The 72,089-nt window shown below is 36.2% G+C and overlaps 1 protein-coding gene across 2 annotated transcripts; it reads left to right on the forward strand.

Moving 5' to 3' along the window:
- Positions 1-3,245: 3,245 nt before the first annotated feature.
- Positions 3,246-45,365, forward strand: CHIC1 (cysteine rich hydrophobic domain 1). 2 transcript variants are annotated; one of them, XM_070291837.1, is made up of 6 exons: positions 3,246-3,734; positions 17,438-17,492; positions 23,096-23,251; positions 41,867-41,923; positions 42,164-42,223; positions 43,536-45,365. In XM_070291837.1, the coding sequence occupies exons 1-6, from the start codon at positions 3,442-3,444 to the stop codon at positions 43,584-43,586; spliced, it is 672 nt and encodes a 223-aa protein (XP_070147938.1). In that variant the 5' UTR covers positions 3,246-3,441; the 3' UTR covers positions 43,587-45,365. The 2 variants fall into 2 exon arrangements, with proteins under 2 accessions (XP_070147938.1, XP_070147939.1); XM_070291838.1 differs by lacking the exon at positions 42,164-42,223 and having other exon boundaries at positions 3,305-3,734.
- Positions 45,366-72,089: the final 26,724 nt, after the last annotated feature.

Raw genomic sequence — 72,089 nt, forward strand, 5'->3', positions numbered from 1 at the left:
AGCTATAACCAAAAAGACAATAACAAATTTTGGAGAGGATGTGGAGAAAAACGGAATCCTCATACATTGCTGATGGGAATGTAAACTGAGTAAGCAACTTTGAAAACACTTTGGCAGTTCTCTTAAAGACTTCAAAACAGTCTTACCATATGTCCTAGCAATTCCACCCATAGGTATCCACCCTAGAGAAATCAAAACATATACTTATACAAGGACTTGTATGTGAATTTTTGTAACAGCATTTTCATAATATCGAAAGGTGGAAGCAATCCAAATGACAACAATTGGTGAATGGATAAGCCAAATGTGATATATCCTTACAAAGGCATGCTATTCATCAATTAAAAGGAATGAAGTATTCATACAAGACACAACATGACCAAACCGCAAAAATATTATGCTAAGTGAAAGAAGCTAGACACAAAAGAGCACATATTGTATGGTCCAATTTATTTGAAATGCCCAGAAAAGAAATCTATACAGAAAGAAAGTAGATTAATTATTTCCTGGGGCTGGGGTAAAGAGTGGGGAATGACTGAAAATGGGACTGTGATTTCTGTTGAATGTGACAGAATGTTCTAAAAGTAGTTTGTGGTGATAGTTGCACAACTCTGTGAATTCACTAAAATCACCAAGTCATATGCTTTAATAAATAAATATCTAAATAGAAAAAGAAAGAAAAAGAGGAAGGAAGGAACAGAAGGAGGGAGGGAGGAAGAAAGTTGTTTTTCAAAAGTTGCAATTGGTTTCAGCTGTTTTAAGGTTGAAATCCACCCCCTCAAACAGTTAAACTTGTGATCTCTTGCCTCAGGTCCCCTGCCATCAGATGCGACAATTACTCCCATGCACTGCTTAGCACATTGGACAGAAGTTGTGTGCTTTCTTCTCCATCCACTCCTAGCTTTACTATCCTTGATGGCAGCTAAAGTATCATTTGAAAATCATGTTCTTGTGTTTTGCTGAAAAAATGTGTTTTTCTCAGCTTGACCAATTCCAAATTCTCCTATAGTTCTCCAAAACAAATTAAGCTTGAAATCATATATGCCTTTTCAGCCCACCATATATGCAGCAAAAACAGATGCGCAGATTTAACTATACTTGTGAGTTTCTCAAAGCATAACTGCTTTGTCCTTTTGATATCTGACTGTCAAGGGCTTCTTTGCATCTTGACTATCGAATTTCACTGTTCCTCTCCTTCCCTCCCATCTCCCACAGCCTTAATTTCTTCACTTTCACCATAGTTCCAATATCTCATTTATACCTATCACAAGTACACTACCTAGTCTAATCCTGAGTGGTGAAAAGAAGAAACTACCAGTTAAGCAGTCATCAGCACAATACTTCCCTCTAGAGATTGACTTGGTAGACTTTCATGGATAATATAAGATGGAAATTTTTTTTAATATTGCCTGTGGGTTTGTTTTTGTTTTTGTTTTTTGCTTTTTGAAAGAGAACTGGTGCAATTGAATTGCCAGTCCATGTCTGACGTAGGGTGCAGCATGCTTGGGGCTGGTGCATGGGGATGACCCAGAGAGATGTTGTGGGGAGGGAGGTGGGAGGGGGGGTCATGTTTGGGAACGCATGTAAGAATTAAAGATTTTAAAATTAAAAAAATAAATAAATAAAAAATAAAATTTAAAAAAAAAAAAGAAAGAGAACTGGTGCAGAATATTGATTTGATCTTAAGTCCAAGGTATTTTGCTCTGATAAATGACATATGACACATTATCAATGCCCAAGATAACAGACCTAACAGAAGTCTATTATAAAATTCTTTAACATTCCATCTTTAATTACAATTTCTGGTTAGTAGATAAAGTTCTTTCTGTTATAAAAACTTAGATTTTTTTTCTGAGAGTCTTGCAACTTATTTTTAAAGTTCCAAAATAATCAAGTTTTTGAGTACAAGTTTTTTTTTTTAATAACACAAATTCCTTGATAATGATGGTTTGATCAGTCCCTTTCATAGAACTAATTTCTTCCTCCCTCAGACAGCCTAAATGCTTTGTTTTCACTGCTATACTGTTAATATAATACTCACCCTACATTAAAGTGTGGCTTGGCTATATCTATTTCCTCAGTCCCATCAACTAATTGGGATGCAGCCATCTTGTAGCAGAAAGAGCAGTGAAGCTGCTATTAGAATACCTGGATTACAGTATTTGTTTTATTACTTTGCAGCTGTGTTACTTTATTGTCTTAATGATCCTTGAATTATGGCATGAATTTTTGTGCTACTGCCAAATATGAAATAGTTTGAAACATGGATTGGAAACTCAAAATATGTGATCTCTGTAACATTTAGCAGATGTAAGGACGCAGGCGTTTGAAAAAGAAAATCTTAGACGAAAGGTCACCAGAGTCCTTAATACATTACTTAAACTTCCTGAGACTGCTTTGTCATCTATAAAATAATGATGATGATGCCTACCCCCACAGTATTGTTTAAGGGTTAATTGAGGTATTGTATGTTAGAGTCTAGCCCAATGTCTGGAAAATGGATGATGTTAATCGATGTTTCCTTGGGTTGGAACGCTCCCTTTACTCCCCCCATTTCCCTTCTCCCCGCGGAAAAAGAAAAAATAAATTCCAAAATTCAAACATCTTTCAAAATGCCCAAAAGGCACCACTCTATGAAGCCCTTCCAAACAACTTTAGAAGTATAGCCCTTTAGTTAAGAATACTGGGCTTCTGGAATCAGAAGCATTGGGCAAGTTACTTCTCTCTGCATCTAGGTTTCCCATGCGTAAAATGAAATCATCACGGTACATATTTCATAGGGTTGTTTAGTATTAAATGAGACATGTACATACAGCACTTAGCACAGTCCCTGACACTTAGTAAGTCCTCCATAAGTATTACATAGTAGAAGAAGTAATAGAAAGTTTCCCCTTCAGTAAAATGTTAATAAAAATGCCTCCCAGGGTGTGGCAAAGTTCTGCAGCAAAAGTCTTTTAAACTGTAATGCTGAGCAAATGTAAGGGATTGGTGAATATTTTAAGATATACGGGGCAAAGTTCTAACCTCACTTTTATAGAATATCCTTTCTCTGCACTGGAGGCAAAGCGGGTAATAATACCATTATTAATTAGTAGGAAGTAAAATCAGAAGATACATCCCTGGGAGACAAGCAGCAGAAGCCCAAACAGCAGTATTAAGAGCAGCACCCGCATACCGGACCTCGATAATTCCCTGGAGTTCACCTCTAACGTCTTTTTTCCCTTGGAGCCGCGCAAGCGTACACTGATTTTGCTTCTCTCTCCCTTGTGCCCTCGCGTCTCCCCCCCGCCCCCACGTCCACCCCACCACGCAGGCGCATCTCCTTAAATCCAGTCCCTACACCCCTCCTGTTTCCCTGCGTTAAGTTCTCCCTCCTCTTTCTGCACCTCAGCAGGTTCACACTCTTCTCCGTGAGGGTGGCGGCGATAGAGAGGTCACGTGATGAGCATCTTGCTGCCCAACATGGCGGAGTTCGATACCATCTCGGAACTGGAGGAGGAGGAGGAAGAAGCGGCAACGTCGTCGTCGTCGCCGTCGTCGTCGTCGTCGGTATCAGGGCCTGACGATGACGAGGAAGATGAGGAGGAGGAGGAAGAAGAAAACGAAGAGGAGGAGGAGGAAGAAGAGGAGCAAGTGGAGGAAACGCCGCCCCCGCCTCGGGTAGTGAGCGAAGAGCATCTACGGAGATATGCCCCCGACCCTGTATTGGTGCGGGGCGCCGGCCACATCACTGTGTAAGCGAGAGGGAGCTATGGGGTTTGAAAAGGCTGAGATTTGGCGACAGAGGAATAAGGCGATCGAGGGGCGTGTGGTGTGGGGGAGGGCTGACTGAGGCTACAGTTAGAAAAGGACACCTGGTCTAAATGGAGAAACTGAAGGAGATAGGTGTAAAGGAAGTGAGGAGAATGCAAATGCGATGCGCCAACACGAGGTAAAGAGTGAGTATAAGACAGGGAAGTCTGGGGTTTGGAGCCAAAGGGACTGGAGTAGAGGTGAGTCTCCTTGCTTCTGTGTATGCTGGCGAGAATAGTCTAAACTGCAGGATGTACCAGCGGATTCTTTGCTGTTAAGATTGGTGTCTAGTGGAACACGGTGACTGCTGTAACAAGTGACAAGACCGAGGCTTGGACTCTTCAAAACAGAAACAGGATATATTTTGTGAATAACGTTATAGAATAGCCACTCACCTATATTTGCATCCATTCTTCTGTTTAATTCTTATGTAAATGAATACAGTAATCCTTTCTGTGTGTTGATCACTCTGACATTCCTTGAATATCACACAATTAGATGTTCAGATTGAGAGGCAGCTATGAAACGTTGAAAGAGCAATAGATTGAGAGTGAGGGCTCTTGTATGTTAGTCCCAGCTTTACTTCTTACTGGCCCTTGACATTGGTCAGGTTACTTCCTATTTCTGGGCCGTAATATCTCCATCGATAAAATAAGGGGTTTGGAGTTAGATGGTTTCTAAAGTCTTTCACCTCTGAGATAATTTAAGATACCTTCAGGAGATTTTGTATGTGCAAATAGTAAATATGCAAACATTAAATATGTATGGACATCAATCCCCTAGGAGCTGAGAATGATTTTTTGAAAACTTATGCAGAGTTTTTAAAAATTGAAATCTTGGATCATATTTGAGAAAAAGGAGAGGGCCCTCATAGCATAGTACTTGCAAAGCCAAAGAAAAATGTAGTGGTTTTCTGGGCTTTGAAGAGTGCTTTCTCATTTTTATGTAATGAAGTGGACTGTAAATACTTGGAAGTTTGAGTATTATATCATGTTCATCATATTAAATATGCTGTCATTTACTGAATTTAAAAAACAGGACTATTTTTTCCTAATAAGTCATGCTGCCTATAATTTTGATAATGGCTCACCTACCACATTGACTTTCAGTTGATTTCATATTATCTGAAATCATGTAATATGCACCACCTCCCCTCATCATGTTAGCTTTTAATTTTAACATGTTGAGTATTTTGATTGTAATATACTTTTGTGATCTTTGCATGAAAAGATTTTGAAATTGTGGAAGAATGTGTGGAGATTTTTAGATCTGCCATTTGGTAAGGCAAGTTTAACACAATTTTTTTTTGGTTCAAGAATTTTGCAGATAGTCTACAATGTTCAGATGCCAGCTTACTGCACAGTTTTACTTAGATTCCTTTCATCACTACGGAGACAATCTATTACTAAAATTGATTATGATTCTGGCACCAAAGTTTACTTTCATGCAGATTATTTCACATGACTAAACAGAAAAAGATTTTTTATTCTAGTCCGTAATTTTATATTCCAACACTCCTTCCCCTCATTATTTTCTAAAATTCAGAAAACAAAGAACAAACAAGAAAACAGAATTTAAGTTCTCCAAAACTTATTTGTGGTTTCATTTTACTCTTCACACAACTTATAAATCTATTTTCAATTAAAAGCAAAGCACTGACACTTGCCATGCTCAGGCCCTTTTGATAAGTGTAATGTCCCTCCTAGCTTAAAAATTATGGAATAAAGAGCGTGAAATAGTGGTGCTCTTAGTAACTGTTGGCATTAATTGAAGGCAAAACCTGAAAAGCAGCAAACCAGTACTTGAATTGCTAACCAATGTACGTAGTTTGGAAAAGTATTTAGTTGTACATGTTCTCTGACCTAGAAAGAACATTTGATGTTAAATGTCTGAGATTTGGAGGAAAAAAAAAAAAGGGTTGAATGTTTAGGAGAAAATTTTACTGGATCTGAGAAACTGGTCTTTCTATGATAGTAAAATCTTCCTTACAATAGATAAAGTCAAGTCCTTAGGAAATAGTTAACTTAATTTTTAAATGTCTAATATATCAAATTTTTTCTGACATAGGAGTATTAGTTGCCCTATCTGAATGAAATATTTCTTATTCTCTCCCACCCTTATTTTATTCATTCTTAGTATAGTCACTTGTTCTTTAGAGGATGTTGTTTCTTTTCAAAGTTTAAAATCTGAGAACCATCACTTCAAATTCAGTATATCTTAAACCTAATATTTTCTCTCCTTACATTGGCTGTGCATTCCAGTTGCCCCATTTCTGACTCTGATACTACCATTCCAATCTTCCCAGGTAATATTTCAAGTCCTTGAGTCATTTTTAACTCTTCCTTCTCCTTAAATTGTCCATTGCCAGTCTGTCCCAGAATTATGTCTTCATGCCTTTTACAAAGTCTATTAAATTATTCATTTTTCTCCAATTCTACTGGCACCTTGCTAGTTTGGGTCACCATCATCTTCTACTTGAATTGAAGCCACAGTCTGCTGCCTCTTCCCACTCCAGTCCATCTGGATGCTTACGCCAAACTAATTTTCTTAAAACACAGTTTAAAATGTCACTTTCCTGCTGAAAAACCTGCATTGGATCTTAATTAGGTTTGAATTTTATGCTCTCCTTCTCCACTCTCAGAGGTCAAGGAGTCCCTCCACTTGTTCAGAGCTCACCCCTCCACTGATGCCTTCCAAAACCTTCTTTTGCAACCTCCTTCCAGGCAGCCCCTCTCTATGTACTATTACCTCACTTGACCTCTATTAGGTCAGCCTATAACTGTATTCAGAATCTAATTCTTTAAAAATAGCCTTCTTAGACCTATGTTCCCCATTAGCTACTGTCTAATCTCTTTTCCTTCTCCAGATTTCTTAAGAGTAGCTACATTCACTATGTCTATTTCCTCTTCACCCTTCTGATACCTGGATTTTGCCACCATGACCTCAGACAAACTGGCATCATTAAGATCGTCATGACCTTCTGTTGCTAAATTAATGGGCATCTTCCATTTTCTATCTTTCTGGTCCTCTGTATTGCTTATGAGACTTATAATGATTCCCTCCTTCTCAGAGGCTTTTACCCCAAGGGTCACAAACACACAAGCCTTCAGAGGCAAGACAGGTCACAGAAAATGGTGCAGCTTGAGTAATGATGGGCCTTAGTTGAACTGGAAGGTATGTGTTTTGCCTAAAGGGTTTCAAATTCTGTTAAAAAACAAAACAAAACATTTTACCAGCCAAACAAACCTAGGAATTTCTTGGCCACTTTACTCTCCCTGGTTTCCTTATATTTTTCTGGTTATTCCTGAACTGTCTCATTCATGGGTTTTTCTTCCTCCTTTGCTCCTTGAATACCAGTGATCTCCAGAGTTTTGTTCTCATCCCACTATTCTCATTCCTTACTCTATCTAGATAGGTGGCCTTATCTTGGTTCCCATGGTTTCAGTTATCTGATGTCTCCCAAATATGTATTGCTATACCAGACCTGCTAAGACTCTTATCTGGGCTTCCTCACCTAATGACTCACTGACATTTTAAATTCAATATATTCAAAACAGAACTCATCCTCCCCTCACCTACAACATATCCTCACACCCCCATCCCAACCCCTCAAAAAATTCCTTCTATTTCTGAGTTCTCCAACTCAGTTAAATCTGGCAAGTGGTTCGTCTCCCCCATTCAGTCTTCTAACATCTAAGAAATCAGTGGGTATAAGCAATATATGGCTTTAATTTTTCTTCTTTTCCTCCCTACCACTACTTACTTCCCTGATTCAAGCCCCTTTCACCACTCTACTCCTCATCTTGTCTTCATCTTATCACCTTCACATCCATCCCTCAGTTCAGTTCAGTCGCTCAGTCGTGTCTGACTCTTTGCGACCCCATGAATTGCAGCACTCCAGGCCTCCCTGTCCATCACCAACTCCCGGAGTTCACCCAAACTCATGTGCATCAAGTCGTCCCTCAGTCTGCTGCTAAATGGAGACACCACTTTCCTGTTTAAGACTTCTGTGATTTTTCTCTTCATCTGTAGGATCAAGTCTAAGCTCTGAAGCATGGAATATATGACTAGACCCTGCCTATCCATCAGCCTGATCTCCTGACATCTCCCTTTACTGCTTGTATTTTCTTATTCATAGCGTGCTATTTCTTATCTCTTTGCCTCTGCTCAAGCTGGGGCCTTCATTTAGAATTCCACCACCCACCATTCTTACCCCATATGTGGTCACCACTTCCTGTGAGTCTTCTCTGCCCCTGCTAAATTGGAAGCTGAAATGGCAGGATAATCACTGGTTCCCTCTGAATTTTCAGTGCCTACCACAGTGCCTTCCCTGAAGTAGAGAGTAAAAGTGACTTGAATAAATATTAGTTCTTTTAGTAAAACTCAATATGCCCACCATAGTGTGTGCTGTATTATAGGGCCTCAACAAGTGTGTGTTGTAGAATCATCCTCTGGAGAGTAGTTATGTTTCTGAGCATAGATACAAAGATACTACCAGATTGAGGAGTACAGGGGAAGGGTATGGCATGGGCTTACCTCTGAAAGCTTTGTTGAGCAAGACTCTTTGTGTCCGAATACCCTGTCTACTTATATAAACTTTACACATTGGTTTTCTTATTTTAATAAGATCAGTCAGCCGGTTGAGTCACTCAGTTGTGTCCAACTCTTAGTGACCCCATAACTGCAGCGCACCAGGCTACCCTGTCCATCACCAACTCCCAGAGCTTGCTCAAAGCCATGTCCATAGAGTTGGTGATGCCATCCAGCCATCTCATCCTCTGTTGGCCCCTTCTCCTCCTGCCCTCAATGTTTCCCAGCATCAGGGTCTTTCCAATGAGTCAGATGTTCACATCAGGTGGCCATAGTATTGGAGCTTCAGCTTCAGCATCAGTCCTTCCAATGAATATTCAGGACTGATTCCCTTTAGGATTGACTGATTTGATCTCCTTGTAGTCCAAGAGACTCTCAAGAGTCTTCTCTAACACCACATCTCAAAAGCATCAATTCTTTGGCACTCAGTTTTCTTTATGATTCAACTCTCACATACATACATGACTACTGGAAAAACTATAGCTTTGACTATATGGATAAAGCACAAGCTGGAATCAAGATTGCCGGGAGAAATATCAATAACCTCAGATATGCAGATGACACCACCCTTATGGCAGAAAGTGAAGAGGAACTAAAAAGCCTCTTGATAAAGTGAAAGAGAAGAGTGAAAAAGTTGGCTTAAAGCTCAACATTCAGAAAACTAAGATCATGGCATCTGGTCCCATCACTTCATGGCAAATAGATAGGGAAACAGTGGAAACAGTGTCAGACTTTATTTTGAGGGGCTCCAAAACCACTGCAGATGGTGACTGCAGCTGTGTAATTAAAAGACACTTACTCCTTGGAAGAAAAGTTATGACCAACCTAGATAGCATATTGAAAAGCAGAGACATTACTTTACCAACAAAGGTCTGTCTAGTCAAGGCTATGTTTTTTCCTGTGGTCATGTATGGATGTGAGAGTTGGACTGTGAAGAAAGCTGAGTGCCGAAGAACTGATGCTTTTGAACTGTGGTGTTGGAGAAGACTCCTGAGAGTCCCTCGGACTGCAAGGAGATCCAACCAGTCCATTCTAAAGGAGGTCAGCCCCAGGTGTTCTTTGGAAGGAATGATGCTAAAGCTGAAACTTCAGTACTTTGGCCACCTCATGCGAAGAGTTGACTCATTGGAAAAGACTCTGATGCTGGGAGGGATTGGGGGCAGGAGGAAAAAGGGACGACAGATGATGAGATGGCTGGATGGCATCACCAACTATGGACGTGAGTTTGAGTGAACTCCGGGAGTTGGTGATAGACAGGGAGGCCTGGTGTGCTGTGATTCATGGGGTCACAAAGAGTCGGACACGACTGAGAGACAACTGAACTGAACTGACGTGGACCTTTGTCAGCAAAGTAATGTCTCTGCATTTTAATATGCTGTCTAGGTTGCTCATAGCTTTTCCTCCAAGGAGAAAGCGTCTTTTAATTTCATGGCTGCAGTTACCATTTTGGAGCCCAAGAAAATAAAGTCTGACACTGTTTCCACTGTTTCCCCATCTATTTGCCATGAAGGGATGGGACTGGATGCCATGATCTTCGTTTTTTGAATGTTGGGTTTTAAGCCAGAGTTTTCACTCTCCTCTTTCATTTTTATCAAGAGGCTCTTTAGTTTCTCTTCACTTCCGGCCGTAAGGGTGGTGTCATCTGCATTTCTGAGGTTATAGATATTTCTCCCAGCAATCTTGATTCCAGCTTGTGCTTCATCCAGCCTGGCATTTCACCTGATGTACTCTGCATTTAAGTTAAATAATCAGGGTAACAATATACAGCCTTGACATACTCCTTTCCCAATTTGTAACCAGTCCATTGTTCCATGTCCGTTTCTAACTATTGCTTCTTGACATGATACAGATTTCTCAGGAGGCAGGTAAGGTGGCCTGGTAGTCCCATCTCTTTAAGAATTTTCCACAGTTTGTTGTGATCCATGTAGTCAAAGGCTTTAGCATAGTCAGTGAAGCAGAAGTAGATGTTTTTCTGGAATTCTCTTGGTTTTTCTATGATCCAGCAGATGTTGACAATTTGATATCTGGTTCCTCTGCCTTTTCTAAATCCAGCTTGAACATCTGGAAATTCTTAGTTCATGTACTGTTGAAATCTAACTTGGAGAATTTTGACCATTACTTTGCTAGCATGTATGATGAGTGCAATTGTGCAATAGTTTGAACATTCTTTAGCATTGCCTTTCTTTGGGATTGGAATGAAAACTGACCTTTTCCAGTCCTATGGCCACTGCTTAGTTTTCCAAATTTGCTGGCATATTGAGTGCAGCACTTTCACAGCATCATCTTTTTAGAATTTGAACTAGCTCGGCTGGAATTCCATCATCTCCACTAGCTTTGTTTGTAGTGATGCTTCCTAAGGCCCACTTGACTGCTCACTCCAGGCTGTCTGGTTCTAGGTGAGTGATCACGCCATCGTGGTTATCTGGGTCATTATGATCTTTTTTGTGTAGTTCTTCCATGTATTCTTGCCACCTCTTCTTAATATCTTCTGCTTCTTTTAGGTCTATACATTTCTGTCCTTTATTATGCCCATCTTTGCATGAAATGTTCCCTTGGTATCTCTAATTTTCTTGAAGAGATCTCTAATTAATATTAAATATATTTAACAAGAGTTATTTAATACTTTATCAATGAATTACCATTTGGGGGAAGTTGAATGACCTAACCACAATAATTGTAATTCCAAATCTGAGATGATGGTGATCATAAATGGATATTTAATTATCTTTTTCCAAATAAAAATACATACATGGCTAAGTTAGCACCCACGGATTTAAGGTTTTAGAAAACAGAAATAATGAAATGTCTCTTGTAAGTGTTATTTCAAAAACACTATACATCTGAGTGATATAGCTTAATAGCTATCATTTTTCTTCTTGATATTTTTAGGGTAAATATTTGGATCCAGTGTATTGAAATACAAGAAAAATTTTATCTCATGAGATTATTTTCTTATTTTTAGGTATTACTAAACTCCTTATTTTTCTTAAAATATATAATTATTTACTCTCTATAGTAGAGGTATATAGCAGTAAAGATGAGAGTTTACCAATGCTCAGATATATAAAATTCTCATTAAAATTAATCCAAAAAAGCTGAAGTTATTACATATAGAATTTAAAAAGATAGCCAAATTTGTCAAACAGTGCATTTCTGCAAAAAGTGAAATAGCACTGCAAATGTTGCCTCTTCTATAAACAGCTGTCTTTGAGAAATTACAGTGAAGCATTGTTAATTTATGTTTAAGGTAAATATTTTATAAGATTTTAGGCTTTGAGAATACTGAAGCTATAGTAATTTGTCATTTTACAGAGCAGCAAGACATATTTCCATATGGAAGATTAAAGAAATTTAATTTTTCAAAATATGTTTTAATCATATGTCATAGACTTTCCTTTTTCTTGGTATAGTAAATAGAATTCAATGCACTTGCTTCAGAAACAGTGTTACTATAAGTGCAAAGTTTTCTAGTGAAATGTGTTTTCCTTTGGCAGAATTTTAATACATTTTATCTGTTTTCTTAAACAACTTAACATATAAACTTAAAATTTGTGTAGGATTTTCAGAGGCTGATGTACAGCCATTTTCAAAAGAATTAAAGACAGTGCGAGGTGTAAAGAGGAAGAAAAGTGGAAGAACAACTAGAGGACCCACCTTTCTTTGCCTCAGTTTCCTTTACTGCAGAGAACTGTGCAAGAAATTAAAATTTGGGACATTGCAGACATTTGACAAATACAATCATTAACAACCACCAGCTGGGTCAGCTTCAAACACATAATACACTCTTTATGTAATGAACCTGATAAAATGAAAATGTGAGCAGTTCTCAAATGTTTCTGTCTAATGCTGAGAAACTCCACATCTTTACTCATGTCTCTCACTCATCACTCACTAATGGGTAGATGAGCTTGTCTAACCTCTGTGAACTCACAGATCTTATTAACTTAATGGTGCTGAGATGTTCATCATTTAGCAGTAGCCATATCAACATTTTCCTAGTAGCTACTAAGTAAAATGTTGTGCCAAAGATTATTTAAGTACTCATTTTAGGTGCTTAATATCTACTGTAAAAGTTAAGGAAAAAAATCGCTGGTAGGCAAGAATGCAATTGCTACTGCCTTTTAGCCAAAATTATGAGAATATATCAGAGAAGGAAATGGCACCCCACTCCAGTACTCTTGCCTGGAAAATCCCATGGACGGAGGAGCCTGCTAGGCTGCAGTCCATGGGGTCTTTAAGAGTCGAACACGACTGAGCGACTTCACTTTCACTTTTCACTTTCATGCATTGGAGAAGGAAATGGCAGCCTACTCCAGTGTGCTTGCCTAGAGAATCCCAGGGACGGGGGAGCCTGGTGGGCTGCCATCTCTGGGCTCGCAGAGTCAGACACAACTGAAGCAACTTAACAGCAGCATGAGAATATATTGGGCCTAGTTTGCCTACCGTTATACCTTTTAAAGTAGATAAATGTAGGCCATAATGGAGTATTTTAAGAAGTAAAATGACTTCCATGCCATTTCCTTATCTTCCCTTACTGTTTCTATTTTTTTAATTTTTTTGACCATGTTGCACAGCTTGTAGGGTCTTAGTTCCCCAACCAGAAATTGAACTTGGGCCCTCCTCAGTGAAAGCACGAAGTCCTAACCGCTGGACTGCCTGAACGTTCCCTGCTTTACCATTTCTAATATACTTTTTATGTTTTAGAAAAGACAATCTCTTTTTATGTTAGAGGAGAAAATTGATAATGTGAATTTAGCAAGAATTTTTTGAGAACCTGAGCACTGAGCTAAACACTATGAAGAATACAAAAAAAGCAAACTGTAGGTCTTGCTTTACAAAGTTAACAGGAAATTTGCCTTTAAGAAACTCATGTGGATCAGCAAAGAATAAAGGAAAATATCTTTAATACTTTTGAATTGTATAGTACAGATTAAAATTGGCTATCAGTGTTCAGAGAAAGGGAAATCCATGAAGACTTGCAGCAGGGGTTGAAACTTGGCTTGAGCCTTAAAGGCTGCACTGGATTTAAACCAGGGAGAGAAAGCAAAACCAAGAAGAGGATGCTAAAGCTGAAACTCCAATACTTTGGCCACCTGATACAAAGAACTGACTCATTGGAAAAGACCCTGATGCTGGGAAAGATTGAAGGCAGGAGGAGAAGGGAATAACAGAGGATGAGATGGTTGGGTGGCATCACTGATGCAATGGACGTGAGTTTGAGTAGGCTTCGGAAGTTGGTGATGGACAGGGAAGCCTGGCGTGCTACAGTCCATGGGTCGCAAAGAGTTGGACACGACTGAGAGACTAAACTGAATTGAACTGAGGAAGCAAGAGAAACCTCATAAACAAAGAAAAGAGCCAATGTAACAGTGGCAGTGGAAAGGAAGTAAATGTTATAAGAATGATTTCAAAGGAGCAAATGACAGTATTTGGGACCACTTGGATATAAGCCAGGTGTGAAAAGTAGGAAATAAAAGGTACAAAAATGATACTAGGATCTAGGTTAAAGAGAGTCAATGCGCCATTGAAAGAGATGAAGAATTTGAAAGGAAGAAGCCAGTTTCAAATAAAAGGTAACATTTAATTTTAGATGTGTTCACATGAGGTATAAAGATATCCAAATGGAAGTTTTTATTTTTGTTGTTGTTTTAATTTATTGTATTCAAGTATAGTTATTTACAATGTTGTGTTAATTTCTGCTGTACAGGACAGTGATTTATTTACATATGTATGTACTCTTTTTCATATTCTTTTCCACTGTGGTTTATCACAGGATATTGAATATAGTCCCCTGTGCTATATATTAGGATCTTGTTAATCTATTCTATATATGTTAGTTTACATCTGCTAACCCCAAACTCCTACTCCATCCCTCCCTCACTCCCCTCCCCCTTGGCAACCATAAGTCTGTTCTCTATGTCTGTGTGTCTGCTACATAAATAAGTTCATTTGTGTCATATTTTAGATTCCACATATAAGTGGTATCATATGGTATTTGTCTCTTTCTAACTTATTTCACTTAGTAAATAACCTTTAAGTTCATCCATCTTGTTGCAAAAGGCATTATTCCGAATGGAAATTTTTAGTATGCAATTAGAGGTGAGGGTCTAGAGCATGTTGGGAAATATAGAATTAGAGATATAGATTTGATGGTCATCAGAATAGAAGTGATTTTTCAAAGCTATTAAAATAGATGAACTATTATAATTCCTTTAGAAAGAGAAGCAGATGACTAAAAGCTAAATTTTGGGAAAAGATAAGAGTGTTAGGAGAGAGTGAACAAATGGGAGAGTGTTGAGAAAGGAGTGGTAAACAGCATCACAGACTGCAAAGTCAGGAGGGGAAGTTCTGAAAAGAGGGTATTGAATTTAGCAATAAATAAGATGAACTTGTCTTTCTAAATAAATTTTCCAAATAAGGAATTATTTTCAATAAAATAATATCAAAAGACAAACTTCAAAAGATTAAGAAAGGATGGGATATTAAGGAAATGGAAACAGAGGCAAAAGTTCATTTGTCTGATGATAAATGCAAAGAGAGAATAGAAAGCTAATTTTTTTAATAATAGAAATATTCCATATATTTTGAGGAACACGTATGTCTATATCCTCTATGTATTTGGTATATGATAAAAGAATGGCAACTTGAAAAAAATCTATAATGGCAGCAATCTCTAATAGGGGTAGGAACACATTATAAACATTATAAACACATTATAAACATCTAAAAGGCAAGAAGGAAAAGGACTCCACACTTCCATTGCAGGGGGTACGGGTTTGATCCCCTGTCAAACTAACATCCAGGTGGAATGGTCATAAATAAATACATAAATAAAACTGGATTTAAAAAATAAAAGAGAAGATATAAGAATGGAAATAGAACTCTACTTTCAAATGTATCATGTCTATTTTCATGAAAACTATATCTGTTTCTTTGTTATACAATAAGAACTCTGTGGAATAATGAATTGATTTACATCTTCCTGACTAGCGATAAAGCCACTGTTTAGCTAAATATTATTTAAATGAAATGTTTCTTGCTCTGTTAAATATTTGCTGTTTTACTGATCACTTAGTACACAATTGCAAATATATAAATAGTACTAGAGTTATCAATTTCTCAAACAGTACATGAAAGTTGTCATAAAAATTTATGTACAAGAGTACTGTTTTAAGTTTGACTGTACTCCTCTACATAAAGACTTAAAGAAAATGTTATTATGAGGATGTTATTCTGAAAATACTATGTTTTCATTACATGTACTGACACCTAGAGAAGTAATGACATTTTTAATGAAGTTACGGTCTTTTTATAATTGCTAATTAGTTTTCTCAACTCTTTTAAAAGCTAGAATTTTTTGTTTCAAAATACATTTTAAACATATAAAGTAAAATTTATTTATGCACGGATGTGTTCCTTGCTGCTAGCTACTAGGTATATTGTCTTTGTGGCGGATTCACGTTGATGTATGGCAAAACCAATACAATATTGTAAAGTAATTAACCTCCAATTAAAAAAGTTAAATTTATATTTAAAAAAAAGACTCACTTGGGTCCTTGTAAAGGAGCTATTAGCATAAATAATACAAGGAGACTATGTTATTCTCACAGTTTTAATAGGACATTGGATTCTTAAGATGTCTATAAAATAACCCTAAGACCAAAATGCCATATATCAGTAGAATCAAACAGTACACACAATAGCTCGTTCAACAAACTTTTATTAAGCGCTTAGATTCCATTGTGCTGTTATGCATAATGGAAAATAACAAAGTAAATAACCCATAGTTTTTGTTCTTCAGGAGCTTAATATAGGACAGAAAGAATTTAAGGATTAGCATTTGAATTTTGGTTGTCCTTATTCCCTGGTGGCTCAAAGGGTCAAGAATCTGCCTGCAATGTGGGAGACCTGGGTTCCATCCCTAGGTTGGGAAGATCCCCTGGAGGAGGGCATGGCAACCCACTCCAGTATTCTTGCCTGGAGTACCCCCATGAAGAGAGGAGCCTGGTGGGCTACAGTCCACAGGGTCTCAAAGAGTTGGACACAACTGAGCGACCAAGCACAAGAGAATACAAAATAAATAAATAAATAAACAATCTCTTACTATAATGACTTTGGGCAAATCATTTAATTAATTAATTTTTGAAATAAAAATTTTCTGTCAGATTCCTTCTCTGTAAAACAGAGATAACAATACCTCTATTGCAGGGTTGTAAAGTTTAGAGTTAATATATTTACCTATAACAGTGTCTAACTCCTGGTAAATAGATAGTTACTGGTAACTGTTGCTATTATTGTCTACCTCACAATGAGTTCTTAATAACTGTTGGATGTTTTTTTTTTTTCCTTTTGCTTACACTAACATAAATTGTAGTCACTCTGTTATATCATCTAACCTGCAGGGAGTGACTTTTGTTGTACCTACTGAAATCAACAAGGAGGTGAAGGAAGGCTTATAAAAATCATCTTGACATAGTATAGATTTCAGTGAGTGTACTTGAAGAAAGTCAGAGCTTTTGAGGCTGGGATCTGTTTTCTTAAAATTGTTTGCGTGTACATAAAAGCCATTCATAAAGATCAACCTTTGAGTATCTGAGTAGTCACTGATCATAAGTTATCAAGCTGTATAGTTCCAAAAGCTACATTAATTTTTATTAGGAAAATGTTTATATATCCACAAAAGTAGAAAAAAATAGTATAATCCACTCCCGCATACGGCCCATCAGTTCCAACAGTTATCAACTAAAATGGGTTTTAACAGAAATATTTCAATCAAAAATTATAATATTTCCAGCTCTATATCAGTGTTTCTGTATTATTTTTTAATCTCATATCATGGCTCTTGTTGGAATCCTACTTTAACATTGGCTCCTTAAGTTCCTTTTACTTTTAATTTTGATTAATAGTCCAACACTTATTTTCTATAAATATCAAATTATTTTTAGGACATGCTTTTAGGTCACAAAATCAAAGGAAAAATGCATGGCTTTGTAACTTTTTTAAGGAAAAGAGTTAAATACGCTGGGTAGAATGTATTTTGTTCTTTGTTTTTAAGGTTTGGCTTGAGCAACAAGTTTGATACTGAATTTCCCTCAGTTCTAACAGGGAAGGTAAGTGAGAGTTTGCATTGAACTTTTCAATTCTAAAAGCATTGGTTTATGGCTGATTTAGTGTTATGACAGATGCTTTGATGCACTGTAATGAAGTCTAATAGTAAGAGGCCAGGATAATTTTAGGCTGTATCATTAGTGACTGAAAACTGTCTCCATGACTACTAGCCTGTGACCAGTTATTTTGTTCATTGTCCAATAATGCCAGCTATCATTTACTTATCTATTCAGTTTTTTCAGTTTTGCCTTTTTTTCTCAGCACTGGTAGCTATAATTGTTTTAATTTAGATCAGTAATTTCCAATGATTTTAGAGTTAACAAAATTATTGTTCAACTTTATATCACTCTGTGAATTTTAAAGTATCCTGTGATGTGATTTGTTATACCAGTACATAAAAACCATCAAAATTTTCTGCTTTTTAGACAGTTTGAGTTTCTATAATTAAACTCACTGCAATAAATTGTTACTACCTTTTTGTTTCCTGGTTCCTCTACACTCAGTAGTATCTTTTAGCACTGAGGTTCAATCTTCAGAGACCTTCTAGGATTCAAAAGTGTTTGGAAAATCCTCTTAAAACAGTAATGCTAACTTCTAAGGCCAAAGGAAAAGGCTCTGATAAGACAAAAGAGAATATATAAAACACCTAGTGTATTGTCAGGTACTTATCAGTTTCACAGTGTAAGTTTGTGATTGTTATTGACAATTCTTCATCAGTATATCCTAGTTTCACCCTGATTGTTTTTCCAGTTTTCTCTACTCAACATCTTTCCATTTTAATTGCTTTTGCTACTTTAACCTTGTTCTTCTGAGTAATTTTTTGTTCTCAGTCCCACCAATAATTTGTTCTCTCTCCTGATGTATAATGTCAAATCATTCCATACAGTAATAAACAAGTAGTGATAGTCCCTGGCTAAATGAACATTAGAAAATATGTGGCCATTTATCTTTTTAGGTTACAAAGAGCCCTTTGGTTTGAGATTTTGGCCTCATTTTCTAGTATGTTATACCTTCCTGTCTTGATCGTATAGAATAATTCACCAATTTAAGCAGCAGTTCAGATTTAGATTTGTTTTAGATAAATTTTTTTCCAAGGAAAAATAGCTATGGAAAAAAAAATCTCTTGAATAATAATTTGTTTGTAGAAAGACGGCAAATTCAATATTAAAATTAAAGACAAATAATGTGAGTTAAGATATCTCCAATGGAAAACTTGTTCTTTATTTTTCCCTTGTTGCTGTCAAATGTGTTGTCTGGGCAGTTGCATCCAGTTTTAATATTGGTTTAATTAGAAAGAGTTTGAATTACAGTTCTAAGTAATTCTAAAAACTGAATAATCGAAAAAGTCAGAGAATAGAGTTTCCAGGTATAAGACTTATCCATCTTTCCATCTTTGAAATTGGCCAGTTTTATGTGCTCAAGGGATCTTCAGAATATTTCTTCAGCTTTCCAAGTCTTCTAAAAACTGAAATTCCACCAGCACAAAGAATAGTACAGTTCTTCAAACTAGGGAAGTAGGAATATTGGACTTTCCTGGTGGTTCATCAATAAAGAATCTGCCTGCAATGTGGGCCTGGGTCTGAAAGATCCCCTGGAGGAGGGCATGGCAACCCACTCTACTACTCTTGCCTAGCAAATCCCATGGACAGAGGAGCCTGGCAAGCTGAAGTCCATAGGGTCGCACAGAGTCAGACACAACTGAAGCAACTAAGCAGCCGCACCAGGAATATTAAGCTGGATATGAACTGTTCTTAAAGACATCCATTCTTTTCAGCTGACCATTTTTGTAACACATAATGATTGGATATTTATTCTAGTGTACATTATTTAAATGCACAAAATTTCTCATATGTTTGAATGAGGATAAATGATACAGTGATCCTAGTTTAGTGTTTGATGATGGAAAACACTGAAGGAATTCTGAAAGTCTGATTTTGAAAAATCATATGGTGGCTTTGTTTTCTCTTTAGTTTCTCTTTCATGAGATTATTTTTCTCCAGTAGGCACTATTTCACATGTAAATGTTATTTTGGATTATCAAAATGCATCTCTGATAACTATGAAGAAGAAACAGAAAAAAAATTTTTACATGTTTCAGAAAAAAGCTAAAGAAAAAAAGTTTGAATTCCAGACTGAGCAGCAGTGTAAATATATTTCACAATGAATAAATGCAGTAGCAAAAATAGAAAATTAAATCTGCATTTTATAAAACCAGTATTCTAGCATGAATGGAATTCTTAAATAGCTTTTATGCCTAAACTAAGCAAAATTGCAGGGTGAATTCCAAAAATCTCAAAAGCCATTTTGTTAAGCTCTATGGCTTAGTATTAATTTTGTGCTTCTTATGTGTTAGTGCTTTTAATATAAATAAAAAAGATAATCTTTTACATTAAATTAAGCAAAGATTGTTTCTATCTTTCACTAAAGATGAGTCCAGTCAGGATGTATGAAACAGGTGTATACATACAAATTTTGGTGACCAGAAAATGAAAGAACCACAGAATTTCCGAAAAGAAATAAAAGCTTCCAGCCCTCAGCTTGAAACCGTTAAATGGTGTTACAAGGAAATTAGCGTGCAGTGTTGGGAATTGTAAACCATAAAATCCACCTTTACTATTGTGATCCAGTGTGACAAGTGATTGATGGGGTTGTGTTCCCCATGACTGAAGGAGACAAATCAGTCCTGCTGGGTTTTGCTTAGATTATCTTCTGTTTGCAAAGTGTCTTGCATCCTGTTATAAAATATTATGACCCTTTCCCCCACTTTCATGATGTGACTTTCTTTTTTCTAAGAAAGTCAAGAGGAATTAAATGTTTCTTTACAACCTGCCGTTCAGCTACAAAGTAAAAGGCTTCCATCTAACCTTCATTACTAGTGATACTCAAATTATATGAAAGTAAATGAGTAAAATGTTATTAACTCTGATTCCACACAGTTAACTAAACATTTCTTTCACATTGTTTAAATTTGGGAGTTAACCAGTTCTCATTTCCTATGCCTTTATTTCTGTTTTATGACTTTTACTGTTATTCAAATACAGATTTTTTTTTTCAAAGACAATTCTGGCTTCCTTTTAAAGTCAAAATGCAGATTTTAGTTTATTGTTTGAAATTCTAGTAAAAGTTTTATTTTCAGTATGTTTCTGTTATGACTTCCAAAAATTTGAATTGTCATTTTTAGAAACTTAAATGTTTTAGTTTTTAGTTTGTCCATAGTGATAGAGTACAAGCTATGAATATTATGTATTACATGTGGAAAATTGGTGGGAAGAAGGAAAATTGCCACATTTTAGAAATGGTTTTATTAATTCATTTCCAGAAGCATGTAATGAAAGATAAATCTTATAACAAATTTTACATACCTTGGCATGCAATTTATTTCATTCACAGTGTTTTAAACAAAAATCAAGTTTTACTTTTTGGATTCTTGTCTGGCTTTAGCCTCATTCTTTACTTTTTTTTGTCTGTGCTTACACACTTTTAAATAAAAGTTATAAAAATTATACTTTTTATATATAAAAATTTTACTTTTTAAACAAAATTTAAATTCTAATTCCAGGTACTTAAATTTGTAAATGGACAGATTTAATATGAGTATATCAAAATTTGCCATATTTTTAAAATGTATTAGTGTTTCTAGATATACAATTTAAAGAAAATTGATAATGTTATATTACAGATTAGAGCTAAATATATAAATACATTTTCCTTATCTTCTATTTGGTTGCTCACTGGTTCACTAGGAAAAAAGAAGCTGAATGTCACTGTTTAAGAGGTAAATGAAGATAGCAACTTAGTACCTAGATTTTAAAAAAGAACATTTTTTTCTCTAAAGAATTGAAAACCATTAAATTTGCATTCAAAATGTAGCAGATTATCCTTTTATGTAGAATAGAATGTGTAGAAAACCTGTGGAGTTTAACACTGTTGAGTTACCTGACCCAAACCTTCAGTTGATACTCCATGCAAACCAAATCTAATCAGAGATATGATTCAATGACTTCCTTTCTCAAAGCATTCTACGAAGGAGGTTCTTTCTAAGGTATAATTTCCATTCCCCATGAGGTATATAATAGAAAAATTATTTTTCTCATTTTATAGATGGGAGACTAAAGCTCACAAAAATTAAATGAACTTACCTAGAATTTTTTATAACTAATAAAAAACTAGAATCTAGATCTTGATTTATTGTCTTAATGTGCTTAGCCTGTTGCTGTTTTGTTTCCAGTTGTCAGCCATAGTTCCCTGAATTTATTTTCATATTTACTCCAGAAATTTATTTATTTGGAATTCTTTTTCCTCTGTGATTGTCTTTAGGTCATATTGGAGAATGAAATAAATTTACTTTCCTCTTGTAAATACGATTTTGAGCCTTACAATTTCATAACTAGTTAACATATTAGGAAAAAAGGAAAATTTATAGGTTAAGCAAGTAACATTATTAGGTAGCATGAATAATTCTAATAAAGCTAATATAATTACTTAATGTTTTAATCATGATGGTACTGAATTCTGTGGTCGTGTATCTTTCTAACATCCGTTAATTAGTATGTATTATAATATTGATTCTAAGACATGTTTATTAAAAGACGAAAATGTAATAATTTAATTCCTGTAGAACAGTTTTTACTTAGAAGAGTTGTGGAGCTCTATATTTTTGATGCCAAACATGCTAATGGGTTTTTTATTTTATAGCAACTTATTTTTCCTAACAATTTCGTAATTTTTGCCTGCATAGCCAGATGGTGGAATTTTTTCTTATAGATTTTACAGTGTAGGGAATCATTTTTGTGATCTAGAAATGTGATTTCATTGAAAGCAGAGTATTTTTAGTATACCTTTGAATTGTATAACCTTCAAGCAGAATTTTGGGTATAAATCTAATTATGCTTGTCATGATCGTGCGTTTGAACTGACTTTGTCATTGTTTACAGAGAACCATAAGCATCCACTTCCAGGAATGGAGGTAGTAATTAAAAATATTAAATTTGTATATTTAAGGATCTCTCAACTTCAAAAATTTACAGCAGTTATGAATCCATTTTATGCTAAAATGTTTTTTGAATGTGATCATTTCTCACTGTCTTTTGTTAATGTACCTTTTCCCTACAATGGCAAGCGTTTAAGTTGTTATGTTGCAAATTTACCAGGGAGAAAAGATTTGAGAGTTGCCATCTAAATTTAATTCCATTTCCTGTAGTAGTATTGCGGTTTTATTGTTATATTATGCTTCTAGTCTTATTCAACCTTTAGTCAGAGTGACTGGAGACTATAAATAATATTGCCTTAATAATGAGAATAACTGGTAAGAAAACTGTGTGACGGTATCCTTTACTACGAATTTTACTGTTGTCATTTTATTATTGGTAATTTCAGAAGATTGTTTTCAAACATCAGAATAAGTTCTGTAAACATGAAATTATATTGTTTTGCTTTCTAATGTCATCCAAGAGCATGTAATACCTATTTATAGGGAAAGATAGGGAGGAAATAAATATGTGTAATTCCTTAAAGTGTTTGTAATAAGACAAACATTTTATTTAGGTTTAGAGATAAACGGTAGAAAGCTGCCCTCAAAGTGTTAAAGATTGTGCCCTTGTTGTAGGTGGCCCCAGAAGAATTTAAGACCAGCATTGGCCGTGTGAATGCATGTTTGAAAAAGGCTCTCCCAGTCAATGTGAAATGGTTGCTCTGTGGTTGTCTCTGCTGCTGTTGCACATTGGGTTGCAGCCTGTGGCCTGTTATTTGTCTCAACAAAAGAGTGAGTAACCATTTTATTGTGTAATAACAATGAGCTAACATTTATTGAACAGTTGTTGTGTGCCAAGTACTTTACAGGATTTAATTCTCCTAGCAATGCTGTCCTCATTCTAGACATAAAGAAACTCAGGGCCGGTGATATTAAGCCATTTGTCCAAACTTTATCAACATTTTATTACTTAATATGGGTTCCAGTCATTATTTTAAATAAGTACAAAGTAAGTGGAGTACTTAAGTAAATGTAACTTGGCTACTTATTCTTTTTACAAAACCTGAAGTTATGATTTAAAGTATTTCCAAGTCACAAGTGTATGGGAGAGTTTTTTCTTGATCTGAAGAAGTGAAAGTAATCTACAAAGTTGGTGGGGGAAATCTTGGTTAGTTTTGAACATGTTGAAACAACATTCTGGCATGACATTACTCATTGTATCATAGATTTAAGACTACTATCTTAATCTGATTTTCTTTAAAATTTAATTTTGATCTTCAGAATGATATTTTCCCCACTGGGAAGATATCTTTAAACTTTTTAATTCAAGTCAATGAGGAAAATTAATTCATTTGCCTCCAATTCTTTTCCCTGTACAACATTGATGATTCGCTTAAACTTCTAAATAATAAGTATATTCAAATTCACAGCACCTTAATGGGGTATAATTAATGGTACAGTTGTTTCATAAAAAACAGAAAGATTCCCACCAAGTACTCATATGTTCCTCTCCATCTTTCTCCTGCCCTTCTTAATGTCTGTTTCAAAAAATAAAATACTGCCACCCCATCATTTTTTGAATGGAAAATTGGACATTTTATTAATCCTTTTGGTCACTACCAGTAGGTCAGAGCTTTATTTTAACTAGAGCTTAGTTTATTGTTTGTCAGAGTATGAACAGTGTTCTCAAATGGCTTTCTATAAGTTAAATTAATTATGAGATTTTTTTCATCACACAGATATAGCCAATTTCAGTTACTTTAAGAACAGATTTTTTTAATTTTAATATTATCCAGGATCTTTTTTTCTGATGACCTGTTTACATAGTTGCCTGTTTATTAACACCTCCACCACAAGGCCTGAAATAGAAGCAGTTTATTCAGTCATGTGATTTTACTATGAGCACTACTGATTTGACATTAACACTGATGCTATGATTTCTCCCTACGTCTATTAAGTACAGATATGCAGACTATTGTCCTGTGGGCTAAATCCAGCCCACTCTATTCTTTAAACATTTAAATCAATTGCTAGCATTCAAAAATTAGAATATTAAAATAAAATTTGAAATAGCCAGTGTCTCTTGTAAAATCTAAAAATCTGGAAATATGGGACCCACATGCCTACATTTCAGCAGTTGGCCCTTGCTGAGTGGTGGCTGCTTCCTTTAAATAGGACATGTGGTCTCTGATTCACCACAGAACTACCCAGCATTTACATTATCTGCCTTGCTCTGTACACTTTATCATTAGGACCCTCAATGTTGTACATACTAACTTGTTAACACACTAGACAATGAAGTACCAAGCATATTCTAGTAACCTTGTACAAGACACTGTCCTTTCTGGAGCCTCAACTTCTTCACCTATAAAATCCAGATATTACTTACTTTAAGGTGGTTGTGAAGATGAAGAGATTTAAGGTACCTCACTGCTTTTTTTGTCTACATGAAGAAATAAAAAATAAAATGCAGCAATTTAAGAGTGGCTCTAGCCTTTCTAATGAGGAATCTAGCTTCATGAAAGTCATGTCTGTGTTTATCCACAAAATAAAATGGAAATAATATGATTAATCTGCCCTGTGTCAAAGGTCATTGCTGTATAAATACATGATTATAAAATGTTTACAAGAAAGAACTATGTAAACAGTCTTCCTTGTAAACTTTTTTTTGCCCATATACATCATGGTTATTTTTCTAGCAAATTAGTTGAAAGAAAAGAAATACAAACCAGAATGCCCTGAGTCTCTCTTGGCTCTGATAGGATTCTATGGCTACATGATATATGCAATGAAGGTTTTCACTTAACCATTCTTATATTTACCTCGGTGATATTACATCAATTTTCAGACCTAAGCATACTACCATCCTTTAATTTGAAATTACTTTTAACATTTACCTTTGTTTTTGCTATAATATTTACTAAATTGAGAGGGATGTTCAGAGGGAAGGGACTATTATCTCAGGCTTACAACATGAACCAATAATGTTGTTTTCCTTATGATTTCTAATTTAATTCCATTGTTATTAGAAAAGATACTTTGTATGATTTTAATCTTTTTAAATTTATTGAAGCTTATTTAGTGGTGCAACATATAGCCTATCCTGGAGAATACTCCATGTACACTCAAGAAGAAAATTGTATTGTTGTGGGGTGGGAGGTTCTATATATGCCTGTATGACCTAGTTGTTGCACAGTGTTGTTCAAGTCCTGCCTTTCTGTATTGATCTTCTGCATAATTGTTCTATCCACTATTTTTTTTAGAAGGAAAACTATCAAATTTATTAACATTTGTAACAGATATCATGCTATCTAAACATGTGTTTAAATTTTCCAGTGATATTTATAGGACTCAAAATTTTATTTGATGTTCTATCCACTATTGAAAGTGGGGTATTGAAGTCCTAGCTATTATTGTAGAATTGTCTGTTTCTCCCTTCAGTTCTGTCAGTTTTTGCTTCATGTATTTTGCAGATCTGTTGATAGTTGTATATATGTTTATAATTGTCATTTCCTCTTGAAAGATTTTATTTTCATCACTATATATTGTTATGGAATTGTGTTCCCTCAAAAGTCATATGTTGCAGCCCTCCCCTTTAATCTGATGGTATTTAGAGGTGATTGGTACTTTGGCCCTTGGAAGGTAATTAGATTTAGATAAAGTCATGAACATGGTGTGCTCATTGTGTATTAATGCCCTTATAAGAAAAGATCAGAGAGCTGCTCTCTATCTCTCTACTGTATGAGGATACAGCAAAAAGGAAGTTGTCCATAAGCCAGGATGAGTGCTCCCATAAGAATTCAAGCAACCATGTTGATACTCTGATCTAAGACTTCCCATACTTTAGAGCTATTGTTTAAGCCACCTAGAATATGGTCTTTTGTCATAGTAGCCTGAGTGTATTAAGACAGATACTGAGCATCTTTTTCTCTTGTAACTTTTTTTTAGTTGAAATCTATTTTGTCCAAATCTATCTGCCCCAGCCCTTTTTTTTTTTTTTCCTGGTTACTATTTATAGTGGAAAGTCTTTTTCTGTCCTCTCACTTTCAACCTACTTGTGTCTTGAATCTAAACTGAGTTTCCTGTAGACTCATGGATCATATTTTTATATCCATGCTGTATATCTCTCCCTTTTAATTAAGAATTTAATCTATTTGCATTTAGAGTCATTAATGATAATATACTAGTTTGCCAGTTCAGTTCAGTTCTCACTCAGTCGTGTCCGACTGTTTGCGACCCCATGAATCGCAGCATGCCAGGCCTCCCTGTCCATCACCAACTCCCAGAGTTCACTCAGACTCACGTCCATCGAGTCGGTGATGCCATCCAGCCCTCTCATCCTCTGTCGTCCCCTTCTCCTCCTGCCCCCAATTCCTCCCAGCATCAGAGTCTTTTCCAATGAGTCAACTCTTCGCATGAGGTGGCCAAAGTACTGGAGTTTCAGCTTCAACATCATTCCTTCCAAAGAACACCCAAGGCTGATCTCCTTCAGAATGGACTGGTTGGATCTCCTTGCAGTCCAAGGGACTCTCAAGAGTCTTCTCCAACACCACAGTTCAAAAGCATCAATTCTTCGATGCTCAGCCTTCTTCACAGTCCAACTCTCACATCCATACATGACTACTGGAAAAACCACAGCCTTGACTAGACAGACCTTTGTTGGCAAAGTAATGTCTCTGCTTTTGAATATGCTGTCTAGGTTGGTCATAACTTTTCTTCCAAGGAGCAAGGGTCTTTTAATTTCATGGCTGCAGTCACCATCTGCAGTGATTTTGGAGCCCCCCAAAATAAAATCTGACCCTATGTCCATTGTTTCCCCATCTATTTGCCATGAAGTGATGGGACCAGATGCCATGATCTTCGTTTTCTGAATGTTGAGCTTTAAGCCAACTTTTTCGCTCTCCTCTTTCACTTTCATCAAGAGGCTGTTTAGTGAAGAGCTTTCTGCCATAAGGGTGGCATCATCTGCATATCTGAGGTTATTGATATTTCTCCCGGCAATCTTGATTCCAGCTTGTGCTTCTTCCAGTCCAGCGTTTCTCATGATGTACTCTGCATAGAAGTTAAATAAGCAGGGTGACAATATACAGCCTTGACGTCCTCCTTTTCCTATTTGGAACCAGTCTGTTGTTCCATGTCCAGTTCTAACTGTTGCTTCCTGACCTGCATATAGGTTTCTCAAGAGGCAGGTCAGGTGATCTGATATTCCCATCTCTTGAAGAATTTTCCACAGTTTATTGTGATCCACACAGTCAAAGGCTTTGGCATAGTTTGCCAGGGCTGCCTTAATAAAGTACCACAGACTAGGTGGTTTAGACAACAGAAATGCATTTTCTCACAGTTCCAGAGGCTGTAAGTCTGAAGTCAAGGTTTTTGGAAAGCTAATGCTTTTTTTTTTTCTTTCTGAATCTTCTCTCCTTGGCTTATAGATGGCTGTTTTTCTCCCTAGGTCTTCATGTGCCTTCACCTGGTTCCTTCTATACATATCCGAGTCCTAATCTCTTTTTATAAGGACACTAGTCATATTGTAGCAGCAGCGTATTGGATTAGGGCAAACCCTAATTTTTGGGTTTCCCTGGTGGCTCAGATCATAAAGAAAATGCCTGCAATGTGGGAGACCTGGGTTCGATCCCTGAGTTGGGAAGATTCCCTGGAGGAGGGCACGGCAACCCACTCCAGTATTCTTGCCTAGAGAATCCCCATGGACAGAGGAGCTTGGTGGGCTATAGTCCATGGGATTGCAAAGTCACGCACAACTGAGTGACTAAACACATAAACACTAATTATCTCATTTTAGCTTAATTACCACTTTAAAACCCACATCTCCAAATATAGTCACATTCCCAGGTACTAGTGATTGTGACACTTGAATATATGAATTGGGGGGGGAGCATAATTCAATCTGTAATAGATAAGGGAGGACTTCTGTCATTTTGTCATTTGTTTCCCATGTGTCATATCTTTTTTTTATACTCACTCCACTACTTCCTTATTTTATATTTAAATAATTTTTATAGTGTGCCACATGCCTTCTCATTTCCTTTTTTGTATATATATTTAGCTATTTTCTTATTTGTTACCCTAGGGATTATAACTAATATCTTAAACTGGTAACATACTAGTTTGAATTAATACCACTTTAAATTCAGTAATATACAGATTCTGCTTCTGTCCATGCACATACCTCCCCATATGTATTATTATCACAAGCTGCATCTTATATATTATATATCCTTTAATATGTATTTATAATTATCATTTTATACATCTGTCTTTTAAATCATATAGTGTGAAAATAGAAATTTCAAAATAAAAACAACAATGTTGGCTTTTATATTTATTTATTCAGTTTTACTGATGTTCTTTATTTCATCATATAGCTTGAGTTATTGTCCAGTGTTCTTTCATTTCAGTCTGAAGGACATTTTTTATCATTTCTTATGCTGCTGCTGCTGCTAAGTTGCTTCAGTCATGTCTGACTCTGTGCAACCCGAGATGGCAGCCTACCAGGCTTCCCCGTCCCTGGGATTCTCCAGGCAAGAACACTCGAGTGGGTTGCCATTTCCTTCTCCAATCCACGAAAGTGAAAAGTGAAAGTGAAGTCGTTCAGTTGTGCCTGACTCTTAGCGACCCCATGGACTGCAGCCTACCAGGCTCCTCCATCCATAGGATTTTCCAGGCAAGAGTACTGGAGTGGGGTGCCATTGCCTTCTCTGATCATTTCTTAAAGGCAGTTCTAATAGCAGTGAACTCCCTCGGTGCTTATCTGGGAGTATCATAATTTCTCCTTTTTTTGAAAGGATAGTTTTGTTAAGTATAGAATTCTTGAATGGCATTTTTTTTTTCCTTTAGCACTTTAAAAGTGTCATTCTACTTCTTCTGAACCTCTTGGTTGCTGATGTGAAATTGGCTGTTAATCTGACTGAAAAGCTCCTTATACATAAGTTGCTTCTCTATTGCTGCTTTCAAGATTTTTCTTTTTGTTTTTGGCTTTCAAAGGTTTGAATAAAGTTTCTATCAGTATGGGTCTCTGAGTTTATCCTACTTGGAATTCATTGAGCTTCTCAGTTTTCCTTTTTCTGTATGTGGACTCATTTTAATACCTGGTGTGCTGTGGTTTCAGCCTGAGGAGCTCCCCACAGTATTTCTTATATGGTAGGTCTGTAGGCAGTGGATTCTCTCAGTTTTTATCCAAGAATATTTTCTCATTAGTACTTTTTATAGATAATATCTTAATTAATAGACTATTTTTGAACAATTTGAGGTTTACAGAAAAAAAAGAGAGAAAAAGCAAAGTTCCCATATACCTCCCTCACTCAACCCCCAATTTTCCCTGTTATTAACATCTTGCTCTATTGAAGTACAGTTGTTAAAACTGATGAGCCAGTATTGACACATTATTATTACTAACTAAAGTCCATAGTTTACATAAGAGTTCGCTCTTCATGTTGTACATTCCATGGGTTTTGACGATGTATAAAGATATGTACCATCATGTATACCAATATACTTTGGTATGTTAATCTTGTATCCTGCATCCTTTCTATAATTGCATATTAATTCAAGGAGTTTTGTTGATTTTTCAGGTTTTCTACATAGACAATCATCTATGAAGTAAGATAATTTATATTTCTTCTTATTATGTATACCTTTTTATCTTATCTTATTGCATTACCTAGGACTTCTAGAATGATATTGAAAAGCAGTGGTGAGAGGGAATATCCTTGCCTTGTTCCTGATCTTAATAGGAATAGCTTTGAGTTTCTCATCATCAAGTTTGATATTAACTGTAGGTTTTTGGTAAGATGTTCTTTATCAACTTGAAGAAGTTCCTCTCTTCCTTGTTTGCCAAGAATTTTTCTCGTAAATGAGTGTTGTATTTTGTCAAATATTTTTTCTGCCTCTGTTGATGTGATTATGTGATTTTTCTTTTTTAATCTGTTGATGGGATGGCTTACATATTAATTGATTTTTGAATGATGAACCAGATTTGCATATGTGAGATAAACCCACTTATTGTAGTGTATATTGTTGTATTTCTTTGCTAATGTTTTGTACAAGTTTTTGCATCTATGTTCATGAGAAATATTGGATCTGCAGTTTTCTTTTCATATAATACCTTTGTCCGGTTCTGTAATACTGGCCTCATAGAATGAATTAGGAAATATTTTCTCTGCTTCTGTTTTATGGAAGAGATTGTAGAGTGCCACATCCAGCACAACAGGTGAGAAAGACCTGAAACAGGGGTGAGCACGTAATGAAAAGACAGACACACATAATTTGGCAAACGAGGAGTCAGGGGGCCCTCCTGCTCTCCATGGCAGGAAGACAAAATGGCTCCTTTCAGCCCATACTTTAATTGGCAGAAGTCACATGAGCTCATTAAGGAATAGCTATACTGGGGAGTTTGGTTAGCATAGGCTCTGCTGTTGATCAGGAATATCTTGTTTTATTTCCATGGAGATGGATGCAGGGGTAGGCAGTGAAGTGGAGCAGAGAGCAGGTCCCACCCCAAGAATGTCTGTTCGGCATACTTACTAGGATGATCACAAGGGCGCAGTTTGCCACACTCTCGAGTCTGGTCTCTGCTCCGCCAGGCTGCAACAGTAGAGCACTGGTATTTCTTCCTTAAATGTTTGAACCCATCTGGGCATGATGTTTTCTATTTGGGGAGGTTATTAATTATTGACTCAGTTTCTTTAATAGACAGAAGCCTATCAAGATTGTCTATTTCTCCTTACATGGGCTTTAGTAGACACTGTCTTTCACATAATCAGCCCTTTTCATCTAGCTTATCAAATTCATGGGCATAGATTTGTTAATAATGTTCCTATATTTTCCTTTTAATGTCCATGGCTTCAGTAGTGATAACCCATATTTTGTTTCTGAAACTTTGTAACATTTTTGTCTCCTTTCTTTTTTTTGTAGTTAACCTGCCTAGACACATTAATTTTACTGATCTTTCAAAGAGCCAGTTACTTATTTGTTGACTTTTCTCTATTGAAGTCCTATTGTTAGTTTCATTGATTTTTACTCTAATTTTTATTTATTTTCTTCTTTATTTTGCTGTTTTTTCCCCTAAGGGGCAAGCATATATGGTTGATTCAAGGTATTTCTTCTTTACTAATATATATATTCAGTGCTACTGCTTTTAATGCATTCCACAAATTTTGATAAGTTTTGTTTTCATTTACATTTAGTTCAGAGTATTTTAAAATTTCTCTTGAGATTTCTTCTTAGCCATGTGTTACTTGAAAGTGTGCTATTTAATCTCCAAGTATTTGTGGATTTTCCACTATTTTTCTGTTGTGGTCTCAGAGCATATGTTGTATCATTTCTGTTCTTTGAAATCTCTAAAGATGTGTTTTATGACCCACAATGTGGTCTGTCTTGGTATATGTTCCACCTCAGCTTGAGAATAATCTATCATTTGCTGTTGTTAGATGAAGTAGTCTGTAGATGTCAGATATATCCAGTAGATCAGTAGTGCTCTTGAATTCACCTGTGTCCTTACCAACTTTATGCCTACTTGATCTGTTTCTGATAGAGGGCTATTTAAGTTGCCAACTATAATAGGGGACTCCTCTGTTTCTCCCTTCAGTTCCATCAGTTATTGCCTCATGTAGTTTGATGCTCTTTTGTTAGGCATCACTTCAGTCACTCAGTCAATGTCCGACTCTTTGCGACCCCATAAACTGCAGCAACCAGGCCTCCCTGTCCATCACCAACTCCCAGAGTTTACTCAAACTCATGCCCATTGAGTCAGTGATGCCATCTAACCATCTCATCCTCTGACATCCCCTTCTCTGGCCTTGAATCTTTCCCAGCATCAGGGTCTTTTCAAATGAGTCAGTTCTTCTCATCAGGTGGCCAAAGTATTGGAGTTTCAGCTTCAACATCAGTCCTTCAGTGAATATTCAGGACTGATTTCCTTTAGGACAGGCTGGTTGGATGTCCTTGCAGTCCAAGGGACTCTCAAGAGTCTTCTCTAACACCACAGTTCAAAAGCATCAATTGTTTGGCACTCAGCTTTCTCTATAGTCTAACTCTCACATCCATACAAGGACTACTGGAAAAATAATAGCCTTGACTAGATGGAACTTTATTGGCAAAGTAATGTCTCTACTTTTTTAATATGCTATCTAGGTTGATCATAACTTTTCTTTCAAGGAGTGTCTTTTAACTTCATGGCTGCAATCACCATCTGCAGTGATTTTGGAGCCCACAAAAGTAAAGTCTGCCACTGTTTCCACTGTTTCTCCATCTATTTGCCATGAAGTGATCGAACTGGATGCCATTATCTTAGTTTTCTGAATGTTGAGCTTTAAGCCAACTTTTTCGCTCTCCTCTTTCACTTTCATCAAGAGGCTCTTTAGTTCTTCTTCACTTTCTGCCATAAGGGTGGTGTCATCTGCATATCTGAGGTTATTGATATTTCTCCCAGCAATCTTGATTCCAGCTTGTGCTTCCTCCAGCCCAGCATTTCTCATGATGTACTCTGCATATAAGTTAAATAAGCAGGGTGACAATATACAGCCTTGACATCTTCCTTTTCCTATTTGGAACCAGTCTGTTGTTCCATGTCCAGTTCTAACTGTTGCTTCCTGGCCTGCATACAGATTTCTCAAGAGGCAGGTCAGGTGGTCTGATATACCTATATCTTCCAGAATTTTCTACAGCTTATTGTGATCCACATAGTCGAAGGCTTTGGCATCGTCAATAAAGCAGAAATACATGTTTTTCTAAAACTCTCTGGCCTTTTCAGTGATCCAGCGGATGTTGCCAATTTGATCTCTGGTTCCTCTGCCTCTTCTAAAACCAGCTTGAACATCTGGAATTTCATGCTTCACTTACGTTGAAGCCTGGCTTGGAGAATTCTGAGCATTACTTTACTAGCATGTGAGATGAGTGCAATTGTGTGGTAGTTTGAGCATTCTTTGGCATTGCCTTTCTTTGGGATTGGAATGAAAACTGACCTTTTCCAGTCCTGTGGCCACTGCTGAGTTTTCCAAATTTGTTGGCATATTGAGTGCAGCACTTTCACAGCATCATCTTTCAGGATTTGAAACCGCTCAACTGGAATTCCATTACCTCCACTAGCTTTGTTTGCAGTGATGCTTCCTAAGGCCCACTTGACTTCACATTACAGAATGTCTGGCTCTAGGTGAGTGATCACACCATCGTGATTATCTTGGTCATGAAGATCTTTTTTGTACAGTTCTTCTGTGTATTCTTGCCACCTCTTCTTAATATCTTCTGCTTCTGTTAGGTCCATACCATTTCTGTCCTTTATTGAGCCCTTCTTTGCGTGAAATATTCCCTTGGTATCTCTAATTTTCTTGAAGAGATCTTTAGTCTTTCCCATTCTATTTTTTCCTCTATTTCTTTGCATTGATCACTCATGAAGCCTTTCTTATCTCTCTTTGCTGTTCTTTGGAACTGTGCATTCAAGTGGGAATATCTTTCCTTTTCTCCTTTGCCTTTCACTTCTCTTCTTTTCACAGCTATTTGTAAGGCCTCCTCAGATAGCCATTTTGCTTTTTTGTATTTCTTTTTCTTGGGGATGGTCTTGATACCTGTCTGCTGTACAATGTTGTCATGAACCTCCGTCCATAGTTCATTAGGCACTCTGTCTATCAAATCTAATCCCTTGAATCCATTTCTCCCTTCCACTGTATAATTGTAAGGGATTTGATTTAGGTCATACCTAAATGGTCTAGTGGTTTTCCCTACTTTCTTCAATTTAAGTCTGAATTTGGCAAAAAGGCATTCATGATCTGAGCCACAGTCAGCTCCCAGTCTTGTTTTTGCTGAATGTATAGAGCTTCTCCATCTTTGGCTGCAAAGAATATAATAAGTCTGATTTCTATATTGACCATGTAGTTATGTCCACGTGTAGAGTCTTCTCTTGTGTTGTTGGAAGAGGGTGTTTTCTATGATCAGTGCATTCTCTTGGCAAAACTGTATTAGCCTTTGCCCTGATTCATTCTGTACTCCCAAGGCCAGATTTGCCTGTTACTCCAGGTGTTTCTTGACTTCCTGCTTTTGCATTCCAGTCCCCTATAATGAAAAGGACATCTTTTTTGGTTGTTAGTTCTAGAAGGTCTTGTAGGTCTTCATAGAACCATTCAACGTCAGCTTTTTCAGCGTTACTGGCTGGGGCATAGACTTGGATTACCATGATATTGAATGGTTTGCCTTGGAAACAAACAGAGATCATTATGTCGTTTTTGAGATTGCATCCAAGTAATGCATTTCAGGCTCTTTTGTTGACTGATGGCTATTCCATTTCTTCTAAGGGATTCTTGCCCACAGTAGTAGATATAATGGTCATCTGAGTTAAATTCAGTTAAGAATTGTTCAATTAAGACTTCCCTGGTGGCTCAAGACAGTAAAGCGTCTGTCTACGATGCAGGAGACCCAGGTTCAATCCCTGGGTTGGGAATATCCCTTGAAGAAGGAAATGGCAGTCCACTCCAGTACTATTGCCTGGAAAATCCCATGGACAGAGGAGCCTGGTAGGCTACAGTCCATGGGGTTGCAGAGTCAGACACGACTGAGCAACTTCACATTCACATTCAAGAATTGTTATGTCTTAGAAAGTTGACCCTTTTTCATTATGTAATATCTCTCTTTATTTCTGAATATTTCCTTACTCTGAAGTATGCTTTGTTTAAAATTACTAAAGTGACTCTAGCTTTCCTTTGATTAGTATTACTATGGTGTATCTTTCTCCATCTTTTTACTTACAGTTCTTATGTCTTCATATTTAAAGTGGTTGTCTTGTAAACAGCACTTAGTTGTTTTATTTCTTGATCCCTTCTGACAGTCTCTGTTTATTTATTTATTTACTTTACAATATTATATTGCTTTTGCCATATATCAACATGAATCTGCCATGGGTGTACACATGTTCCCAATCCTGAACCCCCCTCCCACCTCCCTCCCCATAACATCTCTCTGGGTCATCCCAGTGCACCAGCCCCAAGCATCCTGTATCCTGCATCGAACCTAGACAGTCTGTGTTTTTGAACTGATATATTTAGACCTTTGATATTTAAAGTGATTATTGTTATAATTTGACTAATATTTACCATGTTTGTTACTGTTTTCTATTCATTACTCTTGTTCTTTGTTCATATTTTTGTCTTGCAGTCTTTTTGACTTCTTTTTAATTATTTTTGTATGACAGTATCATTTATCTTCCCTTACTATATCACTAATCCTACTTTTTAATCTTTTTAGTGGTTGCTCCCTAAAGAGAGTTTGCAATATATATACATATAAAACCAACCCAGGTCCCCTTTCAAATAACACAGTACCACTTCCCAGGTAGAACAATTGCCTTATTATAGAATATTCCCAGCTCCTCCCTCCCATCCCTTATATCATTACTGTCATTCACTTTACTTATCCATAAGCTATAATCATGGACTACATTATTGTTATTAACAAACTGCTATTAGATCAGTTGAGAATAGAAGAAATGAAAGATTTTATTTTACATCCATTTGTTTCTTCTCTAACACTCTTTCTTTATGTAGATCCAGATTTCTTACTTGTAGTGTTTTACTTCTTTCTAAATAACTTATTTTAACATAAGTTATTTAGAAACTAAACAAGGAGGGTCTAGTAGCAACAGAGGCCCTTAATTTTTTGTCTTAGTCTTTATTTCTCTTTGATCTTTGAAGGACAGTTTTTCTGGGCACAGATGGAATTCTAGGTTGGTAGTATTTTATTTTAAAACATTAAACATTTCATTCCACTTTTTTCTTTGCTTGCATAGTTTCTAAGGAGGTGGCTAATATGACTCTTATCCTTGCTTCTTTATATGTAAGGTATTTTCTCCCCTAACATCTTTGAACATTTTTCCTTGACTTTCTGTAGTTTGAATACGAGATTATTAGGTGTAGATTTTGGAGTATTTATCTAGCTTTGTTGGAGAAGGAAATGACAACCCACTCCAGTATTCTCGCCTGGAGAATCCTATGGACAAAGGAACCTGGCAGGCTACACTCCATGGGGTCACAACAGTCGGGACACAACTTAGTGACTAAACTACCACCACCATCCAGCTTTGTATTCTGAGCTTTTTCTATCTGTGAGCATGATGCCTTTCATTAATTTGGGGAAATTGTATTGTCATTATTGCTTTAACTATTTCATCTCCTCTTTTTTCTCTCTATCTTCTGATATTTCTATTATGTAGGGCTTCCCTGGTGGCACAGAAGTAGAGTTTCTATTATGGGTCTATTGTTCCTTTTGTAATTGTCCCATAGTTCTTGGATATTCTGTTTTGTTTTTCTTTTTTTCTTTTTCTTCTAGTTTTGTAAGTTTCTACTGATATGCCTTCAATCTTCATTAGTGGTTTCTTCAGCCATTTCCAATCATTGATGAGCCCATCAAAGGCATTCTTCATTTCTGTTGATATTTTGGCTCTCTGTCATTTCCTTTTGATTTTTTTCTTATAGTTTCCATTTATCTTCTAACATTATCCATCTACTCTTTCATGTTATCCACTTTTTTCATTAGAGCATGTAGTATATTTTTCATAGTTGATTTATATTCCCAGTCTGATCATTTCAACATCTCTGCTATTTCTGAGTCTGATTCTAATGCTTGCTCTGTCTTTCCAAACTTTTTGTCTTTTAGTATGACTTCTGATTTTTGTTTGAAAGCTATACATGATGTCCTAGGTAAAAGGAACTGAGAATAGGCCTTTAAAGTGAGATTTTATTTTTTTGTTTGACTGTGTTTACTGTTTACTGTAGCTGTCACAGGGCTTCCCAGGTGGTGCAATGATAAAAAATCTGCCTGCCAATGCAGGAGACACGAGTTTGATCCCTGAGTCAGAAAGATCCCCTAGAATAGGAAATGGCAGTACACTGCAGTATTCTCACCTGGAAAATTCTAGGAACATTGGAGCCTGGAGAACTACAGTCTGTGAGGTTGTAAAGAGTTCGACACAAATGAGCACGCATGCACATAGCTATTAGAAATCGAAGGCTAAACTTTTCTTAGTGTCCTTGTTTTTGTCCGGCCTATTTTCCTTGAATTTCCCTACAGACTTCTTAGATATCACCTGAGATGCACAGTTCTTTTAATTGTATTCCTTGTACTATAATACAGAAGCCTTATTGATGTAGTGGTAAGGTGCTGGGGAAGGAGGATTCTCTGGTGGCTCAGTGGTAAAGAATCCATCTGCCAATGCAGGAGACACAGGTTCAATCCCTGGGTTGGGAAGATCCCAAGTACAAAGAAATGGCAACCCATTTCAGTATTTCTGCCTGGGGAACCCCATGGACAGTGGAGCCTGACAGGCTACAGTCCATGGGGTTTCAAAGAGTAGGACACAACTTAACGATTAAACAAGGTTTTGGGGGACTGGACATGTTCTATAGTATTATGTCTGCTAAGTCAGTTGCTAAGTCATTGCAGTTGTGTCTGACTCTGTGTGACCCCATAGACGGCAGCCCACCAGGCTCCCCCATCCCTGGGACTCTCCAGGCAAGAACACTGGAGTGGGTTGCCATTTCCTTCTCCAATAGTATTATGTCTAGGCTTAATTTTTTTTATTGAGCCTGTGCTCCTGGGCTGTACCCTACAGAAGTGCTTCTCAGATTTTTTGTTTTGTTTTCTTTAGGTGGGACAGGAAAGCTAGAGGATGCTAGAGTTGTGTGTTGCCTTCTCCAAGATTGGTTAGGCTCTAGTAATATCCCAGTAGATTCGGCTCTGGTACAGTAGTTTCTCTGGAGAACAGGCTTTGCTAAGAAGAACAGAATGTTCTGGGCATATATAAATGTGACTGACTGTTCTTCCCTTTCTCCTGCTGGAAGGATGAGGGGATTTTTTGCAATCACTGTGAGAACATGATAGGTCTCCTGGTAATAAAGTCATAAAAGTGTGGGAGTCTCCACCAAGACGGGACCCCTTCGGAATTTTGAACTCTCAAACTTGTCTCCACTGAGCTTCCAGCAATTCGTTAATTAAAGTTCAGGTGTTGATATCAAACAGCAACAACAAAAATTGCTATCCTAGTCCTAGTTCCCACACAGTTTTCCTCTTCTGCATTTCTACTCTGGTAAGTTGTGCACAAGGTTTCCAGTTTCTCCAGATCTTCACCAACATTCACTATTCTCCATTTTACTGATAATAGCCACCATAATGAGTGTGAAGTGATATCTCATTGTGGTTTTGATTTGTATTTCCTTAATGACTGGTAGTGTTGAGCATTTTACATTTGCTTATTGACCATTTGTATATTAGGTACTTTGCCCATTTTGTAACTAGCTTGTTTAGTTATTTGTTGTTGAGTTGTGATTTTTGAACACAGGATTCAATTTATGAACACAGGATTCTTTACATTTATTTAAGTCTTTAATTTCTTTTAGTATCATTTTATAATTTTATAAATTTATAAAATTTATAAAATTATAATTTTATGTGTACAAGTCTTTTGCCTCCTTGCTTAAATTTATTAAATATTTTCTTCTTTTGATACTATTGGAAATATTGTATTTTCTTAATTCCTTTTTTGAATTGTTTACTGCTGTTATATAGAAATGCATCTGAATTTTGCATGTTGATTTCATATTCTGAAATGTTCCTGAATTTGTTAGCTAGCTCTAACATGGTTTTTTGTGGGTTCTTTAAGGTTTTCTACACATAATATAATGTCACCTCCAAAGAGAGATAATTTTATTTCTTCCTCTTCGATTTGGATGCCTTTTATTTCTTTTCTTGCTTAATTTCTCTGTCTAGAATTTCCAGTAATATGTTGAATAAAAGTGGCAATCATTGTCTTCTTTCTATTTTAGAGGAAAAGCTTTCAATCTTTCACCATTTAGTATGATATTAGTTGTGGATTTTTTCTTAACCTAAAGCCAGGGAGAGTGGGGTCTGCTAATATTCCCCATCTCTCATATCTACCCAGAATATGTCTGCCATAGGACACTGGGAAGATAGCAACTGCCACTCAGTTGTAAGAGCAGCTGTAACAGCTCACCTACAACATAGATGTTGTAGAAAGAGGGACTCATTCTTTGCCAACTATCCTGCCTATTTTTCAGAAGCTGTGGGTAGGGAACTAGTTGCTGCTCTCCTGACATCACCCACTTGATTTAGGCCTTTTATTGCACAGAACTATGGAAAATGGGATCTACCTATTTTCACTGTCTGCCCAAACTAACAAAATTAACTTTTAAAATAGTCTTGCTTGTACCTTTTATATCATATCTTAAGGGGGCTTTGCCTAACTCAAGATTTAAAAGATGTACTCCTGTGTTTTCTTCTAGTTGTTTTAATGTTTCATTTCTTAATGACTTGGTCTTTGATCCATTTTGAGTTAATTTTGTGCATATGCTCTTTTAAAAGATAAATTTGACTTAATCAAATTAAAAGTTTTTATGTGTCAAATATAACCTCAAGTTAGTAAGAGCCCACCCAGAATGTCAATGTGAGAACTAACTCATGAATATATACATATATATATATATATGGGATATTTTCCATTTATTTACCTCTTTTGAAATTTACTTTAGCAATGTTTTTTGCTTGGAGTTTTTATTTGGCCACACTGTGCAGCTTACAGGATCTTAGTTTCCCAACCAGGGATCCAACCCAGGCTCCCTGGACCACCAGGGAATTTCTTTTAGCAATGTATTTTAGTTTTCACCTTACACATCTTATACTTCTTTTGTTAAATTTATTCCTAAATATTGTATACTTAAATCTGTTGTGAATAGGGATAAATTAGGAGGATGGGATTAACATATGAAAAGAAAAATCTATTGTGAATGGGATTAATCTTTTACTTTCTTTTTTAGGAGGATGGGATTAACATATGAAAAGAAAAATCTATTGTGAATGGGATTAATCTTTTACTTTCTTTTTTAGATTGGTCATTGATAGTATATAGAAATAAAATTGATTTTTATATGTAAGAACCTTGTATTACTTTTCTATCTAGCATACCAAATTTCCACAAACTTAATGACTTAACACTATTTATTAATTCACAGTCAGAAGTCTAGGTACAGTGTGGCTTAATTGGGTTCTCTTATTCACAAAGAGTCAGACACAACTGAGCGACTTCACCTTCACATTTTTTTTTTTAAATTAGAATCTTACAAGGCCAAAATCAAGGTGCTGGCAAAGCTGCATTCCTTTCTGGAGATTCTGGGAAAGAATTTACTCCCAAGCTCTTTCAGATTTCAGAAATCATTTCCTCCTTAGACTTTCTATATGACCTTTCCATCTTAAAGCCAGCAATGATGGTTCAAGTACTTCTTATGTTTCAGACCCCTCTGGCTATTCTTCCATCAGCTGGAGAAAATTCTCTGCTTTTATGGGCTCATGGAATTACGTTGAGTCTGCCAGAATAATCTAGAATAATCTCCCTATTCTAAAGGCAAATGATTAATAACTTTAATTACAATTGCAATGCCCCTTTTGCAATGTAGTGTAACATTCACAGGTGTAACTCCAGGAAGTGAAGATCATGGGGGCCAGAATTCTTACTTATTAGTTCAAGTAGTGTTTTAGATTCCTTAGGGTTTTCTCTATACAAGATCATGTCCTCTGCAAATGAAGATGGTTTCATGTTTCCTTTTACAATTTGGATGCCTTTATTATTCTTGTCTAATTGCCCTGGCAATAACATCTATATGCTGTTGAATAAAACTAGCGGGAGGAGACATCCTTATCTTGTTCCTAATCTTAGGAGGAAAATATTTAGTCTCTCTCCATTTATTATGATTCCCTGATGGCTCAGATGGTAAAGAATCCACCTGCAATGCAGGAGACCCAAGTTTGGTTAAAAATAAAAAATGCCTAACAGTCTTTAATTTTAATGTTTTGGAACATTTTGCAAACTTTTCTTATTCCTTTCAAAATACATGCACTCCAAATGAGAAACTCAGCCTCTGTCTTCCTGTTTACTACAGTGCTGCTTCTCTTGTTTTTATTTTTTCCTCTAAATACAAATTTTTCAACTGCCTGATTTTGTACTTCTTTTCAGTGGAAATTCTGATATATGTTGGTTTGTTTTACTCAACTTGTAGACCTTGACTACTATTTGTCAGGTATTATGCAAAGAACTCTGATAGGAAAACATTTGATGAGTAATCAGATTAGCTTGGCATATTATATGTATGTTAAAAAACTAACCTTGTGAAAAGATACACGAAAGTCTAGATTTAGGTTCATAAATGGACTACTAGCAGTACTGGTAATGTTTTTATATAGTCCAGTTAATGGACTCACAACACAGAGTAATTTGTACATATTTTGTTTTGAAAAGAAAAGGCAAGAGGAGAAAATAATGGGATCTTACAAGTAAGCAGAAGAATATACACATAGTTTACAAAGCTCTTCATCTTGTAACAAAGTCTTGATTCTTTCTTATAGACCAGAAGATCAATTCAAAAGTTGTTAGAATGGGAAAATAACAGATTGTATCACAAGGTAAGAAAGTTTAAGCAAATAAGTATTCCATTCATATTTGCATTAATAAATTGAAAAAATGGAAAATTGTCAGCCACAAAAGCATGAATTAGAGAATACTCACTTTTTAATATTTGTTCTTTACAAAGTATTTTTAAAAGTATCTTATTCCTGGATTGTTGTTCAGTGGTTTATTCAAATGTGTAGGTAATAATTAGTATAAATTGTTGTTAAAATTCTTAACAAACTTTACCTTCTTAGCTTGCTTTGCACTGGAAGTTGACTAAAAGGAAATGTGAAACTAGCAATATGATGGAGTATGTAAGTATGCAGTTATCTTTAATTGCGTATTTTTGGATTCCATCCTGAATGTTACATTTTACTGTATTTATCATTTGTCACATCTTCTTTCTACCTTTTTTCTTCTCAGCTTGAACTTTTGTCATTTGGAACATAGAGGTTTCCTTCCACATTTTTAGGTTTGTAGCCAACATAAAATATCTTGAAAGCTGACAGTTATTTACATCTTAGAAAAACTTTAGCTACTATGCTCAGATGAAAACCTGGTAAAACCTTAATCTTTTTCTAACATAGGTACAAACCATAACACATGTTGATGGGCACAGATGAACAAATATTTCTAAATGTAATCTTGTCAAAACTTACATAAAATAGGAATTGACTTCTGGATTCATATTCCTGGCTTTTTTTTTCTTAGCTGATATTTAGTAATAGCTTTCAGTGAAGAAACTATAGATTCTAGTTTTTTTAAACTGAAAGATCTGCGATCTTAGTCACAACACATAAAGTCACATATAGCCAGTGTGACAGATAGGGTATCATTAACATTCAAAAGAATATGAAATTTATCCAAACTTTAAGTTGCTGACATGTAATATATATTTAATAATAAACATTCCATTTCTATTTCATAAGTAAGGATTATTATGTATCTTTCTCCACTTTGAATAGTTTTGAGGATAATGTGCAAATGACCACAAATCTAAAATTCTCTGTAGGTAAAACCTTGTATAAATTATTGTAACTTTGTGTAACTTTATAAATATATTATTTTTATTTCCAAACCTTTTTTAAATTAAAATGTTTTAGTCAATCCATTTGAACAGTATTTTTTACAAAAAAGCTTCTGAAAGATAGTAATATTCAACCAATATCAGCTGTTGTAATTGAAAAATATGTAAATGCAATATAAGTGAAGGTATTTTTTTCTAATCCTAATCCTAATAAATTTTTGCTAGAGATTCTAATAAAATTTGTATCCTTCCCATTTAATCGCTTCCACTTTGCTACAAAAAATGGGAACCAAGGGAAAATGGGAAAGACATTAAAATATAATAGGGTTTGCTTTTCTGTTAACTAAATGGTTACTGTAAATCAGATAATAAAAACTATTAGCTATAGCAAGTGGTTATGTTTTTCAGTTTAATTGCCAATCTAATGACAACTTGTGGTAAGTTCCTTTTGTAACTGTTTTATATATTTCACTTGCTTTATACTATAAGACCAAAACATAGTCCTGTGAGAAGTGATTATAGATTTGGGGGGTTATGTGTAAGTTGCAGTAAAATTGTAAAATTTTGTCAATATATTCTTGTTTATTTTTATTTTACAGGTAATACTAATAGAATTCTTACCAAAATATCCCATATTCCGACCTGACTGAGGAGTTTTATTCAGTCACTTCTGTTTTACCTGTCATTTCCTACCCTTAGTGCCTTGTAGATGATTTTGGAATGAAGATGGTCTCCTTTGCTGTGTTCAATTTATTCTTTATAATGGTAGAATATTCTCCTCACACTTTTCATTTGTGTTGATTTAAGAAGAAATTTTGCACATCCTTTTTGTTGTTGTTAAATGAGGCTTGTATTTTGCACTGTCAATTTTTAAATAAATACACACATATATGTGTGTGTGTATGTATGTATATATATATATGTGTGTGTGTATATATATATATATATATATATAGTTGCCACTAAATATAACATCAGTGCAGGTGTTTAAAAAACAAAAACATGTTCTGAGCATGCTGCCTTATAATTTTCATACTTACTGTTTCTAAATATGCATCATTTTTCTAGGCTATTTAATGCTCTGTAATCCCTTACTGAACATACATAAATAAGCTTTTGGTAGCTTTTAGAAACGGTTTTACTCGTACCTGCTTTTAAAGGACATGCAATTAATAGCACTGGTTTTGTCCTGCACTTTGCTTAATTATCACTTATATTAGTGGATAAAATATTTAAACTCCTAAAGACCTGTAAATATTGTTTCTTTGCATAAAGTAAAAAAATGTGATATGTCATGGTTTACAGAATGTACTGTTATTCTTAATGTGTTGCCAACAATTCTGCATAAATTTTAATGTGAATGAAGTTTGCAAGCATCCTTTTGAATGTATAGATTGTTAACATGCTGTGTTATGGCAAAGCCATAATAAGTATGTTAAAAATTTCAGGTGTGGGCAGGATGGCCCTTTGTAATGAGAAGATTAAAATTGAAATCATTGTCTGAGATCTTCTGCATTGCACCTGAAACCAAGAACCTTATTTTTTCCATTTAGTTCAGTACATCCCATTTTGTCCTCCACTTACAAAAGAATTCACTTGACATCTGACACATTTCACAGCCTCACTCTCCTCATTTGTCTCCCTTTATGTATCCTTTTCTTCACTTGGAAATATACAGGATTATGACCTTTAAGGAGTGTCTCAAGTTTCAGATGTTTTAAGAAGTATCTAGACCCCATCCACCCCACTCCAGTACTCTTGCCTGGAAAATCCCATAGAGGGAGGAGCCTGGTAGGCTGCAGTCCATGAGCTCGCTAAGAGTCGGACACGACTGAGGGACTTCACTTTTACTTTTCACTTTCATGCATTGGAGAAGGAAATGGCAACCCACTCCAGTGTTCTTGCCTGGAGAATCCCAGGGATGAGGGAGCCCGGTGGGCTACCGTCTATGGAGTCGCACAGAGTCGGACATGACTGAAGCGACTTAGCAGCAGCAGCAGCAGCAGACCCCACCCCCAGGAAAGCCACTGCTAACCCCTTTCTGGAGTTATGATCCACTTTGAGAAAGAGAGAGAACTAATTGAAAAGCTCTACCTAAAGTGGCAGATTCATAATTGATTAAATACTCTTAATCCTCATTTTGGGGATCTTTTGTAAAGGTATGGATATTATTAATGAGGAAAGACAAGAATTTAACAAAAATATTTTCGTTTCTAAAGTAGCCACACATGCAGGCTTTTCATTGGTATGTGCATATTTCTCTATTTCTCTTCACATTGGAATAAGAGGAGACACTCTTAATTCTTCTAGAATTCGAGTTTTTAACATAATGAAAGCTTTACATTGCATTAGTTCAACTGCAAATTTATGCCTGTATGCAGACACTATTTGTAATTCCTAGTGTTAAAAATAAAAGTTCTGAGACTGAATAATATTTTATTTATTATTTTAGTCTATTTTTATTTATTTTATTTTATTTATTTTTATTTATTTTATTTTATTTTAGTCTATTTATATTTATTATTTTTAGTCTATTTTTAGGCAAACATTCATCCCAATGAAGAGAGCAATCATTTTTTCATACAAGGTCAAGCCTTTTAAAGCCACTTTTAAAATTTATGCCTAATTTGAAATCCACAGTCCTGGACCAGTAAAAGAAGAGAGGAAAAAAGAGATTTTTGATATGTGATTATAATTGCATGAACAACTTTTCCACCTCTCTCTGTAGAACCCTGTTACCCCCATGCCACCCAGAATCTCTAACTTTTAATATATTGTGTGTGCCTGCAAATATCATTTGTCTGTCTGCTGTAAAATTGAAGGTGTATTTTTATAGACAAAGTGGAAACCTCTGAAAATGTATACCAAATGTCTTGTTTTATAGATAAATTCGGGGAAAAATTGTATCTGTAGTTTATGTTCCAGCTAATATCATCATGTTTATGTTTCAGATTGTGACAGTTTAATACCAAAATTGATTTCCAGCATAATACAAAATTTCTAATTATCACTGATAGAATAATTACTTTGAGTCAACCCTTATAATCTCATTTTTTTTCCTGTAAACTTAGAATTTGGCCACATGATGGTCATAGTAACTTTTTCTGCCATGTATAGATCACACTTGTTTTGCTCAAAGAACAGCAGGAAGTGGTGAATTGTTTCTATAAAACAAATATTGAGACAGGAATAGAGTGCATCTGGAGGTAACAGAGTTTTTAATTCAAGTTACAGTAGTATTTATCATAAAAAACATTTACCAGCATGTGTAAACTTAATTTTAAAACCTATTCTAATAACTCTTAAATTTATTATCTTATTATTCATTATGTTGATTGACTTATTTTCTTGAACTACTCAGAAAATACTCAATTTTTTTTTTCTTCTATGACTACTTTTTCAAGCTCTTTTCCTTTGGAGGGGACTAATTAGCAGTTGAATATTTTTGAGTCCTTTAAGAGATTTGTTTTCTTTTCAGTGATATTGGCAGCAGTGAATGCTGAAATGACAGGGTACACTGTGGACATTAATTTCTCACTCACTGACTTTTTTCTTATATCCTCAGGATAGAATACGTCAAGTTAATCAAGTATTTTTGTGCCAGTTGTTTTTAGATTAAAGAAACAAATTTGAGTTTTCTTTGTTATATAATACTCATTTATGAAACCTGCTACGGATGTTTCCAGAGAAAATAACATGTATCTGCTGAAGTATATAAATCTTACAAAGTTTTGAGGTTACAAGTTAAAACTGTTCCTTCTCTGACTTTCCATTATGCCTCTCTACTCGCATAAATTGTGTATAAAATGAAATAAGCTTTAACATTTTTCAGCTACTCTTTGATTCTTTCTACCCTCTATACTAATCTAGGAAGAAACCATTGTAGTCAAATGTTAGAAGTAGATGGAGAAGTGCCTTGTCGTCTTTAAATAAAGATAACATTTTATGTTGAAGGAAGCAGAACAAATGAATTGGTAAATCATTACATTAAAACCATCCTTTTCAGCTAAGTATAATATAAGAATATTTTACTAGTATATTGTATTTCTTCATTTCTTATTTAAAGCCTATTTCCTGGGTTTTCCCCAATCATGAGATGTATTAGTGACAAAATATTACAGAATAGAAGTATCAGTCACTTATAAAACTAGTATAACTCTAATGCTAGTAAACATGTAATTTAACATAGTCCTGAAAAAACAATAGTCTTTGACTGAAGCCCTACTAAAGCCTACTGAAGTATTTAACACACTGTTCATCTTATCATGACCTATAAGCACTAATGTCTGATCAGTTAATCAAACTGTTACTATTTAGCACTCTACCATTTTAATGAAATTTATTCTTGTTTTATCTAATTTGAATGAAGTTCTATAACATTTGTAAGTCTTCAAACAAATGGATTTTTTAATGTAAAATCTCTTTAAAAATCATTAGCATTTTAATTTTGTTTATAAATTACCACTCAAAAAATCAGACTTCACTACTTAAAGCCTCCAAACAGTTTTTTATTAGAATTGACTATATTGACCTGAGAGGATATATAGAAATTTGTATACACCCTTTTAATTGGAGCAGTTTCACATAGTGGGAATACTTTTTGCTAATTTGATAATAAGATGCTCAAATTCACTGAAATTAAGTCCTCTTATGCTTATAAAATTCTACTTTAATCCATTGTGTAACAATTGTCAAATCCTTTGGGTTACTTTAAATGATGAACTATTGGAAAATTTTCCCTAGAAAATAAATAATGAATAGATTTTATTAATAATATCTGTCCATGTAATATGTGGAATATATATATGTATGTGTGTGTATATTACATATACACATCTTCCTATATTGCTCCCAGTTTCTTTTTTCCTGATTCTGAGCCAGCCTTTTCATTTTTATGATGGCAACCTGAGAATATGTTCCATTTTCTGTGGACTTTGTCAGATTCATACTATATGAGGAAATGATCTAATGTGCTCCAGGCGAGTCACTTACATTACATGTCAGTCTCTTCATCTGTAAAATCATGAGATTTAACCTAGAGCTGGACAGAAAATTAGAGGTTACCTGACATTCTGTGATACTAGGAATCCTTAGGAAGTTTTTACTCTACAGAATCTCGGAATGATTTTTCTCAAATCTACTACCCTTCGTGGAAATTCTCGCAGTGCCTTGCACACAATGAAAGTTTGATTTGCCAACAGTCACCTAGCTGGTATGTGTTCATATCATACAGACTCAAAGAACCTTTTGCCTGTGAGATCTCAGCACCTCCCTGCTGATAAGAATGATTGTAGTTTCCCTAGGAACTGAGGACTGAGGTCTGTGGGCTTTACCTATGTGGAATCTGACTATATATGTAGTTGGAACCTGAGCAAGAATTATGGCTGCAACAGATGTGGAGTTATGGTAAGACCCACCTTGACATTGATGTGAAAAAGAATTTTATATCCCATCCAATATCTGCTTCAGTGTCTTAATTATTTCCATTTCTTCAAAAACATCTGTTGGAACAAATTAGTAATATTAGAAAGGAAAGTGATATAGAAGTCAAACCCAAGTCAGTTCTGGTTTAATTCTTAGCTCTGCTGCTTAATTCCTCTATACCTCATGTCCTCATGGTGGAAGTGGGGACAATAATCTGGACCTACCTCACAGGGGAATTGAGGATTTTTTCATATATAAATGTGCTTTTGAAATTGACTGAAGGATATATTGCATATCATAATTTTGTAATTTCTAAATAGAGTCCTTTAAATCTATGTTGTTATATTTTCTTTCTCAGTCAAACCTTACAGAAAGAGTATTGCAGTTAATCTAGTTTGGGTAGTAATTTTGTTATTAATCTGTTATGTGTTAACATGGATAATTGTGTTATAATTGTGTTATATTGTGTTACAATACTTGATTTAGAGAGGAAAAGCACGTGGATATAAACCAATGGTTCTCAACTTGGGGCAGATGAAAATAGCAGTGGGGTCATCCTGAACCTTTTTTAGCATTTCAAAAAGTATACTAGAAATCATACATTTACCCATAACATTCCTACTGCACAAGCCAACTAAGACAGAATTTTTACACATTTTACTTCTATTTCTTCAGTTCCAGCACTGGTTATCTATATTGATCAGAAACTGTTAATGGTGGTTAGGCTTTTAATTATTTTTTTAAATGAGAAAACCTATTATATGCAGTTTAATAAATAAAATACTTGAAAATATGGGGAAGGAATAATAAAGGAATCCTCATGGCAGAAATGTTGGGAGCCACTTTCATAAAGGAACCGAAATTATTTGACCTCCACAGGTTGCTTACCTAGTCCCTAAATACTGAAATGCTAAAGTATGTGTGTGTGTTTTGGCTAGACTGGGCTATATAACTTCAGGTTAGAATTTGCCTTCATTTTTTTTCTGTTTCAGGATGATATAATTGAGCTAATGTATCTGGGTGTATATATGTAAATCATACATATACACATATACAGGATTACAAGTGTGAAAAGTGTTATAATGTTGTCTTCTAGCATTGGAGTAGACACCAATTTCTGAGTCTCAAAGTAGTTCTGTGTATAAAGTCAAGATGAAGGCAATTATTGCCTTAAGCAATAATTTCTCAACTGTTTCTTTTATTCCTGCTTATTTTGTTTGCTTTGATCTTTAATTTTTAATTTTTTGTTTTATAGTAAGCAAACAGTATAAAATTGATTTAATGCCTGGACTTTGAAACCAGTTACATATGTTTGAAATTATATGATCTACAAGCTAGTTTGCCATCCTTGAACTAACAATGTACAAATGTGAGTCAGCTGCAGAAATAGGAAATCCTGCTAGAAGGTGGGCACTGATCAAAATATCTGTCTGAAAAACCTAGGATTTCTACTTTGGGGCAGAGGATTACTGTTGAGACAGTTTTACCAGAAAAGGGTAAAAGTGAATATGTCCATTTAAGCCAAGAACTTTCATGCATCTTGTATTGTTATATAGCCTGTGGAATGAATAATTTTTTCTCCCTTGAGTTCCGGAGTGACTCTCCTGGAAAAACTCAACCTATATACCTGTGCCAAAAGGAAGGATACCTGCCTCTCTGAAACTTTCACTGCTGCTTCTGTCGTTGTTCAATTGTCAGATATTAAATTTTATTATCTCAGGATGCAAAATTACAATAAAGTGCAAATCTCTGTTAATGAATTGTGTATTCTTTGGTGCATCTTCCTTCTTCCGTCCCTGCTTTCATCATTATAAGGTAACTAAGGATTCCTTTTAAAATGTTTGTTTTGCATATTTCCCCCTCCCATATTTGCTAGTGTTATATCTAATACTGTAAGTAATTCATGTTCTCTGTTGGTTTTGTGGGCCTTTGTTGTACCCAGGGTTTGGCATTTGACTAAGGAAGAATTTGTTTCTAAACAACTTTGCATTCACCTTGTATGCCTACTTACAAATTATAAAAATAAAGTACAAGTGGATTTCCACCATACTAAGCATAATGTTTTAATGCAAGAAATGTTGAAATGTGAAGCTACTTGGCAAAAGTTTTGACTCTTGTTAGCAGACTAAATGACACTAAGTGTTAACTCAAGGTGATTAACATGCAATAATACTAGATTTTTAAAAACTTATTTTAAACCTCTGCAAATTTAGCAAAACAGCAAAATGTAACATAACAAGAAAAACTGTTTAATGTTTCCCAGTATCTTTGTCAATTGTATTAACATTTCAAAGACTGTAAATTTCAAAATGTTAAATTGAAGATGACACACTTCAACATACAGAGAGGTTTCATGTTTTGTTTTAAAATTCTTTTTTGAAATGTTACTATATGGGTGGATAAAGATCTATACTTTTCATTGATAATTTCTTGGATGTGGTATAGGATGTGCTATGTAAAAAATACTTTTACATTGCATTTTATATTATTGAAGGCAGAGCCAGGCCTTTAAATCTGCCATTAAATAATATGTAACAGTTTATGGGATACTTCACTTACCTAAATGTAGGAAATTCTCTGCAGGATAGAAAATTCTCCAGTTGTAACTACCGTAAATCTGAGTTGTTATCCCTGTTCTATCACCCGAGTGACCTCTAGCAAAAATCAGGTCATTTAGTCTGATTTTATTCATCATCCCCAAGGTAGGAAGTTGGGTTAGAGCAAGGTTGCAAACTAAACTATAACCAGTTCTCAGATACACGTCTTTTTGACCTGCAGAATTTTTTTTCACACATTTTGAATCAGTTGCCAGCACTTAAGTGATTTCATGTAGAAAACCAGATTTCTGTCTTCGTGAGAAATTCCACGTGTGAACAGTCAGCAAGAGCTGAGTAGCAACCTGCCCCTTTTTGATGGAGTATTCATTTTTTCTTTTTGTCTCTTTTTAATGTTTGATAAACTTGACCACATACAGTTGAAGCAAAATTGATCTTTATACATACCACAAGCAAAGACAATGACAACAAATGGGTATGATATGGACATCAGCATTACTCATTATAAGAACAGAACACTTGGGAAATAAAGCCATTAAGAGAGACCAAGTAAGTAAAGTTTGGTACATTTACACAATGCAATGCTATCAATTTGTGTTTTGGTTTTTATTTTTAATTGAAGTATAGTTGGTTTACAGTGTGGAATTAGTTTCTGGTGTACAGCAAAGTGATTCAGTTATATGTGTGTATACTTTTTGTTCTTTTATTACATACACATTTTCAGATTTCTTTCTATTATAGATTATTACAAGATATTGATATAATTCCCTGTGCTATACAGCAGGAACTTGGTGTTTTATATGTAGTGGGCATATGTTCATTTCAAGCTCCCCTGCGCCCCTCGCATTCTCCTTTGGTAACCATAAGTTTGTTTTCTATGTCTGTGAATCTTTTTTCTGTTTTATAAATAAGTTCATTTATATAATTTTTTTAGATTCCACATATAAGTGATATATTTGTCTGACTTTACTTAGTATGTTAATCTCTAGATCCATCCATGTTGCTGCAAATAGCATTATTTCATTCTTTTTATAACTGTATATATATTACCACATCTTTATCCATTCATCTATCAATTAACACTTAAATTGCTTCCATGTCTTGGCTATTGTAAATAGTACTGCTATGAACATTGAGGTGCATGTGTCTTTTTGAAGTAGAGTGTTCTTTGGATCTATGCCCAGGAGTGGGATTGCTGGATCATATGGTAACTAGTTTTTCAAGGAACCTCCATACTGTTCTCCATGGTGGCTGTACCAGTTTACATTCCTGCCAACAATTTAGGAGGGCTCCCTCTTCTCCAAACCTTTTCCAGCATTTATTCTTTGTAGACTTTTTGATGATGACCATTCTGACTGGTGTGAGATTGGAGCATTTATTTTCTGTTTTTCCAGTATAATACTTGTCCCCCTGAAACTCAGATTATTTTGTTTGTCTTATGATGTAGTTGAAAAGGAAGCAATATATTTCTTAAACCCTTATCTCTTTCAAAATTGAGGAAAAGATGCAGACCATGGTAGCTACATGTATTATTTAATATACATTTGGTTGGAGGTATGGAGAGAGTGCCTTGTTTGCAGAAGGGAAGTGTTTACTTACTAATGACCTATGTGGTTGAAAATTGTCACCTGCCATATCAGTAAACAAAGGAGGATGTTGTAGCCTGCAAGCCAGCAGCCACCCCTAACTGTGCATCCTGAGGTGATAAACAATGGAGAAAAGCAGGATACTGGCCCTACTAGTTAAGGTGCATATCAAAAGAGTAATTTTGGTGAGCCCATACACACAAAAGCACTTTAGAAGTCTGGTTTCCTTTAATTAACTGTAATTTTTTTTTTTTTAAGTTCAAGCTATCTGGTTTTTATTGCAAAACTCCTGCTCCCTTTCAGAGCAGTCCCTCAGAGCTACCTAAGAGGCTGTCTTCTGGGGTTAAGGCCTCAATTTTGTCCACCAAATAAAACAATTCTCAACTGTTAGGTTGTGCATTTTTTCAGTCAACACCTACTGCATTCATTGATGTTACCTAGTAAGAATGGAAGCTTGATTTAATGATTCCATAACCTAGACGATTGTTACATCCTCATTTAAATCTGACATTCTGAGTGTCCATGAGATGATTTTGTGACATAGGTGAATTTAAAATTATTTTGCCTTTGAGGGCCTGTTTATGATGATGAAGTGATGGTGTTAATAAAACTGACCAGGCTTCCAAACAATAGCATCAAAGACCCATCTAGTGAAACACAGCCACAGGCAGGGAGGACCAACACGTTAGAACTGATCTTTACTTCATAACTTTCAACAAAGTTTTGTCATGCACCCAAAACAGCACCTTCCTTGTTATCCTCTAGAGTAATATTGCCTAAGGTGATACCACCATGTTAAGAACTCTAGGTAAGAATGTATAAGAACTCTAGGTAAGAATGTATAAAATCTGTCCTGTGTTTTGTTTAGATAGGACTACAGATTTTTTTTTCTCATTTTTACTGTGTTGAACCAAAATGATATTAAGTATTTTTAATTCAGAAAAACATTTCAAGAATGTTAGATTCAATATGTTCAGATAATGCAACCAGAACTAAATCAGTTTATGCTTAAATAAGGATCTGTATTAGGGTGTGATGGATGGAAAATATGGCCATTAAGATCAGTTTTTCTTTATTATAAAAATACTTCCATCTACTAGAAAATTTATGAAATAGAAGTATGGAGAAGAAAAAATATCCCATAATTTTACTATATACTACATCTTTCTGTATATGTGTATATAATTAAAATTTTTGAAGTATACTGCTTTTACACTTTCATATTTTCCCATATCAATATATGCTCTTTGAAGCTAATAGCAGAACAATGTCTGAATATGCCATAATTCATTCATTTCACTTTGGTATTTAGTCTGTTTTCAGTGGTCTGTGCATTATAAATAATGACTTCATGAGTATCTTTATACATAAATATTTACCTGAATCTGATCCTTTAGATATATTTTTATGAATGGATTATAGAGTGAAAGGGTTGAAGTCCTTTTTTTTAATTATGAAAGTATGATAACACAGGAGACTTGGAAAATACAGTTACATATAGTTCCACTATAACAATTATTCCTAAAGTAAATTCAGATTTTTAGTTGGAGTTTCAATATCAAACTCTCAAAAATTAATAGAATGAATATACAGAGAAGTAGAAAGATATAGTAGACCTAAAAAGCACTGTGAACCAATTCAGCATAATTAAGATTTATACAATCTTCATGCAACAGTAGTATACAAATTCTGCTCAAGTTCCAACCTAGACAGCATATCCAAAAGCAGAGACATTACTTTGCCAACAAAAGTCTGTCTAGTCAAGGCTATGGTTTTTCCAGTGGTCATGTATGGATGTGAGAGTTGGACTGTGAAGAAAGCTGAGCACCGAAGAATTGATGCTTTTGAACTGTGGTGTTGGAGAAGACTCTTGAGAGTCCCTTGCACTGCAAGGAGATCCAGCCAGTCCATTCTAAAGGAGATCAGTCCTGGGTGTTCTTTGGAAGGAATGATGCTGAAGCTGAAACTCCAGTACTTTGGCCACCTCATGCGAAGAGTTGACTCATTGGAAAAGACTCTGATGCTGGGAGGGATTGGGGACAGGAGGAGAAGGGGACAACAGAGAATGAGATGGCTGGATGGCATCACCGACTCGATGGACGTAAGTTTGAGTGAGCTCTGGGAATTGGTGATGGACAAGGAGGCCTGGCGTGCTGCAATTCATGGGGTCGCAAAGAGTCAGACAAGACTGAGCGACTGAACTGAACTGATAAGACTGTAAACTAGGAGACACTGGAACATATTTAAGGAAATAAAACAAGATGCAAAAATTTAATGGTCTAAAGATATTGAAATTATACAGTCTGTTCTCTTATCACTGTGGAATTATGTTAGAAATCAATATCAAAAGATATTTGAAAATAACCCACACATGTTCAAGTGCAATTTACCATTTACCAAGAGAGATCTTCAATTTAGCCATCGAAAGCCTAAATAAAGTTAGACTGAAGAAAAAAAAAAAGGTGATTGTGAAGAAGCATTTAAATGAGAAAATAGTATCCAAATAAATTAATATTAATGATACTTTAAACAAAATCCCATAATTGAAAATTAAATGTTCACTTTTAAATGATGGGTGTATCTAAGAAGATATAACAAAGAAAATTAGAAGATATTTGTAATAGAATAAAAATTTTTTAATTTACCAGAATTTGTTGCATGTAGCTGAAGCTGCTCAATGCAATTAAATACAACGTGGAGTCGTGAATAAGGTATGAAAATAAATAGTGGACATTAACAAAATTTTGTGTAAGTTGAATAAATTTGGACTTAATAATAGTGTATCACTTGTTAATTTTGGGATTTTCTTTTTACAACATAACATTTCTTTATATTCTCAGAATTGGATTAGAAGTTTCAAGCCTCATTCAATTTTTTTTTAATCACTAAGATAATAAATTTTCTAGACTTTGAGCAGTAATACTAGATGCCAAAATACATGAAACTATATCAAGTTTTCAGTGAATATAGATTAGAAATCTAGCATTCTATTCATACTAAGTCAAACAAGTGGAATCAAAATGTCATGAATTATTTAGCTGGACAAAAATTCACAATTTTTTAAAAATATATATATTATACATTATACACACACACACACACACACACACACATATATCAGTTCAGTTCAGTTGCTCAGTCGTGTCTGACTCTTTGCGACCCCATGAATCACTGCACGCCAGGCCTCCCTGCTGGCGACGGAATGAAACACCAACACTGCAGAGTGGTTTGAATCTTTATATTTTAACACTTGCTTCTTATAGCTGCTTTATTTTATATCCCTTGCACAACAACCTACAGGGCAAGCTGCCAAGCACTATGATTCAGAGACTATACAGTGCGCAGGCGCAGGGCGAGATAACCTTTACCTTGACTTATTTACGGCAGCTAAGACTTTGTTTTGGGGAACTTCCTTATCAACTTAGAATCCGTTTTGTCCCTGGGTCCATTCCTTTTGAGGAATCAGAGAAACATCCTTGTGTGCAAGAAATGTTCTTTTCCCACGGGAACAAACAGGATTCTTAGCTGAATATCTCGTTTGCAAGAATGTTCAGCCCTGGTTGAGAGTCTCGTTTGCAAGCACTTCTCAACCTTCTTTATACCTTGTTCCCTACATCTCCCCCTTTCTTTTCTTGTAGATGCTGAATAAGCGCTTGAATACGGAAAGCTTTTTCTTTCAATTGTTTTCCGTTTTGCCAGCGCTGGTAGACTATAAAAGCAATAAAACATAAAGCAACAATTAACAAAGTATTCACAAAGGATGTTGTTAACAATGCAGATACATGCCCTAAAGGATTAAAGTTATCTAATCCTTCTTGAAGACTCTTCATTATATCAGAACCAAGAATATCAGGCAGCATCTTACTAAAAGTTGACAATATAGTTTGTTTTAATTCCATAATTTCAGCAGTTAAATTTTGGTGTCCCACTAAAGACCTTTTCACCTTTTCTCAACCCTCACTCATATTAAAGGGAGCAGGGGTTACACATAGGTGAGATGAGTTCCAATCACATTTTAACACACTCTTTGTAGCTAACACAGTCACTTGATCTCCTAACCAGGAAACAGTGTGTTGTGAATTCAATCCATCAGTAGCCAATTGAGTGTCCAAATCATGCTGTTGTTGCCACAATAAATGAGCATCTTTATGCCACTCCCTGACAAAATCAGCAGTCTGTATGTCCTGATGCAAAGCAAGACCTGCTACAGTTGCTGTTGCTGTTACTGAAGCCATGGCGAGAATTGATGCGATGACAATGCCAAGCATTCTTCGAGATCGATGGAGAAGAGTTTGCACAGCATTCACAAGATGAGTAACAGCAAGAGTCTGACCAAGGTCGAGTAAGATTAACAGGCAACCAAAGTTCAGTCCGTGTTTTCACAATGACCAAAGAGTAATTATTGGAATGGACCATCTTGTTTTCAACATTTTCCCACCAGGAACGATTTATACATTGAGTCAAGTTACAATCAGAACGTGATATAACTCCCAAAATTTCATTCCAAATCCATTGCCCATACAGTAAAGAATAAGGAAATTTTACACATGCTATAGCAGAGTAAGATTTATTAATATGCAAATGAACTTGAAATGGCCCCTTAGGATCATTAATATTTAAAGTAAAGTTTCCCGTCCATATAGTAAGGTTACCTGACACTGCCTATGATTATACACTGGAATAGTAAAAGCAAATTCATTTCTATCTTTTATTTGCAAAGGAATATTAAAAAAACAATCCTTCAAATCTAAAACCATCAAAGACCAATCTTGTGGAATCAAAGCAGGAGAAGGGAGACCTAATTGCAAAGCTCCCATAGGTTCTATACATTTGTTAACTTCCCTTAAATCAGTCAGCATTCTCCATTTACCAGATTTTTTCTTAATGACAAAAACAGGAGAATTCCAAGGAGACATAGAAGGTTCAATATGGCCAGATTGAAGCTGTTCTTCTACTAATTGTTCTAAAGCCTCGAGCTTCACTTTTGGAAGCGGCCACTGCTCAACCCATTTAGGGACATCAGTTAACCATTTCAATGGGAGAGCTCGAGGAATCTGAGCAGTGGCTACAAGTTTTCCGACGAGATGGTGAGCGTTGTTCCTAAAGAAAATAAAAGATCTCTTCCCCAGATATTAATAGGTATATTAACAATGTAAAAAGAAATAAATACTTTCTTTTCATTAGACAATTGGCATGACAAAGGTTGAGCGCTTCTCCACGCATCTGCTATTGATCCTAAGCCTGTTAAGAGGAATTTTTTTCTTTTTTCCAGTCATTAGGCCACTGCTGGAAATAACTGAAACATCTGCTCCTGTATCCACTAATCCTTTAAACTGTTTATCTTTAATAATCAGTGACATTAAAGGATGAGAGTCATTAATAAGCATTTCCCAAAATATACTTTTTCCCGTACTTTTAAAACCATTGACTCTCCCTACCTCAGTCTTGTCGGCAGCTACTGGAAATAGGGATGCGTAAGGTGGTGCAGAAGGGTTAACAGTCTTGGAAGTTTGTTTTTTATTTAATAAAACCTTTTAAAAGGCAGTAGTCATTGCCTCTACAGAATCTGAATTTTTTTTTTAGAACTCACATCTCTATCTGGCTCAGTGGATGAATCTATTATCATCCAGAGGTTTGGGCGGAGGCTGAGGTGAAGCCCCCTTCTCAAGATAACATGAGGCGGCCTCACTGTAGCAGCCATTGCTTTTAAAGCCTGTGTTATAGCTCTGCATAGAGTCCACAGCCTTAAAGGAATCACATTTCCTTTTTGATGCTGCCTTCTTAACTCCTTCTGTACCACTTTCCATTCCTTTAAATCCAGCTGTACTTCTGTTTGATATTGAATCCAATAGCAATGCTGCTCTATAAGACAGAACAACTCACTCAAACGGCGAGTAGACGTTTTAATTCCTATAGAATGCAGGAGCCCCTTAACCAGCTCCATATATTGTGACTTTAAAGACTGGGAATTCCCCATGGTTTTTTCTTTTTCTCTTCTCTTTTTTCTGTTCTTTTTCTCGATAGTCCCCCTTTCAGCGTTTCGCCCTGGGGTGCTCACCCTTTCGGATTTTTATTCTTTTCTCTTTTTCTCTATTTCCCGAAAGTCCCCCTTTCAGCCTTTTGCCCCGGGGTGCTTACCCTTTCGGTTCCGTTGTGCCCCACGTTGGGCGCCAGATGCTGGCGATGGAATGAAACACCAGCACTGCAGAGTGGTTTGAATCTTTATATTTTAACACTTGCTTCTTACAGCTGCTTTATTTTATATCCCTTGCACAACAACCTACAGGGCAAGCTGCCAAGCACTATGATTCAGAGACTATACAGTGCGCAGGCACAGGGCGAGATAACCTTTACCTTGGCTTATTTATGGCAGCTAAGACTTTGTTTTGGGGAACTTCCTTATCAACTTAGAATCCGTTTTGTCCCTGGGTCCATTCCTTTTGAGGAATCAGAGAAACATCCTTGTGTGCAAGAAATGTTCTTTTCCCACGGGAACAAACAGGATTCTTAGCTGAACATCTCGTTTGCAAGAATGTTCAGCCCTGGTTGAGAGTCTCGTTTGCAAGCACTTCTCAACCTTCCTTATACCTAGTTCCCTACACTGGGCAGAACATCTCGTTTGCAAGAATGTTCAGCCCTGGTTGAGAGTCTCGTTTGCAAGCACGTCTCAACCTTCTTTATACCTTGTTCCCTACACCTTCCTGTCCATCACCTTCTCCCGGAGTTCGCTCAAACTCACGTCCATTGAGTCAGTGATGCCATCCAGCCATCTCATCCTCGGTCGTCCCCTTCTCCTCCTGCCCCCAATCCCTCCTAGCATCAGAGTCTTTTCCAATGAGTCAATTCTTCGCATGAGGTGGCCAGAGTACTGGAGTTTCAGCTTCACCATCATTCCTTCCAAAGAACACCCAGGACTGATCTCCTTCAGAATGGACTGATTGGATCTCCTTGCAGTCCAAGAGACTCTCAAGAGTCTTCTCCAACACCACAGTTCAAAAGCATCAATTCTTTGGAGCTCAGCTTTCTTCACAGTTAACTCTCGCACCCATTCATGACCACTGGAAAGACCATAGCCTTGACTAGACAGACCTTTGTTGGCAAAGTAATGTCTCTGCTTTTCAATATGCTATCTAGGTTGGTCATAACTTTTCTTCCAAGGAGTAAGCGTCTTTTAATTTCATGGCTGCAGTCACCATCTGCAGTGATTTTGGATACACAAAAACTTTTCTACTGTCCTTGATAAAGGCTTGAGAAAGAACAACAACAGCAACCAGCAAACTATAATGGAAACATGATTAACCTAACAATATAAAATAATTACATACAATTTGGGAGGTTTAGTAGAGTAACATGGTAAGTGGACATGCATATATGCACATGTTCTCATCTGTCCAGCCAGTCTATTTCTTTTGGTTGGTGCATTTGATCTATTTGCAGTTAAGGTAATTATCAATATGTATGATCCTATTACCATTTTCTTAGTTGTTCTGGATTTATTTTGCATGGGTCTTTCCTTCTTTTGTGTTTCCTGCCTAGAGAAGTTTCTTTAGTATTTTTTGTAAAGCTGGTTTGGTTGTGCTAAATTCTCTTAACTTTTGCTTACCTGGAAAGCTTTTGATTTCTCTATCATACCTGCCAACCCACACCTTTGTAGGAGACTCTCCAACACTCACAGATAGGTCTAACTCAATCTCCTGTGGGATCATTGCTCCTTTCCCCTGGGTCCTGGTGTGCACAATGTTTTGTATGTGCCCTCCAATAATGGAGTCTCTTGCTTCCCCTAGTCGTGTGGAAGTCTGGTCTTCAAGGTCAGATTTCCTGAGGATTCCCAGTCCCTTTGTTGGATTCCTAGGCTGGGAAGCCTGACATGGGGGTTCAGAACCTTCACAACAATGGGAAAACTTACTTGGTATTATTGTTCTCCAGACTGTGGATCACCCACCTGGCAGCCAATTTTAATTTTATCATGTCTGTGCCCCCTCCTACCATCCCATTGGAGTTAGGGGAACTCCACTTCCATTGGAGTTACTCCCATTGGAGTTTTTTGTCTTTGGACTTGGAGTAGCTTTTTTTTTTTGGTGGTTTCTAAGATCCTCCTGTCAACAGCTGTTCAAAAGTTAGTTGCGATTTTGATGTTCTCGGAGGAGATTAGCACAAGTCCTTCTACTCCACTATCTTGAATTGGAAACTCAGAGTTGAAGTCTTCATAGCTCTTTTTTTTTTTAAATTAATTTATTTATTTTAATTGGAGGCTAATTACTTTACAATATTGTGGTGGGTTTTGCCATACATCAACATGAATCAGACATGGGTGTACATGTGTCCCACCATCCTGAAACCCCCTCCCGCCTCCCTTCCCACCCTATCCCTCTGGGTTGTCCCAGAGCACCAGCTTTGAGTGCCCTGCTTCATTCATCGAACTTACACTGCTCATCTATTTATATATGGTAATATACACCTTTCAATGCTCTCTCTCACATGGTCCCACCCTCGCCGTTTCCCACATAGTCAAAAAGTCTGTTCTTTACATCATGTCTCTTTTGCTGTCTTGCACATAAGGTGGTTGTTATCATCTTTCTAAATTCCATATATATATGCGTTAATATACTATATTGGTGGTTTTCTTTCTGGCTTACTTTACTCTGTATACTAGGCTCCAGTTTCATCCATCTCATTAGAACTGTCTCAAATATGTTCTTTTTTATAGCTGGGTAATATTCCATTGTGTATATGTACCACTGTTTCCTTATCCATCTGCTGATGGACATCTAGATTGCTTCCATGTTCCAGGTATTGTAAACAGTGTTGCAGTGAACATGGAGGTACATATGTCTCTTTCAATTCTGCTTTCCTTGGTGTGTATACCAGCAGTGGGATTCCTGGGTCATATGGCAGTTCTATTTCCAGTTTTTTAAGGAATCTTATCTCTGTTCTCCATAGTGGCTGCACTAGTTTGCATTCCCACCAACATTGTAAGAGGGTTCCCTTTTATCCAGATGTTCTCCATCGTTTATTCTTTATAGACTTTTTGATGGCAGCCATTCTGGCCAGTGTAAGATGGTACCTCATTGTGGTTTTGGTTTGCATTTCTCTGATAATGAGTGCTATTGAGCATCTTTTCACGTGTTTGTTAGCCATCTGTATATCTTCTTTGGAGAAATGTTTGTGTAGTTCTTTTCCCACTTTTTGCTTAGGTCTTTCTTTTTTCTGGTATTGAGCTACATGTATATTTTGGAGATTAATTATTCATCAGTTGTTTCATTTGCTATATTTTCTCCCATTCTGAAGGCTGCCTTTTCAACTTGCTTACATTTTCCTTCATTGTGCAAAAGCTTTTAAGTTTAATTAGGTCCCATTTGTTTATTTTAGTTTTTATTTCCATTACTCTGGCAGGTGGATTATGGAGGATCTTGCTGTGATTTAGGTCAGAGAGTGTTCTGCCTACGTTTTCCACTAAGAGTTTTATAGTTTCCGGACTTATATTTAGATCATTAATCCAATAGAATGGGAAAGACTAGAGATCTCTTTAAGAAAATTAGTGATACCAAGGGAACATTTCATGCAAAGATGGACACAATAAAGGGCAGAACTGGTATGGACCTAACAGAAGCAGAAGATATTAAGAAGAGATGGCGAGAATAGACAAAAGAACTGTACCAAAAAAAAAAAAAAAAAAAGATCTTCACAACCCAGATAATCATGATAGTGTGATCACTCACCTAGAGCCAGACATCCTGGAATGGGAAGTCAAATGGGCCTTGGGAAGCATCTCTGCAAAAATAGCTAGTAGAGGTGATGGAATTCCAGTTGAGCTATTTAAAATCCTAAAAGGTGATCCTGTGAAAGTGCTGAACTCATAGGGCCATGGGACTGGAAAAAGTCAGTTTTCATTCCTATCGCTAAGAAAGGCAATGCCAAAGAATGCTCAAACTGGTGCACAACTGCACTCATCTCACACAAGGTAGAACTGGACATGGAACAACAGGCTGGTTCCAAATAAGAAAAGGAGTACTTTAAGGCTGCATGTTGTCACCCTACTGATTTAACTTATATGCAGAGTACATCATGAGAAACGCTGGGCTGGATGAAGCACAAGCTGGAATCAAGATTGCCAGGAGAAATATCAATAACCTCAGATATGCAGATGACACCACCCTTATGGCAGAAAGTGAAGAGGAGCTTAAAAGCCTCTTGATGAAAGTGAAATAGGAGAGTGAAAAAGTTGGCTTAAAGCTCAACATTCAGAAAACTAAGATTATGGCATCCAGTCCATCACTTCATGACAAATAGATGGGGAAACAGTGGAATGGGGAACAATGGCAGCCTTTATTTTTTCTGGGCTCCAAAACCACTGCAGATGGTGATTGCAGCCATGAAGTTAAAGACACTCCTTGGAAGGAAAGTTATCACCAACCTGGACAGCATTAAAAAGCAGAGACATGACTTTGCAAAGTCCAGGTTGGTGATAACTTTCCTTCCAAGGAGTGTCTTTAACTTCATGGCTGCAATCACCATCTGCAGTGATTTTGGAGCCCAGAAAAAATAAAGGCTGCCATTGTTCCCCATTCCACTATTTCCCCATCTATTTGTCATGAAGTGATGGACTGGATGCCATAATCTTAGTTTTCTAAATGTTGAGCTTTAAGCCAACTTTTTAGGGCTTTTCCAGTAGTCATGTATGGATGTGAGAGTTGGACTATAAAGAAAGCTGAGCACCGAAGAATTGATGCTTTTGAACTGTGGTGTTGGAGAAGACTCTTGAGAGTCCCTTGGACTGCAAGGAGATCCAACCAGTCCATCGTAAAGGAGGTCAGTCCTGAGTGTTCATTGGAAAGACTGATGTTGAAGCTGAAGCTCCAATACTTTGTCCACCTGATGTGAAGAGCTGACTCATTTGAAAGAACCCTGATGCTAGGAAAGATTGAAGGCAGGAGGAGAAGGGGACGACAGAGGATGAGATGGTTGGATGGCATCACGGACTCAATGGACATGAATTTGAGTAAACCCCAGGAGTTGGTGATGGACAGGGAGGCCTGGCGTGCTGCAGTCCTTGGGGTCACAAAGAGTCGGATATGACTGAGCGACTGAACTGAACTGAACTGAATCCATTTTGAACTTATTTTTGTGTATGGTGTTTGAAAGTGTTCTAGTTTCATTCTTTTACAGGTAGTTGACCAGTTTTCCCAGAACCATTTGTTAAAGAGATTGTCTTTTCTCCATTGTATATTTTTGCCTCTTTTGTCAAAGATAAGGTGTCCATAGGTGCATGAATTTATCTCTTGGCTTTCTATTTTGTTCCATTGATCTGTAGTTCTGACTTTGGGCCGCTACCATGCTGTCTTGATAACTGTGGCTTTGTAGTATAGTCTGAAGTCAGGCAGATTGATTCCTCCAATTCCATTCTTCCTTCTTAAGATTACCTTGGCTATACTAGGTTTTTTGTGTTTCCATACAAATTGTGAGATTGTTTGTTCTAGTTCTGTGAAAAGTAACATTGGTAGCTTGATAGGGATTGCAATTGAATCTATAGATTGCTTTGGGTAGTATACTCATTTTCACTATATTGATTCTTCTGATCCACAAACATGGTATATTCCTCCATCTATTTGTGTCATCTTTGATTTCTTTCATCAGTGTTTTATAGTTTTCTATGTATAGGTCTTTTTTTTCTTTAGGTAGATATATTCTTAAGTATTTTATTCTTTCCATTGCAATGGTAAATGTGATTGTTTCCTTAACTTCTCTTTCTGTTTTCTCATTGTTAGCATATAGGAATGCAAGGGATTTCCATGTATTAATTTTATATCCTGCAATTTTACTATATTCATTGATTAGCTCTAATAATTTTCTGGTGGTGTCTTTAGGACTTTCTATGTAGAGGATCATGTCGTCTGCAAACAGTGAGCCTTTTACTTCTTCTTTTCCAATCTGGATTCCTTTTATTTCTTTTTCTTCTCTGATTGCTGTGCCTAGGACTTCCAAAACTATGTTGAATAGTAGTTGTGAGAGTGGGCACCCTTGTCTTGTTCCTGATTTTAGAGGAAATGCTTTCAGTTTTTCACTACTGAGGATAATGTATGCTGTGGGTTTGTCGTATATGGCTTTTATTATGTTGAGGTATGTTCCTTATATGCCTTCTTTCTGGAGAGTTGTTATCATAAATGGATACTGAATATTGTCAAAGGCTTTCTCTGCATCTATTGAGATAATCATATGGTTTTTAATCTTTTAGTGTGTTAATGTGGTGTATCATGTTGATTGATTTGCAAATATTGCAGAATCCTTGTATCTCTAGGATAAAGCCTACTTGGTCATGATGTATGATCTTTTTAATATGTTGTTGGATTCTGTTTGCTAGAATTTTGTTGAGGATTTTTGCATCTATGTTCATCAGTGATATTGGCCTGTAGTTTTCTTTTTGTGTGTGTGGCAGTTTTGTCTGGTTTTGGTATTAGGGTGATGGTGGCCTCATAGAATGAGTTTGGGAGTTTGCCTTCCTCTGCAATTTTCTGGAAAAGTTTGAGTAGGATAGGTGTTAGTTCTTCTCTAAATTTTCCTTATAGCACTTATATGTCTTTCGTGGGCTTCCTGGATGGCTGAAATGGTAAAGAATCTTCTGCATGCAATGCAAAATTCACAGGAGATGAATCCCTGGGTTAGGAAGATCCCCTGGAGGGGGAAATGAATACTACTATATTATTCTTGCCTTTAAAATCCTATTTTCTTTGGATTACCTTTGCATTGTGAAGAACAGGACTATGTCCTTTCTCTCCCTCCATATATAGAAAAATGGTCTGTGAATCAGGCAGATATTGCAAACTTCAATTATTTAGAGATACCAGATAGCTTTCAAGGAGTAGACCTAAAAATTTAACTTTTCACTGGTTATCTTTTTTCTTCCCCTTTTAATTACATTTTCATAGGAGGCTGTGGCTACAATATTTTATTTGTATCTTTTTATAGACTTCTTGGTCTTTGTCATGTTTAATGCCTACAGAATAGTCACTCCAGTTGATATCAGCGTTTACTTGAGTTCAGCTGCTTCATCTAAAAATAAGGTGGGGGAGCATAAAAATGGTGTTTGAATAAAATTGTCTCAAAGATTCTAATGACGACATTCTATGATTATAGAATTTAAACGTTTCCTCATTGGAGGCTTTTGAACAATTCCCAATTTTCCACTAATAGAAATATCAGTAGTATTATACAGATATCTTTTAACATAAAAGTATATCCTTAGGATACATCCCAGAAGTGAGATTGCTAGGTTAAAGGGCAGGCTTACATTCGTATAACTTTTTTTTTTTTTTTTAAACTGGTGAATAATTACTTTAAAATATTGTGATGGTTTCTGCCATAGATCGACATGAATTCACCATGGGCATACATGTGTCTCATCTCTCATGAACCCCTCTCCCACTTCCCTCCCCATCTCATCCCTCCAGGTTGTCACAGAGCATCAGTTTTGGGTTCCCTGCATCATACATCAAACTCCCACTGGCTATCTGTTTTACATATTGTTATGTATATGTTTCAGTGCTATTCTCTTAAATCATCCCACCCTCTACTCCCACTGTGTCTAAAAGTCTGTTCTTTATGTCTGTGTCTCTTTTGCTGCCTACACATAGGACCATCGGCACTATATTTCTAGATTCCTGTATAACTCCATATGCATAATGCCAAATTGCTCTCTATGAAGATTTATACTAATTATATAGCTATCAGCAATACATAAATATTCCTGATTCTTGGAAGCCTGACCAGCATTAAGCAGCCTTATCATTATTAGTAACTTAAGACAAATGAAACTTATCTAATAATTCAGTTTGCACTTATTTCTAATGATTCTGAGCAGTTTCAAGTACAGTTTACTATTTGTAGACACTGTGGTATAATTATGAAAATAATGAGCTTTGGTGCTAAATAAACCTAAGTCAAGTCAGTTCAGTTCAGTTGCTCAATTTTGTCCAGCTCTTTGCGACCCCATGGACTACAGCATGCCAGGCTTCCCTGTCGATCACCAACACCCAGGGCTTGCTTAAACTCATGCCCATTGAGTTGGTGATGCCATCCAACCATCTCATCCTCTGTTGGTCCCTTCTCCTCCTGCCTTCAATCTTTCTCAGCATCAGGTTCTTTTCTAAAGAGTCAGCTCTTCACATCAGGTGGCCATAGTATTGGAGCTTCAGCTTCAGGCTCAGTCCTTCCAATGAATATTCAGGACTGATATCCTTTAGGATTGACCGGATTGATCTCTTTGCAAGAGTCTTCTCCAACGCCAGTTCAAAAGCATCAGTTCTTCAGCACTTCTTTATGGTCCATCTCTCACATCCATACATGACTACTGGAAAAAACAGTTTTGATGATATGTACCTTTCTTGGCTAGGTAATGTCTCTGCTTTTTAATACGCCATCTAGGTTGGTCATAACTTTTCTCCCAGCATTTTGCATGATGCACTCTGCATATAAGGTAAGTAATCAGGGTGACAATATACAGCCTTGATGTACTCCTTTCCCATTTTGGAACCAGTATTTTGTTCCATGTCTGGTTCTAACTGTTGCTTCTTGACCTGAATACAGGTTTCTCAGGGGGTAGATAAGGTGGTCTGATATCCCCATCTCTTTACAAGTTTTCCACACTTTGTTGTTATCCACACTATCAAAGGCTATAGCATAGTCAATGAAGCAGAAGTAGATGTTTCTCTGGAATTCTCTTGCTTTTTCTATGATCCAGCGAATGTTGGCAATTTGATCTCTGGTTCCTCTGCCTTTTCTTTTTTTTAATTCATTTATTTATTTTAATTGGAGGCTAGTTACTTTACAATATTGTGGTGGGTTTTGCCATACATTGACATTAATCAGCCATGGGTGTACATGTGTCACCCATCCCAAACTGCCCTCCCACCTCTCTCCCCTTCCCATCCCTCTGGGTTGTCCCAGTGCACTGGCTTTGAGTGCCCTGTTTCATGCATCAAACTTGGACTGGTCATCTATTTCACATATGGTAATATACATGATTCAATGCTATTCTCTCAAATCATCCCACCCTCGCCTTCTCCCACAGAGTTCAAAAGTCTGTTCTTTATATCTGTGTCTCTTTTGCTGTCTCACATATAGGGTCATCGTTACCATCTTTCTAAATTCCATATATATGTGTTAATATACTATATTGATGTTTTCTTTCTGATTACTTCACTCTGTATAATAGGCTCCAGTTTCATCCACCTCATTAGAACTGATTCAAATGCATTCTTTTTAATAGCTGAGTAATATTCCATTGTGTATATGTACCACAGCTTTCTTATCCATTCATCTGCCAGTGGACATCTAGGTTGCTTCCATGTCCTGGCTATTATAAACAGTGCTGCAATGAACACTGGGGTACATGTGTCTCTTTCAATTCTGATTTCCTCAATGTGTATGCCCAGCAGTGGGATTGCTGGGTGTATGGCAGCTCTATCTCCAGTTTTTTAAGGAATCTCCACACTGTTCTCCATAGTAGCTGTACTAGTTTGCATTCCCATCAACAGTGTAAGAGGGTTCCCTTTTCTCCACACCCTCTACAGTGTTTATTATTTGTAGACTTTTTGATAGCAGCCATTCAGTTTTGGAAAGTTATACTTTTCTAAGAATTTGTCCATTCCTTCTAAGTTGTCCATTTTATTGGCATATAATTGCTGATAGTAGTCTCTTATGATCCTTTGTATTTCTGTGTTATCTGTTGTGATTTCTTCATTTGCATTTCTAATTTTGTTGCTTTGATTCTTCTCCCTTTTTTTCTTGATGAGTCTGGTTAATCATTTGTCTATTTTATTTATCTTCTCAAAGAACCAGCTTTTAGCTTTGTTGATTTTGGCTATGGTCTCCTTTGTTTCTTTTGCATTTATTTCTGCCCTAATTTTTATGATTTCTGTCCTTCTACTAACCCTGGGGTGCTGCATTTCTTTTTTTTTTCCTAGTTGTTTTAGGTGTAGAGTTAGGTTATTTATTTGATTTCTCTTCTGTTTCTTGAGGTAGGCTTCTATTGCTATGAACCTTCCCCTTAGCACTGCTTTTGCTGACTCCCATAGGTTTTGGGTTGTTGTGTTTTCATTTTCATTCATTTCTATGCACATTTTGATTTCTTTTTTATTTCTTCTGTGCTTTTTTCATTATTCAGAAGTGTGTTGTTTAGTCTCCATATGTTTGTATTTTCAATAGTTTTTTTTCCTGTAGTTGACATCTAATCTTACCACATTGTGTTCAGAAAAGATGCTTGGAATAATTTCAATTTTTTTTTTAAATTTACCAAGACTAGATTTATGGCCCAAGATGTAATCTATCCTGGAGAAGGTTTCATGTGCACTTGAGAAAAAGGTGAAATTCATTATTTTAGTGTGAAATGTCCTATAGATATCAATTAGGTCTAACTGGTCTATTGTATCATTTAAAGTCTGTGTTTCCTTGTTAATTTTCTGTTTAGTTGATCTATCCATAGGTGTGAGTGGGGTATTAAAGTCTCCCACTATTATTGTGTTACTGTTAATTTCCACTTTCATATTTGTTATCATTTGCCTTACATATTGGTGCACTCCTATGTTGGGTGCATATATATTGATAATTGTTATATCTTCTTCTTGGATTGATCCTTTGATCATTATATAGTGTCCTTCTTTGTCTTTTTTCAGGGCCTTTATTTCAAAGTCTATTTTTTCTGATATAAGTATTGCTACTTCTGCTTTCTTTTGGTCTCCATTTGCATGATAATGGGATTCCTTGCTGGCTCAGACAGTAAAGCATCTGCCCACAATGTGGGAGACCTGGGTTCGATCCCTGGACTGGGAAAATCCCCTAGAGAAGGAAATGGCAACCCACTTCAGTACTCTTACCTAGAAAATTCAATGAATGGAGGAGCCTGGTGGGCTACACTCCATGGGGTCGCAAAGAGTCAGACACGACTGAATGACTTCACTTTCTTTCTTTTCTTTCTTTCTTTGTGTGATATATTTTTTCCCAGCCTTTCACTTTCAGTCTGAATGTGTCCCTAGCTTTGAGTTGAGTCTCTTGTTTTTTTTTTTTTTTTTATCCATTCAGCCAGTCTTTGTCTTTTGGTTGGGGCATTCAACCCATTTATGTTTAAGGTAATTATTGATAAGTATGGTCCCATTACCACTTACTTTGTTGTTTGGGGTTTGAGTTTATAAACATTTTGTTTCCTGTCTAGAGAAGATCGTTTAGCCTTTGTTGAAGAGCTGGTTTGGTGGTGCTGAATTCTCTCAGCTTTTGCTTGTCTGTAAAGTTTTTAATTTCTCCTTCATATCTGAATGAGATCCTTGCTGGGTACAGTAATCTGGGCTGTAGGTTTTTCTCTTTCATCACTTTAAGTATGTCCTGCCATTCCCTTCTTGTTTGAAGAGTTTCTATGGAAAGATCAGCTGTTATCCTTATAAGAATCCGCTTGTAAGTTATTTGTTGTTTTTCCCTTGCTTCTTTTAATATTTGTTCTTTGTGTTTGATCTTTGTTTATTTGATTAAAATGTGTCTTGGGATGTTTCACCTTAGGTTTATCCTGTTTGGGACTCTCTAGGTTTCTTGGACTTGGGTGGCTATTTCCTTCTCCATTTTAGGGAAGTTTTCTGCTATTATCTCCTCAAGTATTTTCTCATGGCCTTTCTTTTTATCTTCTTCTTCTGGGACGCCTATGATTCGAATGTTGGTGCATTTAACATTGTCCCAGAGGTCTCTGAGGTTGTCCTCATTTATTTTAATTCTTTTTTTTTTCTCTCTGCTTCACTTATTTCCACCATTCTATCTTCTTCCACCTCACTTATCCTATCTTCTGCCTCCATTATTCTTCTGTTGGTTCCCTCTAGAGTGCTTTTGACCTCAGTTATTGCATTATTCATTATTGATTGACTCTTTTTTATTTCTTCTATGTCCTTGTTAAACTTTTCTTGCATCTTCTCAATCCTTGTCTCCAGACTATTTATCTGTAACTCCATCTTGTTTTCAAGATTTTGGATCATTTTTACTACCATGATTCTGAATTCTTTTTCAGGTAAACTCCATATCTCTTCTTCTTTTGTGTGGTTTGGTGGGCTTTTATCATGTTCTTTTACCTGCTGAATATTTCTCTGCCTTTTCATCTTGTTTAGGTTGCTGTGTTTGGCTTGGCCTTTCTGTATGCTGGAAGTTTGTGGTTCCTCTTTATTGTAGAGAAGGTTCCTCCCTGTGAGTAGGATTGGACAAGTGGCTTGTCAAGGTTTCCTGGTTAGGGAAGCTTGCGTCCATGTTTTGGTGGGTGGAGTTGGAACTCTTCTCTCTGGAGTGCAATGAAGGGTCCAGTGGTGAGTTTTGAGGTGTCTATGGGTTTGGGATGACTTTTGGCCACCTGTATTTTTGTGCTCAGTATTATGTTCCTGTGTTGTTGGAGAATTAGCTTGGTATAACTTGCTCTGAAACTTATTGGCTCTTGGGTGGAGCTTGGTTTCAGCATAGATATGGAAGCTTTTCAATGAGCTCTTGTTGATTAATGTTCCCTGGACTGAGGACTTTTCTGGTGTTCTCAAGTTTTGGATTTAAGCCTCCTTCTGGGGCTTTTAGTCTTATTCTTACAGTAGCCTCAAGACTTCTCCATCCATACATCACTGATGATAAAACATCTAGGTTAATGGTGAAAAGATTCTCCACAGTGGGGGACACCCAGAGAGGTTCACAGAGTTACATGGAGAAGAGAAGAGGGAGGAGGGAGATAGAGGTGACCAAGAGGAGAAGAGGGGGAATCAAAAGGAGCGAGTGCAATCTAGCCAGTAATCAATTCCCTAAGTGCTCTCCACAGTCTGGAACACTCAGAGAGGTTCACGGAGTTCCATAGAGAAGAGAAGAGAGTGGAACAAGATAGAGGTGACCAGGAGGAGAGTAAGGGGAGCCAAAAGGAGAGAGATCAATCTAGCCTGAGATCAGTTCCCTAAGTGTTCTCTAGCCTGAGATCAGTTTCCTAAATGTTCTCCACAGCCAAGAACACCCAAAGAGATTCACAGAATTAAGTAGAAAAGGGAAGAGGGGGAAAGAGATAGAAGTGACCTGGGGGAGAAAGAGGAAAGTCAAAAGGGGAGAGAGCAATCAAGCCAGGAAGAGGGGGAAAGAGATAGAAGTGACCTGGGGGAGAAAGAGGAAAGTCAAAAGGGGAGAGAGCAATCAAGCCAGTAATCACACTCCTAAGTAAAAATGGGTACTGAAGATTGGATTCTTTTTTTTTTTTTTACTTTATTTTGCTTTACAATACTGTATTGGTTTTGCCATACATTGTGAAGATTGGATTCTTAAAGGTATAGAATTGTTTACAAATACCAAAAAGCAAAGATTAAAAAACTAGAGTAGAGGTTAGACTCTCAAAAGATACAATGTTAACAAAACAAAATCACAAAAGTTATTTTAAAAAATATGAAATTTGCTTTAAAAATAGGGTCTTTTTTTGCAAGGTAATAGTAGGTTTTAAAAATGAAAGTTAAAGGAGTAATAAAGGACTTAAATTTTTTAATTTTTAATTAAAAAATGATAATAGTAAAATATATCTAGGAATTTCTCTGGAGCTGTTGAGGGCAGTGTG

This window comes from Ovis canadensis, chromosome X (genome assembly GCF_042477335.2).
Source record: "Ovis canadensis isolate MfBH-ARS-UI-01 breed Bighorn chromosome X, ARS-UI_OviCan_v2, whole genome shotgun sequence".
Taxonomy (NCBI): domain Eukaryota; kingdom Metazoa; phylum Chordata; class Mammalia; order Artiodactyla; family Bovidae; genus Ovis; species Ovis canadensis.

Excerpts from the sequence above, each read along its gene's own strand:
- CHIC1 (XM_070291837.1), top strand. The coding sequence starts at position 3,442 with ATGAGCATCTTGCTGCCCAACATGGCGGAGTTCGATACCATCTCGGAA. Across the intron at positions 17,493-23,095 it reads CCTCAGTTCTAACAGGGAAG|GTGGCCCCAGAAGAATTTAA; the intron begins GTAAGTGAGAGT and ends CCCTTGTTGTAG. Across the intron at positions 41,924-42,163 it reads ATAACAGATTGTATCACAAG|CTTGCTTTGCACTGGAAGTT; the intron begins GTAAGAAAGTTT and ends TTACCTTCTTAG.